Source organism: Pipistrellus hanaki (assembly GCF_964339955.1).
Source record: "Pipistrellus hanaki genome assembly, chromosome: 3".
Taxonomy (NCBI): Eukaryota; Metazoa; Chordata; class Mammalia; order Chiroptera; family Vespertilionidae; genus Pipistrellus; species Pipistrellus hanaki.
Genome location: NC_140505.1, coordinates 183,334,919 through 183,402,255, shown reverse-complemented (window position 1 = coordinate 183,402,255; position 67,337 = coordinate 183,334,919). Strand labels below are relative to the sequence as shown.

Sequence of the window (67,337 nt, the reverse complement as noted above, 5' to 3'; positions counted from 1 at the left end):
TCAGCCCTCCAACGTTGTTGCTCTCCTTCAATATTCTGTTCTCCATCTTAACTTGGCTTCTCCGTATTAACTTTGTGTCAGTTTGTTGATATCCACTTCCTAGGATTTTTATTGAGGTTGTGTTGGATCCATAGATCAAATTGGGGGGAACTGACATGACAATACAGAGTCTTCCTGTCCATGAATATAGGATATTCCTCCATTTAATTTGTCCTTCTTTGATTTTATTCTTCAGAGTTCCATGATTTTTCTCATATAAATCTTACACATATTTTGTGAGATTTATATATAAGCAATTCATTTGGGGGATGTAATATAAATGTTAGAATTGTGTTTTTTAATTTAAAATTCTACTTGTTCATTGCTGGTATAGGGGAAAGAATTGACTTTTGTATATTAACCTTGTATTTGCAACCTTGCTGTCATCACTTATCATTTCCAGGAGATATCTTTGTCAATTATTTCAGATTTTCTACATGTCGAGGGGGCAGGGGCTCAGCCATGGGGAAGGAGAACATGAAGACATCACTGATGGGGAGCATTTGGGGAGAGGCCTGGACGGACTGGGTGAGTATGACTCAGGCATGGAGGTACCTTTGATCAAAGGCATCCTGAGGGCAGAGGAGACCTGGGTGTGGAGTGCTGTGTGCAGAGAGGGCAGGCTGGGCTGGGGCCCTGCACAGTCACAGGGAGTCTGGGACACTGGCCCGGGCTGGAGAAGCTGACAGAGAGATGGGAGGGAGCGTAAGTACCACATGGCCCCTCTCCCCATTCTGGGACACCCCCCCCCCTCCCACCACCACTCCCCTTGGCAGGACCTGTCCAGGACTCTGTTCCTAGTTTCCAGCATACCTTCCCCGAGGCCTGCCTCAGATCCTGCTTCTCTTTAGAGATGGTCCTTTCAGTCAGATCGCTATCTCTATCTAGATGGTTCTCTTTCTGCGTGTTGCACAATTTGTTCCTTTTGAGTTGGTCAGTTTCTTGAGTGCATCAGAGGAAGTGGTAAGCATGTGTCCATGGGAGATTAGCATGGGAGTGGGGAGATGGCTGGCCGCCTGTGGCCTCTCACCCCGCACCCCTTCCAGTGATGGGCAGGGAGAGATCGGGGTTTGGTGAGGGGGCAGTTGAGGACACTGAGTAGATTCTGAGTGCATGGGGTCATCAGCTCTGAGGTCCAAGGCCATCAGGGCCTCTCCCATCTGAGTGCTGGCCCAGGAACCTGACCCCCTATCCACTATTTCTTCCCTTCAGACTGGCCGGTGGGGTGGCCTTCGATGCTGTGGGTTCTCTTGTAGGCTCTCCGCTTCCCCTGCTTCTCTTCTGGAGGCTGCTCCCCCTGTTGAAGTCCTAACCCCAGGACTCCAGAATGCGACCTCTCATTTAAGTCTTTACAGAGGTGGTGAAGTTCAAATGACGTCATCAGGTTCCAGAGAGGACAAAATGGGCCCTTAATCCAATGTAGCTGGTGGCAGAGCTGAGTTCAGAGCCTGTTTCTGTCCACAGCACCACAGCCAACAGGTGAAGTGCATGGACACTGGTTTCCCGTGTTAAGTCTTTCCCAAGTCATTGAGCTCACTGACGACTTTTATTAACTCACTAGAGGCCTGGTGCACAAAATTCGTGCACAGGAGGTGGGAGATGGGTTCCTTAGCCTGACCTGCACCCTCTCCCCATCAGTGATGTCTTCATGTTCTCCTTCCCTGTGGCTGAGCTCCTGCCCCCTCGACATGTAGAAAATCTGGTCTCCATTCTGGGACTGCTGGCTCCTAACCACTCATCTGCCTGCCTGCCTGATTGCCCCTGCCTGCCTGCCTGCCTGATTGCTCCTAACCACTCTTCTGCCTTCCTGCCTGATCACCCCTAACCCCTCTGCCTGTCTGCCTGATCGCTCCTAACCCCTCTGCCTGCTTGCCTGCCTGATTGCCCCTAACCCCTCTGCCTCAGCCCCTGCCACCATGGCTTTGTCCGGAAGGAGGACTGGACGACCAGAAGATGTCCGGTTGACCCAGTCTAATTAACAATATATTACCCTTTTATTAGTATAGATGGGGGTTCTAGGGATCCAGTTGCCCTAGGTTACAAGACTTTAGGGTCTCAGGAGCTAATGTTGCTATTCAAATGCCTCACTTTCTAAGCAGAAAAGACATAAACCCTGGACCCAAATCACCCAGCATCCCGCCTGACGTTATTTGGGTCCGAGTGTTGAAATGCCAAATGGGCGAACGCGTCCATCTGCCTTACTGGAAACCTACTGAATTCCCGTAAGGCCTGGGAGGAAAGACCGTTTGTAAGTGTCCACTAGCAGTTCCTGGATGACTTCATAGGGGTGGGCCTCCTTGAAGGAACTGTTATTGGAAGGATCCAGTGGGGTGGGGGGTAGGAGGGGAGCATGACCCAGTGTCTGGGATTCCCTCCAGGCTCCAGCAGCCTCCTCCACCCCCTTCCCTGCTGAGCCAGGGTCTCCAGCTCCAACACTCACATTCCTTGTGAAACTCAGAGATGTGCGTCTGCATGTACTGGGTGAGCGTTTTGTGCCAGGCAGTGGGCAAGATAGAGATCTTTACTTTCACAGAACCCTACCACAAAGGAAGGTAATGTTATTATCAGCCCATTTCACACCCCAGGAGACTGGGTCTCTTACGAAAGTTACCCAGCTGGGAGGTGCTGGAGAACCCACGTTTCATCCAGGGGCCAGACAGCCGCCCCTGCTCCCCCTCTTCACAGCAGCCTCCAGGTGGACAGCTGCCCCCCTGTCCTCTCCCTCCCCCATCCCTTGCCCATTTATACCCGCCCTTCCGTCCCTTGGTCCCAAAGGCAGGTGACCTTCCAGACCAGAGCTATTTAAGGATTTGTTGTCCATACTTTTGGGGAAATAGGACATTAACCAGAATTTCATAGGTGGAAAGTCCCCAAGTTTTCAGCCCGGGAAGACAGCTCCCAACGACTCCTCCACAACAGTCTAGATTCCATCTCCGGCCTCCTTTTCCAAGGCCCCGCACACCAATCCACAACCTCGTCCTGCCCTCTTCTCAGAAAAGCCCCACTCCCATCACATTCAGCTGCCAAGAGTGGAGAAAACACACTCAGGTCACACTCCCCGGTCTCCTGGTGCGTTCTTGGCCCAATGAAGAGTAGAAGTCACTCTCCCTCTCAGAACCACAGGCACCATCCATTCTCTGCAGAGGAGGGACCGGCCACCCCGCACTCCTGCTGTGCCCCTTTGGAGCCAGGAGAGAAAAACTTGATCCGTGTCACTGTCCAAACATGCGTGAGGTCACCAAACGCAGGGAGGGAGGGAATGCTCTAACACAGCGGTCGGCAAACTCATTCATCAACAGAGCCAAATATCAACAGGACAACGATTGAAGTCTCTTTTGAGAGCCAAATTTTTTTTTAACTTAAACTATATAGGTAGGTACATTGTTATTAACTTGATTAAGATACGTGGTATTTTGTGGAAGAGCCGCACTCAAGGGGCCAAAGAGCCGCACGTGGCTTGCGAGCCACAGTTTGCCGACCGCTGCTCTAACAGAACAGATCAAAACAAGTCATTCCCCCCAAAATGAAGGCAAAGTTCTGTGAAACTGGAGAATACGAATCCCCCGTGGGAGCCAGCTTTTAAATGTAATCTCTATTATATCTTTAATGTCATAGTGGAGACATAGGAAAGAGTGTGTGTAACAAAGAGCTGTTTCTAAACATCGTGGGTGGCTTCGTGTGTGTGTCACCATTGTGTGACAGTCAATGAGTGAGCCTACTGTTCTCTGGACAAGTGTTTAAGTTGTTGTCATTGTGGAGGGTTCTTGGGAAAGAGAGCTACGTGACTATTTGTGCTTATGTCTCAGTTATTGGGTCATAAATACATGAAGGTCCAACTTCACAAAATGATAGTAAGTGGTTTTCCAAAGAGATTGAATTAATGTGCATTCCTCTTATGCTATTTTAAAAATATATATTTTATTGATTTTTCACAGAGAGGGATAGAGAGTTAGAAACATTGATGAGAGAGAGACATCGATTAGCTGCTTCCTGCACTCCCCTACCCCCCAACCTGGGGATGTGCCCGCAACCAAGGTACATGCACTTGACTGGAATCGAACCTGGGACCCTTCAGTCTGGAGGCCGATGCTCTATCCATTGAGCCAAACCAGTTACAGCATTTTTCCTCTTATTCTTACTGAACATCTTTTCACATGTTTATTGGCCATTTATTATTTTCCTCTTCATTGAAATACTTACCCCTGTCTTTTGCTCATTTTTAATATCATATCTGTGTTTTTCTTATTGATATACGGGAATTCTTCATATATCCTGGATACAAGTCTCTTGTCAGTTATATGTCTTTCAAATATCTACTAGTTCTTGGCTTATCTTTCCCTTGCATCTTTTCATGAACAGAAGAACTTCCTAAGTTTAATGTAGTCACATTTATTGATATTTGTTTATTTTGGGTTTTGTTAATGTTTTCTTGTTGTTGTTTTTTACCCCGCTGGATTTAATTGGCTAAAATGTTGGTCTATATTCATATATGTGATTGGCTCATAAGTAGTACTATTTTTACTATTTGTACTATCTTTGCTTGAGCACCAGGATTATTCCAGTTGCATGGAAGAGTTAGGAAGGGAAGTATTTTGTTTATATTCTGGAAGGTTTTTGTATGTTTGTTTTTGTTTTGTATTGGTCATATTAGCATGCCCTGTTCCTTGAATGTTTGGTAAAATTTGACAAAACCTCTATATGCCTGATGAGGCCCAATAAATCTGCTTCAATTTATTTAACAGTTAAAGGAAAATTTAGGATCTAGTTCTCTTGATCCCCCCCCCCCCCCCAAGTTATACTGCTTTGTCTAAAAATTAAAATATACAGGAAAAATACTGTTTTTCCCCTTTCTTTTTTTTTTTTTTTTTTTTATCATTAGTCTTGTCAAAGTCTTTCCAAAGACCCCATTTTTGGCCTTAGTCATCTTTTTCTCTTGCGTTTGTTGTTGACATTGAGTTCTGTGATTATCTTCTTACTCTCTTTGAGGTAATCTATTTTTTTTTTTTTTTTTTTTTTTTACTAGTAACTTCTGCTATTGGAAGCTTACCCTGTTAATTTCCAGATGTTTTTCTGCACTTTGTGTATTATTTTATTTACATTTTAAAATGTTTTTTTTTTAAATCCTCACCAACTTAGAAATTGAAAAACACTTCTAAGTAACGGATAGCTCAAAGAAGGTGATTATGATTGAATTTAAAGAAAGCACTTAAGATAGAATGACAAGGGGACATATAAAAACTTGTGGGATGTGGCAAAGTCCCATTTTAAAAAATTAGAGCCATTTGGGGCAGCTTTGGCCACTGAACCAGCAGGCAGAGAGAGGAGTCACTGACTGACTGGGGTGGGGGCCGTCAGGGGGAGAGTAAGTGGTGGCTACACAAAAGAGGCGGTGTCTGGAACTACAGTGACTCACGTGGGCGCCTCAGTATTTTCTGACCCCCAGGACCTTGTCAACAGAACACTGAGGCAACCCAATTTAGACAAGAATTCTAGTAAGTCTATTTGTGACAAGCAGGGGATGCAGGGACTATGATAGCCATGTGTTTATTATTTAAACCATCGCCCTTCCACTATTTTATATAAAAAATTCCCAAGACATCAAACATTCAGGTTTCAATTTGGAGTATGGATTAATATTGTCCAGTATGTTATTGTAGCTCATGAAACCTCTCATGTTCCCTACCCAGGGAACATAGGATTCTTCTCATTTAGATGAAGGACAAGAGAGGATGGTGAGGGACAGAATGAGCAGCCTGTGCCAGATGCCTCCATTTGCCCATTCCTACCTGGTCTACACTCTACTCCACTCTGCTCTGCCTTAGGAAGCTGACATGTGTGGATTATGATAGCCTAGTCCTCGGACCCCCAGTTAGGTCTGGCAATGGGGGAACCCTCCTCCAGAGACTGGCGGGAGGAAGGAGGAGGTGGATGGGATATTTATTTATCCGGTTCTCCCCTTGCAGGGATACTTTGGGTCAACTATGTCCACCAAGCAAACGTCACTGGTCCTCTCCAGTTGGCCCTCTCTGCACAATTCTCTGCTTTCAGGTTTTGTAAATCCTTCTTCTCTATATTCCTGTGTGCCCAGGAATGAAACAGGTCCACACTCCTATCTCTGGAATATTGAACTATATTTTGCTGTTTTCCTACACAAAGCCCAACTTTGTAAGTGGCTCCCTTCTTAAACCATCCTTGAATTATACTAATTTGAGGATGCCACAATTTTCCTATTGGAATTTGATTGAGTCAGGAACAGGGTTCTCAAATAAATGAAGTAGTGTTGCAATTGACTCCCCCCCCCTTTTTTTTAAATTATTTCTTCCAGTTAGTTTAGATTTCTAATTAAGAAGTCTATTTTTTTCTTTTTAAAAAAAAATATATATATCAATATATATTATATATATTTTTTTTTTGATTTTTTTTTTTTTTTTACAGAGAGGAAGGGAGAGGGATAGAGAGCGAGAAACATTGATGAGAGAGAAACATCGATCAGCTGCCTCCTGCACACCCCCCACCAGGGATGTGCCCACAACCAAAGTACATGCCCTTGACTGGAATCGAACCCGGGACCCTTCAGTCCGTAGGCCGACGCTCTATCCACTGAGCCAAACCGGTTTCGGCAAGAAGTCTATTTCTAACAAGGTAATTTGCCATTACCTTCTACTCACTAGTAACTGGAAATTGTTCAAGGCCATTAGTTAACAAGTAGTCACCCTATTATCAATGAGAATATTTTCATCTGTGTTCACCACTGATAACACCACTGTTATCAGGATTGCCAGTCAGCTCTTATCTGTGCTTTCTCACTCTGCTTCAACAACTTCCCCAACACGCAAGGAACGAATAATAGATGGATCACAGAGCTCAACGTTTTTTCTGATATCAGCTCCTCTAAGTTACCCTTTTGACTGATATACATTTTGTGCAAGAATAAAGTTTGATATCATCATCTCTTCATTAGTTGCCCCAAAAAATCTTCAAAGCCCATATATGCAGGTTCATTGTTCAATCATTGTAGACAGAGTCTGTGCCAACCCCTTTAGCAAGCTGATTGGTCAGCATCATTCCAAACATGGGCAAGTGGGGATTGACTTTCTTAAGACTGAACTCTTTCGGGAGTCATGGAATCCTATGCCCTGTGATTGTAGCAAGCACACAGTCTGAAGTGTTTATCCTTGCTCTACGGTTATGTGTACTCAGGCTATAACACACACATCCCACTGGGGAGAAACAAAAGCTGAAATCCTGCTTTTCACATGAACTGCAGGAAGGAGATGTGCACGGCAATTTTCCAGGAATGATAATGTCTTATAACTGGAATTTTTTTTTCACTCCGGAATGCCTGCAATGAGTCTGCACCAGTGATACAGAATGACATTTACACTGGTCAGAAAGCATTTCTCTGGTTACTCAGGCTGTTTGCAAACAATGGACAGTGAATTGCAAACATCCTTCAAAGATGGCGGATGTTGGCGTGTTCCAGGTAGTTCCACTTCTATCCTGTGTGTACCTGCAGCCCCTGGCACACCAAGAACAGGCAACGGGGTGGAACGGACTGGTGGGCCTCGTCAGCCATCTGTAGATCAGGCTTATTCCCACAGCTGATGGATCATGTCAACGTTTTCATCAGATAATATCATAGCAAACCCACTGAAGCAGTTTTCAGCAGCCTCATTATCAGCAACATCCTTTTCATCTCCAATGACATTGTCTTATTTCAGATATAAAGTAAAACATCATTCTGCCAAAGCAGCAACAACAAAAAGACCCACAGTGGCAAGTGTGGCTGGCAAGCATAACTATTCAGCTCAGGGTCAGGAACTGCCTCTAACTGAGCTTTGGTGCCAAGTTTACGCAAAAATAGACTGAGTCTCATAAATTCCAACCTCCGCCCCCCTCAACAAGTTGTTTTTGCTTAGTAGTTGGCAGAAATACCTTTTTCTATGCCTTTACTTTCAGTGTTTCCATGTCTTTAGTTTATGTATCTCTCATGTGTATGACACTCACATGGTCTTGTGTTTTTTATTTTTTTATTTTTTATTTTTTTAATTATTTTAAAAATATATTTTATTGATTTTTTTTTACAGAGAGGGAGAGAGGGATAGAGAGTTAGAAACATCAATGAGAGAGAATCATCGATCAGCTGCCTCTTGCACACCCCCTACTGGGGATGTGCCTGCAACCATGGTACATGCCCTTGACCGGAATCGAACCTGGGACCTTTCGCTCTATACACTGAGCCAAACCGGTTTTGGTGGTCTTGTGTTTTTTAAATTTTTTCTGATAATCTTTTATTTGGTGCATTGAGTCCACCAAATGAGTCCAATCTTTTATTTGGTGCATTGATACTGTGTTTACAGCATCAAAATTATTGACATACACTGAGTGGCCAGATTATTATGATCTCTGAAAGCATAATAATCAGGCCACTCAGTGTATGTATATATACACATATACATATATATATGTATATATATTCTATCTTTCTTTCATACATTTGCCTGGTTATTCTCTTTAGTTTATTCATTGTTATGATTTTATTCTTTATTTCTTTAAACATTTTAGTCATGTAGTTCAATAATCCATAATCCATAATCTCTGAGGCCCTAAAGCTATTGTTTTTTTGTCACTATCTATTCTATATACAGAGAGGAAGGGAGAGGGAGAAAGAGAGAAACATCAATGATGAGAGAGAATCATTGGTCGGCTGACTCCTGCACATCCCTCACTGGGGATAGAGCCCACACCCAGGCATGTACCCTTGACTGGAATCGAACCCAGGACCCTTCAGTCCTCAGTGCCTATTTTCATTCACAGAGATTTGTTGATCTTTGACAATGAGTCTTTAGCTTCATCCCAAACTGGGGACACTTGTCTCCAGGAGGGACTCTTTTCTGCTTCTGCTTTGACTCGGTGATGCCACTCTCTCAAGATGACCTCGTCCCTCATCCCCAGGGCCTTGACCTTCCACAAGAGGCCCTGGTCCAGCCTCCCCCACCTTATGGGGCTCCCCAGGACTCAGTATTCCACCAGCAGCATTGCCTGTGCATTTGAGGACAATCTCAAAATGGGGGCCACGTGGATTCTGGCCCCAGCTCTGATGATGGGTGGGGCAGGGGGGAAGAGAGGGAGGTCATCAGAGAGCCCCACCACTTCTTGCTAGGCTCTTTGAGGAGTGTGTCCTATCTAGGGTCCAGCTGATCCGCAGCATTTGGAGCTGTCCGTGAATCTGGTCAACAACACGTCAGGAGCCAAACAACTGGGTTTGTGTGAGCAGACGCGGCAAGGTCTGTTTAATTTTTCTCGAAGGGGAGTTTTGCCAGGTGCCCCCTCGCCACCCAGGGGCACGGCGGCTCAGGGGGCCGTGTTGTAGACCTTGTAGTCGGCCTCCTGCGTGACGTGCAGCTTCCAGGGGAAGAGGCGCTTCTGGGAGGGGAGCGCCTGGGCCTGCTTCACCATGAGCCTCACGTCCTCGTCGGAGAGCAGCCGCACCAGGTCCCCTTCGGCGTCCCGGTAGTTTAGGCTGATGTCCTCCCTCTGGAACTCCTGCCTGGGAGGGAGAGATCGGGGAGAATGAGAGGGCCGGCAGCCTTCGGCCTGAGCCTGGGGGCTGAGCGTGGGGCCGAGGGAATGTTAGGGCCTGGTCCTAAAGATGAGAGGAAGTCAGAGCTTGGCACAGGCCTGATCGCCTGCGTGGTCCAACTCCCACCGCACAGAGAGGGAGACTGAGGCCCACGGGGGAGGGAGGAGACTTCCACATTAAATTCGTGGCACAGCCGAACCGGTTTGGCTCAGTGGATAGAGCATCGGCCTGCGGACTGAAAGGTCCCGGGTTCGATTCCGGTCAAGGGCATGTACATTGGTTGCAGGCACATCCCCGGTAGGGGGGTTGTGCAGGAGGCAGCTGATCGATGTTTCTCTCTCATCAATGTTTCTAGCTCTCTATCCCTCTCCCTTCCTCTCTGTGAAAAATCAATTAAGAATATATTTTAAATAAATAAATAAATGAATTAGTGGCACAGCCTGAAGTGTCTTGTCTATAAATGTGTTGAACACCCAAGACCTGTCATGCGGAAGAGGAGTGGGGTTGGCAGGCACATAGTAGGGCAGCATAAAGCCCCAAGAGGCACCTGTGAGAAGCTTTGAGGACTGGGGCGATCTGATGTGGGGTACAGGGGGTGGGTGCTCTAACTGGTACAAGTGAAAAGCCACCTGACCCTCTATGAGTGATGTGACGCAGTGGGCCAAAAGCCTAACTGACTTGCAAACACCTTGATCCCCAAATTCCATTTCTAGAAAACCATCCCAGGGAAATAATCGGGCAAGTCACCAGAGACCCATCCCTCCGCCCTGTCCTCCCTCGCACCCTCCTCACCTCATGAGCTTCAGCAGGTCCTTGAAGAGCGGGGTGCTATTGAGGTCTTCCTCCACCGCGATGTCCCTGAGGGGACAACAGGCATCGGTGAGAGGCCCTGGGCCCAAACGGGGACCTGGGAATGAGGCTGGCCAGGCCACGGTGGGCCCTGACATCCTGGCTTCTCTGGAGGACAGTCAGGGCCCCTGCAGGCTTTAAGTGTGTGCATGGGGTTGGGGGTCACACAGTATCTGAATTGGGCCTCAGGGTCCAGAATGTGATAGGGAGGTGGGAGTGGGGGCAGGAGGTGGGAATGGGGACAGGAGGTGGGAGTGGGGACAGGAGGTGGGAGTGGGGACAGGAGGTGGGAGTGGGGGCAGGAGGTGGGAGTGGGGACAGGAGGTGGGAGTGGGACAGGAGGTGGGAGTGGGACAGGAGGTGGGAGTGGAGACAGGAGGTGGGAGTGGGGACAGGAGGTGGGAGTGGGGCAGGAGGTGGACGTGAGGACGGGAGGTGGGAGTGGGGACGGGAGGTTGGAGTGGAGACAGGAGGTGGGAGTGGGGACAGGAGGTGGGAGTGGGGGCAGGAGGTGGACGTGAGGACGGGAGGTGGGAGTGGGGACGGGAGGTTGGAGTGGGGACGGGAGGTTGGAGTGGAGACAGGAGGTGGGAGTGGGGACAGGAGGTGGGAATGGGGACAGGAGGTGGGAGTGGGGACAGGAGGTGGGAGTGGGGACAGGAGGTGGGAGTGGGGGCAGGAGGTGGGAGTGGGGGCGGAAGGTGGACGTGGGGATGGGAGGTGGGAGTGGGGACAGGAGGTGGGAGTGGGGACAGGAGGTGGGAGTGGGGGCAAGAGGTGGGAGTGGGGACAGGAGGTGGGAGTGGGGACAGGAGGTGGGAGTGGGGGCAGGAGGTGGGAGTGGGGACAGGAGGTGGGAGTGGAGACAGGAGGTGGGAGTGGGGACAGGAGGTGGGAGTGGGGGCGGGAGGTTGGAGTGGAGACAGGAGGTGGGAGTGGGGACGGGAGGTGGGAGTGGGGACAGGAGGTGGACGTGGGGACGGGAGGTGGGAGTGGGGACAGGAGGTGGACGTGGGGACAGGAGGTGGGAGTGGGGGCAGGAGGTGGGAGTGGGGACAGGAGGTGGGAGTGGGGGCAGGAGGTGGGAGTGGGGACAGGAGGTGGGAGTGGGGACAGGAGGTAGACGTGGGGACAGGAGGTGGGAGTGGGGACAGGAGGTGGGAGTGGGGGCGGGAAGTGGACGTGGGGGTGGGAGGTGGGCGTGGGGGCGGGAGGTGGGCGTGGGGGCAGGAGGTGGGCGTGGGGACGGGACCCTCCCCCAGGCCACCCACTTGATGGTGCTGATGGTGTCCTCATAGTAATAGCAGCGCAGCCAGTTGGTGGGGTCGTCTTCCTCGGGGAAGTCCTTGAGGATCTTCACGAAGGACCGCGGGAAGATGCCCGTGGCTCCCCGGACCGTGCCCTGAGGAGGGGAGAACAAGGCGCCTCGTCTGCGTGAGGAGAGGCACAGGCCGCGCCTCGGGGCCCCAGGTCCCTCGTGGTGACCAGGGAAGGCAGGCGGAGTCTGGGTTCCCTTCCGCAGAGGGAGGAGAAGTGAGCAAGGTCGCGAGCTAGACCTCTAAAAAGTGTCTCCTTTCAGAATAGGTCGAGATCTGAATCTATCTGGAAGTCTGCCATCGTCTTTCATCCATCCATTCATTCATTCATTCACGCACTCACTCATTCACAGGTTCCTGGAGCACCAGCGACATGGCTGACTCCGGCACTCGGAATGGATGGAGGACCTCGCCTTCCCTCAGGGAGCTTCCACTGTAATGGAGAGTGACAGGTGCAGATCAACAGTGAACTTCCTGGGGAGTCTGGTGACAGTGGGTGTTAAAGTGGAAGACAGAACAGGAAGGGAGGAGGAGGGTGGCGCCCATTCATTCATTCATTCATTCATCCCACAGATCCCACCGGGCACCTGCGTTAGATGGAACAGCCAGCAGCCTCCCTCCGGCCCGGGCTCCCGCCTCGACTTCCCCAGGACCCAGCCCCTGCTTCGCACACGTGTTCTCTTCGCCTCCCCAGCCCCGTGGGAGACACTGTTTATGTCCGTTTTCCAGATGTTTATGTCCGTTTTCCAGACGGAGAAGCTGAAGCTCCAAGTAACCTCCTCACTTCTCCCTGAGTCCCCTCAGCCCGAGGCCAGACGCTCGCCAGCACACTTTCCAGAAAACAGGAAGGCCACAGCATTCCCGGCTTCGGAGCCTGGCCCAGCGACTCCCCCGGGGCAGCTGTCAGAGCGGAGGAACATGTGACACAGAATCCCAGGACTGAGGGTGAAAGCAAACCGCCAACGCGGATGGTTCCCGCTCCTCTGCAGCCCGGAAGGCCGGGGCCCCTACCCCGCCCTCAACTCTCCCCTGAGGCCCTCCCCACACCAGCCTTCACACACCACAGCCCAGGAGCCCCGAGAGGAAGAAGTCTTATCTAAGAATAACAGGGCCGGCCGGCTGGTGTGGCTCAGTGGTTGAGCGTCAGCCTAGGAACCAGGAGGTCAGGGTTCGCTTCAAGGTCAGGGCACATGCCCAGGGTGTGGGCTCCATCCCCAGTAGGAAGTGTGCAAGAGGCAGCCGATCAATGATTCTCTCTCATCATTGATGTTTCTACCTATCTCCTCCCCTTCTCTCTGAAATCAATAAGAACATGTTAAAGACACAGAAAAAAAAAAAAAAAAAGGAGAAGAGGACCTAACATAGAAGGCTGCCGCCGGGTGGAGGGGAGGACGGAGGGGAGGATCGAGGGGAGGAAGAAGGGGAGGATCGAGGGGAGGAAGAAGGGGAGGAAGAAGGGGAGGACGGAGGTGATCTCCCACCTCCATTGACAGAGTCACTGAGAGCCCTTGTATGGGCCACACGTGCGTTTGCTGTGTGCGGGGACAAAGCAGTGACAAGCAGGCCCTGCCCGGAGCGTCTCTAACTCTCTTGGCAGCCCAGCCCCGGTGGACGCCGCACACGCAGCCTCTCTGCGGACCAGCCCTGAGCTGCCACGCCCCGGGGAGCGCTTCCCGTAACCGGTAAGAAACTGCCAGCATGGCTCCAGTTCACAGAAAGGGAAACCACGGGGTTGAGCAAGCTCCCAAGGTCACTCAGCCCCGTAAGAGCAGGGCAGGACGTGACACCAGACAGGCCGGCCAGCGAGAGCCTCCACTGCTGTCTTTTCTCGCTGCCTGAGGCGGCGTCATGTTACCCCAGGTGACAGGCCAGTGCGTCTCAACGGGGGGAGGGGAGGTGCTGCCCCCGGGGGCAAATGTCCGGAGACATATGACCAGCATCCAGTGGACAGAAACAAGGATGTTGCTAAAGATCCTACAGTGCACAGGCCACCCTCACCTCCACCTTCACCACCCTCATCTCTACCCTCACCTCCACCCTCACCTCCACCCTCATCTCTACCCTCACCTCCACCCTCACCTCCACCCTCATCTCTACCCTCACCTCCACCCTCACCTCCACCCTCACCTCCACCCTCATCTCCACCCTCACCTCCCCTCACCTCCACCCTCACCTCCACCTTCACCTCCACCCTCACCTCCCCTCACCTCCACCCTCACCTCCACCTTCACCTCCACCCTCATCTCCCCTCACCTCCACCCTCACCTCCACCCTCACCTCCACCCTCACCTCCACCCTCACCTCCACCTTCATCTCCACCCTCACCTCACCTTCACCTCCACCCTCACCTCCACCCTCACCTCCACCTTCATCTCCACCCTCACCTCCACCCTCACCTCCACCCTCACCTCCACCCTCATCTCTACCCTCACCTCCACCCTCACCTCCACCCTCATCTCCACCCTCACCTCCACCCTCACCTCCCCTCACCTCCACCCTCACCTCCACCTCCACCTCCATCCTCACCTCCACCCTCACCTCCACCCACACCTCCACCTTCACCTCCACCCTCATCTCCACCCTCACCTCCACCCACACCTCCACCTTCACCTCCACCCTCATCTCCACCCTCACCTCCCCTCACCTCCACCCTCACCTCCACCTTCACCTCCACCCTCATCTCCACCCTCACCTCCACCCACACCTCCAACCTCACCTCCACCCTCACCTCCCCTCACCTCCACCCTCACCTCCACCCTCACCTCCACCCACACCTCCACCCTCACCTCCACCCTCACCTCCACCCTCACCTCCACCCACACCTCCACCCTCACCTCCACCCTCACCTCCACCTTCACCTCCACCCTCATCTCCACCCTCACCTCCACTCTCACCTCACCCTCACCTCCACCTTCACCTCCACCCTCACCTCCACTCTCACCTCACCCTCACCTCCACCTTCACCTCCACCCTCACCTCCACTCTCACCTCACCCTCACCTCCACCTTCACCTCCACCCTCACCTCCACTCTCACCTCCACCCTCACCTCCACTCTCACCTCACCCTCACCTCCACCCTCACCTCCACCCTCACCTCCACCTTCACCTCCACCCACACCTCCCCCTCACCTCCACTCTCACCTCCACCCTCACCTCCACCCTCACTTTCACTTCCACTCTCACCTCACCTTCACCTCCACCCTCATCTCCACCTTCACCTCCACCCTCACCTCCATCCTCACCTCCCCTCACCTCCACCCTCACCTCCACCTTCACCTCACCCTCACCTCCACCCTCATCTCCACCTTCACCTCACCCTCACCTCCACCCTCACCTCCACCCTCACCTCCACCCTCACCTCCCCTCACCTCCACCCTCACCTCCACCCTCACCTCCACCTTCACCTCCACCTTCACCTCACCCTCACCTCCACCCTCATCTCCACCCTCACCTCCACCCTCACCTCCACCTTCACCTCCACCCTCACCTCCCCTCACCTCCACCCTCACCTCCACCCTCACCTCCACCCTCACCTCCACCTTCACCTCACCCTCACCTCCACCCTCATCTCCACCCTCACCTCCACCCTCACCTCCACCCTCACCTCCACCCTCACCTCCCCTCACCTCCCCCTCACCTCCACCCTCATCTCCACCCTCACCTCCACCTTCACCTCCACCCTCACCTCCACCCTCACCTCCACCCTCACCTCCACCCTCACCTCCACCCTCATCTCCACCCTCACCTCCACCCTCACCTCCACCCTCATCTCCACCCTCATCTCCACCTTCACCTCCCCTCACCTCCACCCTCACCTCCACCCTCACCTCCACCTTCACCTCCACCTTCACCTCCACCCTCATCTCCACCTTCACCTCCACCCTCACCTCACCTTCACCTCCACCCTCACCTCCACTCTCACCTCACCCTCACCTCCACCCTCACCTCACCTTCACCTCCACCCTCACCTCCAGCCAGTCTTTGTTGATCCGGCTGAGAAGGAAGATCACATCTCCAGCTTTGAAATTCAGCTCCAGCTTGCTGTTCCCCTTGAAGTCAAACAGGGCCTGGGGAGAAGAGGGGAGGAAGACGGGAGGAAGGAAACAGTCATGCAGGCCCTACTGAAGGGCTTGCTTTGGTGTCCCATTGAACAGGCGGGGAAGTGGAGGCTTGGGGAGCATGGGGGACTTGTTTGAGGCCACTCCATGGCCCTGCGATGCATGTGTTTATGTGTGTCCTCATGAGCTCCTGGAGGACAGGGCCTCGTCATCTCTGAAGCCTTAGTCCCCAGCAGCGCTGGCCCAGAGGGGCCGGGAAACTTGCTGGATGAGTGGCTGGACACTCTCTATTCTGCCTCTGTGTGCTCACCATTCCCCTCCTCACAGCTGGGCTGGGGGTCTCAGTGAGCAGTGACCAAAGCGGAGGCTGAGGCCCTTCCTCCGGGCAGTACCCAGCCCCACCTAGACACAGCCCGCACCCAGCAGGAGGCTCCTGGCTGGGGGAGGGGGGGGGCTGCCCGGAGGCAGTGGGAGGGCTGGTCCGCAGGTACCTCTGCTCTCGGAGCTGCCAAGCGGTCCAAGCCGGCGCCTTTCGGGGACTCGCTCTTGCTGTGGAGAGAGGAGAGGGGCCGTCAGGCCTCCCGGTTCTCTGGGCCCAGCTCTCTGCTTCTGTGCCAGAGGCAGGTGCAATCATCCCCCCTCTCCCTTCCTGCTGCCGCTGGAGGAGGAATTGGGCCCCTTTGTAGAGCAGGAAGCAGAGGCTGAGAAGGAGGTGGAGGTGAGAGTGGGAACACAGCCACTGAGAGCCGTCACTTGCCGCCACCTCACATTTGTCTTTCTTCTTCTCCCCACACCCAACCTCTACAGTCACATTATCCTTCCGCTGCTTCACCGAGGACAGGGCGGCCGTGGGGAGGGGACACGCCCTGCTCCAGGGCTGGGCTGGGATTCAGCCTGAGCCTGAGAGAGCTGGGCACTGAGGACACTCCCAGGCCCTGGCTGGAGTGGAGGGCATTGGGGGGGGGGGGCGGAAGGGAGTGGGGGCAGGCTCAGAAGTGCCTCCCCTAGAATCCTCAGCAGCACCAGCCTCCCCTTGGGAAGCCTGGCCTGACTCAGCGGCTGATTTTCTTTTCTTTCTTTTCTTTTTAAAAAATATATTTTATTGATTTTTCACAGGGAGAAAGAGAGAGGGATAGAGAGTCAGAAACATAGATGAGAGAGAATCATCGAACAGCTGCCTCCTGCACACCCCCTACTGTGGATGTGCCCGCAACCAAGGTACATGCCCTTCACTGGGATCGAACCCGGGACCCTTGAGTCCGCAGGCCAATGTTCTATCCACTGAGCCAAACCGGGGAAAGAGGGGGCAGAGCACAGGGTTAGGAGGGAGTGGCCTGGGCTCTGGGATTTGGACTCCCCTCTGGGAGTGTCTGGCGTCACTTACACCTTCCGGGTGCGTGGCCGGAGCCGGCGGAGCGCCTGCGGCACCTGCTCGGAGTCGTAGGGCGACTGATAGAAGAAGATGCGGACGTCCTCATCCATCAGCACCCAGATGGGCAGGCTGAGGAGGCTCTGTGTTTGGGCGAGAGGTCGGACCGGACGGGAGGGCGGTCATCAGCAAGGGGTGCACACCCCGGCCCCACGGCTCCCTCCCCCACCCCCCCTGCACCCCCTCGTCTCCGCCGGCAACAGGAAAGAGGCAGATGTTCACCATCTCAATGGGCTCGGGTAATGTCTCACAAAGAAGAGCTCGTTTGGAAAAGACCTCCAGGCGGGACAGAGAAGATGGTGCCAGGTCACATGACAGGGTGAGCCTGTCCAGGCACTGCACTGAGTACTCGCCCGCCCCCCGGCCCCGTGTGACCTCACACCGTCTTACCGTCACCTGGGGGTCAGGGCCAGAAAGCTGCCGGGGGAGGGCGGGGAGGGGGCGGCCTGCCTGAGGCCACACAGCCCAGCGAGTGCCCAAGTGGGGGCACCCAGGGCCATCTGCCACCGACGCCCCTTTCTTAGCTCAAAGTGAGATAAGGGGGGAGGGGAAATTCCCTAAATGATCCAAAATAACAGTTGGTGACATTACGGCCTAAAAAACACTTTCTATAATTTATCACTTTCACAATTGGGGAAACCGAGGCGGGAGAGGGCCAGTGCCTGGCCCAGCTGGCAGAGCTTGGAAATCGTGGGTCAGGACTCTCCCTGGATCTGAGGCTGGAAGCACCCCCACGATGCAGACCCTGAGGCGTGCGGACCCAGGACCTGGCAGGGCCACCTTCAGCCACACACACACAGGCCCCGGGAGCTCTGTGCTTAGCTCTGGGTGCTGACCCCCCACGGACACCCAGAGCCCAGCCTTCCCAGAGACTCTCATGGAGGCAGCGGTGGGGCACGGGGGTAGGAACCCCATTCCTGAGGAACTGGGAGCACAGAGCCTGGAAGGACACAGCTGTCCCACGGGAGGGCCGGGAGGCGGCCCCGCGTTTGGTCTGAGCACACAGACTCTGAGTCAGGCTGCACCCGGATCTAATCCCGGCTCTGCCGCCCACAGCAGGGTGACTCTGGGCCTCCGTGTGCTCATTAATAAAATGGGGGTGAGGCCAGTATCTCCCTCCCGGATTGTGTAAGGATCTAATACAATGATTACCCCGCAGAGCCCCACCGGCCCCAGGCAAGGGACCCGTCCCAGGGAGGGCGCGCCAGTGCTGCTGTGGTTTGCACTCCACACAGCACCGTGGGGAGAGCACAGCTAGAGACTCAGACCTGGGAGTTCAAATCCCGTCCCTCCTGCCTCTGTGACACCGAGGGAGTGGCTACCTCTGTGGGCCTCCCTCCCGCATTCTAAAATAGGGGTAACAGCATCTAATGCACAGCTAAATAAATAAGCCCACTCATCTTCCGGCCGAATGCATACCAAGAGCCCCCCACAATTGCTAGTCAGTAGTTCTAGGCCAGTGGTCGGCAAACTCATTCGTCAGCAGAGCCAAATATCAACAGTACAACTACTGAAATTTCTTTTGAGAGCCGAGAACCGACTTCTGCACATGGGCCACGAAGTTTCAATCGCACTGTACGTACGTGTGTGCCCGCACGTGGTATTTTGTGGAAGAGCCACACTCAAGGGGCCAAAGAGCCACAGGTGGCTCCTGAGCCACAGTTTGCGGACCAGGGTTCTAGGCCATTGCCATCGTCACATGACCACAGTCTCCATCAGGGGACCAGTGAGGGGAGGGAGCCAGGCTCTGTAAGAGCTCTCCAGCAGTGGGACAAGCAGCCCGGGCCAGGGGAGGTGGGAGTGAGCTTCCCACCTCCGTAAGCGTGCAAGCACAGGATGGGGTCTCCCTCGCAGAGACTCCTGCACGGACGGAGCTCTGGGCTTCGGGGAGTCAGATTGGACACAGCCAGGCAGGGACGGGACCCTCCAGGCTGCTGGCTGCTGAGTCCAGGTGTGGGATGCAGACTCCCAGCCCTGCAGCCTCCTCTCCCTCCCTCAGAGCACGCTCCTCTTCCAGCTCTTCCAGAGGAGGGTGCCCCCCCCCCCCACTCCCGCAGGAGCAGCTGCCACAGCGCCCCCTTGAGGGGAGATGCCTCCACTGCTGGTTCCCGCAGCCACCAGAGAAGGCAGGTGGGCCATCTTCTCCCTCCTCCCACCTCCACAGTCCTCCCCCCCTCACTCCTCTGGGAGTCACCATCTCTCACGTTGGGGAAGCAGGTTCACAGCTTCCAAAGCGCCTTCACATCCTCTGCTCAATGGATCCCAACGCCACTCCTGAGACCCGAGAACTGGAGGCGCTGCCGCATCTCACACACCATGCCCAGCGAGGATGGGCAACGCCCTTGACAGTCAACGTCCGAGCAAAGACAGAAGCCACTCCTAGCTCAGCGCTCTTCAGCCGTGAGAGTGGAGGAGGAGGGCGAGCCTGCCTCTGGCCCCTGAGGACCCTTCCTCCTCCCGTTTCCTGGAGCTGCCGTCCAGCATGGCTTGTATGCCTCTGGCGACGGCGTGCTCACTACCGCACGAGGAACATGGTCCCTTTCTTGCCCAGCTCTGTCCCATGAAAGGCCTTTCCACACCAGCCTGGTCCCTGCCTTTAAGAGGAGGCCAGGGCCCTGGCTGGTTTGGCTCAATGGATAGAACGGCCTGTGGACTGGGGGGGTCCCAGGTTGGATTCCAGCCAAGGGCACATGCCCGGGTTGCAGGCTCAATCCCCAGTGGGAGGCATGCCAATCAATGATTCTCTCTCAGCATTGATGTTTCTAGCTCTCTCTCCCTCACCCTTCCTCTCTGAAATCAATGTGGGACGCCCTCCTGTGAGACAGCTGTGTCCTCCTCCTCCATCTCCCCATCTCCCAGGGACTCCGACAATGGGGAGGTTGGGGAATAAACAAGGGCACCCTGGCAAGGCCCATGAATGACACTGAGAGCAGCCTGTGCCCTGGCAGGGACCTTCCTCCTGTTCGCACAGAGCGGGCGCCCGGCCCTCCTCGTGCCCCGTGACGCAGGCCCAGCCTCTTTGTGATTTCATGACCCACATGCCCACATGCCACTGGGCAGCGAGCACCTCGGAGGCAGGCAGCGGCCCCGTCACCTCTGTGGCAGAACTCCCAGCACAGACACTGGATTTGTCCGTCCAGAGGGCAGCTCCTGGGACCTTCTCCACTGCCCCTGCGCTGTCCCCACCCCCGGAGCCCTGAGCCCCAGGCTGTCCAGGACTGAAGATGTGGCTCCTCGGAGCCTGAGAGCCAGCCCCAGGCCCCGAAGCCATGCTCGGAAAGGGTGCCTGGCCCCTGCCTCCCTCCCAGGCGCCGGGCGTGGCCGCCGTTACCTTCATGTATGCGTTGAGGGCGGGGATCCGCATCTCGGCGATCTCCTGCTTCACGCCCATGTAGACTTTGGCTGAGGAGAGACGCAAAGCTGTCCTGGGGGCCCAGCCACTAACCCGGTCTCTGGGCTCCGTCCCACCAGCTCCTCCCTCCCCTCATCTTTCCAGGCACCGAAGCGGCAACTCTGTGCCACCCCCCCCCCCACTGTGCCACCCACTGTCCAACTCCCATCCTCCGAGTGGCAGTATCACCCGCTGGTGCTTTGCTTGTGTTAAGTGTTCATGTATTACCTGGCTGCCCCCACCACACACACACACACACACACACACACTCACACTCACAGCTGTGTCCCCATCACCTTTTCAGTGGTCGGCAGACTCATTAGTCCATAGAGACAAATATCAACAGAACAAGATTGAAATTTCTTTTCAGAGCCAAGTTTTTTAAACTTAAACTTCTTCCAACGTTACTTCTTCAAAATAGACTCGCCCAGGCCGTGGTATTTTGTGGAAGAGCCACATTCAAGGGGCCAAAGAGCCGCATATGGCTCGCGAGCCACCGTTTGCCAACCACGGCCCTAGGAGAGCGGCTCTCCTCCCTGCTGCACATCCAAGCCACCTGTCAGAAACTGAGCAGTGTCCACGGAGCTGGGAGGGGGCAGGCGGACATGGCTTTGTCCTCGGCCAGGGGCCAGTTGGCCCGCAGCAGGCCTGGGGCCGGGGCCTACCTGGGAGGGAGGGCAGGCTGCAGGTGAGGGGGCTGCTCTTGCTCTCGGGCCCGTAGCGCTCCTCCAGCTTGCTCTGCAAGGCGTGGAACTGGCGGTAGCGGCGGTAGATGAGGTACTTGGAACCCCCCTTCGTTTTCACCTCGATGACGAAGACCTAGGACAGAGGCGAGGGGGTAGGACCTCGGGGGCCAGGGGCAGGGGAGGGGGCGGCTCCAGGCTCCTCAGGAGCACATTTGGGGCAAATGATTCTTGGTCGTGGGCCGTCCAGGGCACAGCCTCCACCCACTGGGTGCCAGGAGCGCCCCACCGCATGCGTGGTCACAACAAATATGCCCAAGGGTTCCGACTGCCACATGCCCCCTGGAGGGCGGACCGCCTGCCCAGGGCCGCGGGGTCGAAGGCAGAGCCGGGAGAGTTGAGGTTCAGAGGTCAGAGGGGGAGGGTCTGGGGTCTCTCTTACAAAGTAGCTGGTGAAGCCCCGCTTCTCCTCGATGTCGGCGATGTTGGCGGAGACGGCCACGTCGTCGGGGAGCTGCTCGAAGTCGCTGAGGGAGGACAGGGAGCCTGTCAGCGGCCCAGTGTTCAGGGCCTCTGGGCTGAGGCAGCGGCAGAGCGAGCCCCGTGAGTCCGCGCTCCTCGCTCAGCACGCGTTCCCGGCCGGGCCACCGAAACATTTCCTCCCGGCCAGGCCCACGACACCCGCTCCCTGGCCTTACAAAACCCCCTCCTGGGCCCCATGACACCCCCTCCCGGGCCACACAATACCCCTCCCGGGTCCCTCGACACCCCCTCCCTGGCCTTACAAAACCCCCTCCTGGGCCCCATAACACCCCCTCCCGGGCCAGGCCCCACGTCACCCTTCCTGGAAGAGCCACCTCGCAGACCAGACCTCGGGAGTGAGGGCACCTGCAGATGGGACATGCGCCAACAGCAGAGCTAAAATCTAGCGAATCACTTTGCAGCTGCCTGATCCACCCAGGACCAGGCCATCGAGCACCTCCCCGTGTCCAACCCTGTCCTCGGCCCCGGGCTGCAGCGATGAGCAGAGCAGCACATGCCCCAGAGAGAGAAATGTCACAGGTTGGGGAAGTGTCACAGAGGAGGTGACATTTGAGCCAGGTCTAGAAAGACCTGGAATCCACCAGGCAGGACACGAGGGGCAGGCCTTGAAGGCAGAGGGACCAGCATATGCTAAGGTTCTGAGGCCTGAGGATTGGGCCTGGGTGAACCGTGGCTGGAGTCCAATGTCATCAGAGCTGAGCAGGCAGCTGAGGCCAGACGGAGGAGGGTCTCCAGAGCTGAGCTGAGGGAGTTCTACAGGCGACAGGGAGCCACGCACAGCCTCGGAAGAGAGTGAACACAGTATGGTCTGGCCTTAGGAGGCCAATTCAGGCAGCTGTGTGGAGAAGACAGGAGATAAGAGCACCACGGAGGCTCTGAGGTGCTCTGAACGGGAGGTGACGTGACAGCGGGGATAAGAGGAAAGGACAGAAACAGGAGACACCACTCTTGGCAGACAGACATGGTGTCATTTATCGTGCCCCTTGTTCCTGCTGACCAGGCTCCAGTTTTGTTCAAGGTGGCAATGCGCCCAGCTCCAAGTTGACAGATCATTACTAGGCTGAGCCAAACACATAGATCCCATTCCTGTCTCCCAGACTCTCTTGCAGCTAGGGGCAGCCATGTGACAAGTTTTGGCCAATGAGACCTCAGAGGGAATCTGGAGCAGGAGCCCTTTGGAGAGGGTTTGCTTTTCTGATCCAGAGAGATGGGCAAGGCCAGCATGGACTCCTCCTTTTCTCCCTTCTGCCTGCGTTGAAGGCAGATGTGACATTTGGACCTGCAGCAGCTGCATTGCATCCACGAGGCAAAAACATGAGGCATACCAACGGGGTCTCTGAGATGCTGACCCTGGAGTCACTGAGCTGCAGAACCAGCTGTGAACCTCTGCACTTCTTGTTATTAAAAAAACTAGAGGCCCAGTGCGCAAAATGTGTGCACTGGGTGTGTGTGGGGGGTCCCTCAGCCCGGCCTGTACCCTCTAGCAGTCTGGGAGCCCTCAGGGGATGTCTGGCTGATAGCTTAGGCCCGCTCTCCCCGACTGGGAGCCGGCCAAAACCGTAAGTCAGACATCCTTAGTGTTGCCATGGAGGCAGGAGAGGCTTGCACTGCAGCCACTGCACTCACCAGCTGTGAGCCCAGCTTCTGGCTGAACAGCACTCCCCCTGTGGGGGGACATTGATCACCAGGGGGCAGCTCTTGCATTGAGCATCTGCCCCCTGATGGCCAGTGCGTGTCATAGTGACCAGTCGTTCTGCTGTTGTGCTCTCCAACCTCCCCCGAGGAGTCCCAGATTGTGAGAGGGCGCAGGCCAGGTTGAGAGACCCCACTGGTGCACAATTAGGACGGGGGAGGAATGTGGGAGATTGGCCAGCTGGGGAGGGGCCGTGGGAGGGCTGCAGGGTGTGTCCGGCCCATCTCACTCAGTCCTGATTGACCAGACCCCAGCAGCAAACTACAGTGGTGCCTCACACAACGAACTTAATTCGTTCCAGGAGCAAGTTTGTTATGCGAAAAGTCCGTTATGTGAAACGCGTTTTCCCATAACAATACATGTTAAAAAAAATAATTCGTTCTGTAGCATAAAATATGCTAAGATGACATAAAAAAGATAAATTTTTTGTTATTATTTTTATTTAGATACATCTAAAAACATAATTTTTTTTTAAAAAACACACACATTTTTTTAATTTTAAGACAGACTAAGTAGAGTCTACCGAATCTTGCACATCTTCATCCATTTTCTGCTTTTTGGCCAATGGTTTCATGAAAAACCTGTCCAAAGTCGTTTGTTTTTCTCTTTTCTCCAACATCTGCCGGAAATAACGGACAAGAGTATCGGAGTAAAGATCGTTGATCCTGTTTGCTTCAGCTGAATCCGGATACAGTGTATTGAGTTTAACTTAAAAGGACGACTGCCGTGATACGTGCGTGATTTAATTCGTAATGAAGAACGATTGCCGCGATACGTGCTTAAGTTAAGCGCAGTGACTAACAACTGCCTGCAGTGCCTGCGCGGAAGGATGCAATACATCGGCAGCGATCGTGGAAGCTCGGGCAAAGCGGTCGTGGAAGCTCGGGCAACTTCGTTGTGTGAAACGAAGTTCGTTGTATGAATCATGAAATGAAGTTCGTTGTGTGCAGCGTTCACTGTGCGAGGCGTTCTTTATGCGAGGCACCACTGTAACCTACTGGTCAGAGTGTCTGCCCCCTGGTGGTCAGTGCATGTCATAGTAAGCAGTTGAGCGGCCCTAGCATATCATTAGCATATTACGCTTTGATTGGTTGAATGGCTGACTGGATATCCGGACACTTAGCATATTGGATTTCTATTATATAGGATAAATAAGTACACCCCTGCTTGTTGCAGCTGCTATCAGTTCCTCTGTTCCCTGCAGCCTTATGCATGTCCAAAGGTCATACTACCCATTTGCCCGTCATTCGTGAGTTATGACCAGCTGGGCGTGGGGACTGTTTGGACGCAGAGATGAAAGAAACAGCAGAGTCAACAGTGACACCCACATGTCACCCGTATTCTGACCAGGATGGTGGGAGGGGAGCAGGGTTCTCGGACTCCGTTTGGGGCATGCTCATTTGAGAGGCCTCTTGGGCACCCAGGTCAGGGCCCAGCAAGAGCTGGTGTGTGGCTCTGGAGCTGGGTGGGGGGCATCTCGGCTGCAGAGGGAGAGGTAAGGACCTCTGTGACTGGTTCAGATGAAGAGCAGTGAAGAGGGGGAGGGGCTGAGAGGAACAGGTGGAGGGAGAGCAGCCAGCCCAGGTGCGGACAGTTGAGGAAACCAGAAGCGATTGTGACTCTGCCTTGGTCGCAATGAGGAAACAGGGGAGGAGCTGGGGGCAGGGCTGCACCTGCAAGCCCGAGAACTGACCAGGACTTCAGGAGAAACGATTCCTGAGTCTGCACACCCAGGCCCAGCCGCCGCTGGTTCCCCTGTGATCGGGCTGTTTGGGACCTCAGGCGACCTCCGGACGGGGACGCAGGGGGCTGCCATGGGGCGGAGTGGGGGGTGACTCAGGGGGGAAGTGGGGGGGGGCAGAGGAAATTCCCTCCACTTGTGGCCACTGGCAACCTCCCCACTCACTTTCCACACATGCCCTGTGGTGACACCCTTGGGAGAAACTTCCTCCTCCGCACGCTCCCCTGAGGCTGTGAGTCTCATGGCTGTTGCATCTGCAGCGGCAGGGGGCAAGGAGCGGGGGGGCGGGGGTGGGCAGGAAGGAACCGGAGGCTGTGGGCAGAGGAGCGGGCAGGTTGGGCAAGAGGAACCATGGCCAACTGTGTCCTGAGCCCCCACCAGGCGCTCCTCTAAGTCAGGGTCCCCTTGGTACAGACAAGGAAACTGAGGCACAGAGAGGCTAACAAAGTTTGCCCAAGAGGCTGGGCTGTCCCCTGGCTTGGAGATGAACGTGGATAAATCCCAGCCCTCCCCGGCCTCCGGCTTCCCCTCGGAAGCAGTAGGAGTGCAGCTTGGATGGTTCTGAGCATGTGGGGACCGGCCTCTGCCTGCCTGGGCCTCACTGAAACATGGCAGAATGCGATGGCAGAGATGCCACAAGGGAAAAGCAAGTCGTTTTGAGCTGCAGTGGGAGCCCAGCTGTTACTCTGCCCCTCAGAGAGTCCGTGTGCGGAGGGCCGGAGCGCTTGGCAACAGAGGCGTCTAGGAAGGGGTGGGGGGGGCACACCCATCAGGAGAATAGCAGGGTGCTGTGCAAGGACGAGGGCCCGTGGGCCTGAGGGTGGCTGCTAAGGAGGGAGTCTTCCCGGAAGCCTCCTTGAGCCGCAGGAAAAGAAAAGAGAAACTGACCACAGGATGGCGGGCCGGGGAAACCCTGAGTGTCCAAGGCCCAGAGCCCTGCTAGCGGGCAAGTTCAAGGCTCTGCAGTGGGGGGAGGGGAGTCATCTGCGGGCACCTGAGCACGGAGCTGGCGGGAGAAAGCAATGAGAGAGGAAGCCATGCGGCCGGCGGGGCCCGCTCCCAAAGGGCCCCTGTGTCTTGCCCTCGGTGTGGGGTGAGGGAGACGTCCTGACGGGAGGGCATCAGCCCATCTGGGTGTACCCAGGGCAGGAGGGCACAGGTGGAAGAGGGAGGCCTGAACCCCCGGTACCCTAGGACTCTGCTCTGTGCTCTGGCTTCTCCCCCCTCTATAAAACAGGGATCATACGTGCACATACGTCACTGGAGGGTCGGGAGGCCCCCTGGAGAACCCCCATGAGAGCAGGGGCCTTGCCCACGCTGCATCCCCAGCGCTCGGAGCCGCAGTGGGTGCGTAGTAGGTGCTCAGCCAGGGCTGCTGTCTGTGCCTGTGCCTGAGCAAGTCCTCCGGCGGGCAGACTGGGATGGTCTGGCTGCTTGCTGGGCAGAGCCAGGAAGCTGCCAGGGTCGGGTGGGGGTGCAGCAACGCCAGCTGGATGTCCCCCTAAAATAACCGTTCCCCTGGAGACCTCAGCCGGGACCCCTCAGCGCTGACGTCGAGTCAGAGCCCTCTCGGCCCAGGATGCCCGGGGCTCAGACACACGCGTGCTGAGTCCACCCGGGAGCCTGGACAGGCGAGGCCGAAGGTTGGGAAGACCCGTGGGTGGCAGCTAGTTTAGGTTTTGTGGTTCCTGCGCACAGTAGGTGTTCAGAACGTGTCTATTGGAACTAAACTCACTGCCCTCGCTTAGCCCTTTCCATCTTCGGACCCTGGGGTCTGAGAGAGGCCCGCAGGGGCTCTGTCACCCGCCCATTGCACCCTCTGCCTTGCCCTCAAGCAGAATGCATGTGGGTTCAAACAAGGCTCCAGGGCAGGGAAGCCAGTGCCCAGACCTGGCTCCGGGGCCCCTGTGGACCGGGGAGGCGCCTCCTCTCTGAGAGCCCGGGCAGCTGGACAGGCAGGGCGCCAGCTCCCGGGCCCACATGCCCTGCGGAACGGGAGGTGCTGCCGCCTCCCACGGCAGCTGCTTCCTGAGGCTGGCGTTCACCTGTCAGGCCGTCTCCGAGGAGAACTGGCGGGGAAGCGGGGCTGGGTCTGCGGAATGACCTCACCCAGCGCCCAGCCCAGCTCTGTGGCTCCCCAAGGCCGTGCTGCCAACACCGGCATCTCCCGCCCCTCCCTCAGCACACACCCAGACCAGCTTCCTTCCGCCAGCCAGGCCCGGACACCCCACCCAGGTTCCATTTCCAGCCTGATGCCACCGTGGCCCCTGGCTGCCCACGGCAGCCCAAACCACCCTGACGCATCTCCGGCCACCCTCAGAGTCACCACCTCAGAGTTTGCATGCTCTTTTTTTTTTTGAGGTCACCTGCTGTTCTGGTCCTGGAGGGCAAGAGCCAAGCCCAGGCTCCTCAGAGCCTCCACTGTTTGGACCACAGGCTGGCAACCGAGGAAACATTCAGAAAATGCTGCTGCAGGTGGACCCACGCGCTGGCGAGGCTGTGCCCCAAGCCCAGGCCTTGCCCCTGACCCGCTGTGCCCCAAGCACATCCTCTGTCCTCCCGGTGCCTCGGTTTTCTCCTCTGTACAAGGACAGGACTGGGCCAGAGGGACCTGAGAACACTTTCCCACTCAAAGGTCCACGCACTCATTCGTGCGGCACAGTTCGTACCCGCGTTGCTCTGCTTTCTAGGGATACGGCCGTGAGCAAAAGAGACAAATATCGCACCCTCATCCAACTGGCTGCTAACGGGGGAGTCCGTGGTAAAGAAAGCACATGAGTGAGAATAGCATCGCAGTCACACGAAGACTGTGCAGAAAAAGAAAGCCGGGCAAGGGGGTCAAAGAACAGTGGTGGGGCAGTCCGGGAAGGCTTCTTGGAGGAGGTGACCCTTGAGCCACACCCTGGCTCAAGAGGGCGAACAAGCCAGATGCTGTATTCTGTTTGGATAAAGGATGAAAAGCCATCGCTGACCTCAGCGTGGGGGCAGCGAGCCCAGCCTGGGAGACGGATCACCTGAGTTCCCATCCGGACTCCGCTGCCCACTCCCGTGTGACCCCGGGAAAGTCACTGCCCGTCTCTGAGCCTCCCGTCTCCATCGGCGCCGGAGGGCGGTGAAACCGCAGCCTCATTTCCTTACAGTAGTTCCAGGACTCGAATTTCTGAGTATTTGGGTTCTGACTCAGCCCCGCCTCTCCACTCCTGATATTATTAAGGGGCTGCAGGAGGCCGGCCTCTGTCCCCGGGCCCGGGGGGGGACGGTGAGGAGGCCCAGCCGGGGCAGCGCCCTGCACTCACCTCTCCGCCCGCAGCTGCTGGGCCCTGGCCATGGCCGGCAGTGGTCCAGGCGAGTGGGAGACAGAGGGTCTCACCCAGCCAGGCCCAGACGGAGTGGGCCTCTCACTTCCCTCCAGACACCCGGCATCTGGCCTGTGGTCCCAGGAGTCCCCAGGAGCCGCCTGTGGGGAGGCCCCACCCCCGCTTCTCTCGGCTCTAGCCCAGGCCCCTCCTTCAGGCTCTGGGTCTGGCCAGCAGCCCGTGCTTCCTCTTCCCCCGCTCCCAGCTGCGCCGATTTGGGGAAATGCACACACCCCGGATTTGGGGGCCTTTGGGAACTTTCTCGAGGCCAGTTCTTGCTGCCACTTCGCCTCAGGTGGGCATCAGGGAGCCCCACTTCACGGGAGACTGGGTCTCCGTGTGGTTTAGCTACCAAGGGCCCTGGTGACCTTGGGGAGTCAGTCACTCCTCCTCCTCGGGCTCCTCAAACCAAACCCTGCACCCAAGGGATTCCCGAGGCCTGGAGTGCTGACCTCCACCAAGCCCGCCATCCCTCAACCCAGCTCCAATGCCTCCTCCTTCAGGAAGTCCTCCTGGTTTCCCCCACAGAGTTGGTGCTCACAGGCCTTTGTCATCCTAGACTGTGGAGGTTGGTGTATGTTTGTCTTCCTCTGCCCCTGGAGCTCTGGGCTGTGTTTCCTCTCCCCTAGATCCTCAGGCCTGCACAGGCCTGGCACAGCCCAACCTCTGCAGGGCTGTCCCCCAGAGCGAGCCCCTGACACACACCCGATCACACCCTCCCCTGCCGAGACCCTTCAGCTGCTCACCCTGCCCTAGAGGTCCAAACTCCCAGCCCTGCTCTCCGCAGCCCGCTGGCTTCCCTGGCCCCTCTCCCAGGCCGTCTTCGTCCCACACAGGCCTCCCATTCCCTTCCTAAGAGGCTCCAAGATGCCTGCCCCTCGGGGCTGCCATGCATGCTGTTCCGCTGCTGGATCGCCCTTCCCTGCTCCTTGAAGGCTCGGTTTGGAAGTCGCCTCTTTAGCGAGGCCTTCCCTGCCCCTCACCCAGAAGGAAGGCCCTCCCTGTGTGTTCTCTCCCCCGGATCCCGGGCCTTCCGCCTCAGAGCAGCAGGGAATGCTGTCATTTCACATCTGTCTGCACATTTCTGTGTGTAATGACTGCCCTCGGCGCCCACATTCTGAAGGCAGCTCGTTGAGAAGCCCACGGCCACACGAGCCACCCCAGCCTGTCCCGCCCGCTCACACACACCCTGCACGGCAGAGGCACAGCGGGACCGCAGAGAGGACGCAGGCGAGGGTGCGGACCTGCCGGGGCGCCCAGGGGTCACAGAAGGGGGGCCCTCCTGACTCACGCTGCCTTTGGACCCCCAGGACTGGGGCAGGGGTGTTTGGGGTCAGAGTCAGCGGGGTGGAGTCTGGAGCCAGGGTCTCCCACTGCAGGCCCTTTCTCATTTCCCAGACACCACCCTCGGGATCCCGAGGACTGTCTGGCTCCCAGAATGGAGAGCAGCTGGCAGCCTCGAGGCCTTCGTCTGAACCTCGTCTCTGCTCCACCCAGGCACCCCAAGGGACTTGCTGCCCCAAATAGAGTCAGGGCAGAGCAGAGTGCCCGGGAGGAAGTGTGCTCTGGGCCCAGCCCTGCAGCCCGGACCGAAGAGCCGTCCCTCTCCTCCCCAGGCCGGCCAGGGCCCGGGGCTCTGGAACCAGGTCCTTATGGACTCCTTGGGCGGTAAGGGCAGAGCTGGGCAGAGACAGAGGAGAGGACCAGAAAGGAGAAGAAGGGGGAGAGATGCTCAACCAACTACTGGCTGAGCAGGGCACTTGGAATACAGAGATAAGTCAAGATGGCAGGGTAGACACAAGGTGAAATTTCCCATACTCCTCCAGCCACATAAAATACACTGAATGATGTATCTTTAAGTATTTTAAACATATATTGTAGTATCCAACTCAAAAGCAAAAAATAAAATAAAAAATAAAATAAAAATAGTACGTATAAAATTCAGGCTCTAAGAGAGGAGGAAACTATACCAGTGAGAGGCATAGCTCCACACCCCATGGGAAAGCCAAGGTTCTTGGGGTCGAGATTTCAGTGCTAATCTGGGTCTGGGTCCCAGTAGGAAGCTGGGAGTCAGAACTGATTAGAGGAACCGAATCTCTACACCATCAGCCTGGGTTGCTGCAGGTCTCTCCTGGCCATGGATGGATTGAGCGTTAGAGACACCATGTCAAAGCGTCGATCCTGAAACATGCACTCGTGTGAGCCCCGGATCGAAGCTCTCCACTCGGAGTAGAACTCCAACCTGAGACATCAACCTAGTCTGGAGTCCACGAGCCTGCACGGGCACGCAACCCCGAGTTGCCCACCACGGGAAGAACACCTGCGCGGGGAGCCCAGCTTGTAGGCTCAATGTGCCAAACAAAGAGTTCACACCTGAGGAGCTAGAAATAATACAGACAGTGACTCCAGCTCAGTCACTGCTGTCTAGGGGCCGCCAGTGTCGGGGAGGAAGCAACCCAACACTGAGTGTGGCAGATGCGGCAAGTAAGTCCCAAGAGGTGGAAGCACCTCCCCATGGCCAGGCATACGGAGGCACTAGTTTGAAGTTGGTCCAGATGACAGGAAGGGACACCGCATTTTGCAAGAAAGTGAGATCCAGCCTGGCATGTGATTGTGTGCATCATCCTATGTGTATAGTGGTGAACGTACATTGTTGTACATAAATGTCGACATAAGAAACATCCAAGCCTGTAGAGAATTTGTATAGTTTATTTGAGCCAACTGCTGACAATTTCTAGGAAGTGAAATCTCAAAAGACTGAGAAACGCTGGTGGCAGTTCTTCAGCTTATTTTATACCTCAGGATAAAAGGGGAAGGCGTACGGGGGTTGCGTGAAATCCATGGGTGGTAGGTAAGGGTGGTGGGAGGAAGCAAAGGGGAAATCGCTGGCATTGGGTAAGAAGTAACATGGAGAGGCATATATCTCTTTGACAGCAGTGTGTACAAGAAAGCTAATAATCAATATTAACAGCACATAGAGGTGGTATTTGGGGAACAAAATAGCAATGAGGGGTTCTGTGGTCTGTGCTCTGAGGGGTGGAAAGGAGAATCCTCTGACATTTCAAAGGTATGTTATCTTGCCCTGGCCGCTCTGGCTCAGTGGATAGAGTGACAGCCTGAGGACTGAAGGGTCCCGGGTTCAAAACCAGTCAAGGGCATGTGCCTGGGTTGCAGGCCTGATCCCCAGTAGGGGGCGTGCAGTAGGCAGCTGGTCAATAATTCTCTCTCAGCCAAAACCGGTTTGGCTCAGTGGATGGAGCGTCGGTCTGTGGACTGAAAGGTCCCAGATTCTATTCCGGTCAAGGGCATGTACATTGGTTGCGGGCACATCCCTGGCATGGGGTGTGCAGGAGGCAGCTGGTTGATGTTTCTCTCTCATCGACGTTTCTAGCTCTCTATCCCTCTTCCTTCCTCTCTGTGGAAAATCAATAAAATATATTTTAAAAAATAATAATAATTCTCTCTCATCATGGATGTTTCTATCTCTCTTTCCCTCTCCCTTCCCCTCTGAAATAAATAAAAATATAGAAAAAACAAAGTGATGTTATCTTAGATGCGAAGAGACAACAGGCAGGCTCACTTAAGGTAAAGATAGGCCTTTGTCAGGGAAGTTACTATAGGCCTGGGACAGTGGTCGGCAAGCCGTGGCTCGTGAGCCACATGCGGCTCGTGAGCTGAGGTTTGCCACTCTGTTGACTAATAAGTTTGCCGACCACTGGGGTAGGGGCTTAATCATAAGGAACAATAACAGCATGCAATTATTGGAATCGACAGTCTAGGACAGTGGTCGGCAAACTCATTAGTCAACACAGCCACAGTTTGCCGACCACTGGCCTGGGATGTGACTACTGACCTGGCCCTCCTTTCAGTTAAGAATTGGTTTGTTCAGACCATGCTATGTGGTTACTTTCACTCTCTAAGTTTGTAGGGCCCACCCTGTAGGCCTGCCCTGAGCTTGTTGGGTTCAGTATGCCCCCCACCCCCCTTTGTCCACAGTAACACACAAATAAAGACATACAACCGTGTGGGCAAGTGTGGGTGTGTGTATGGTGGTGACTATATGAGAAGACATTTAGATGCTCAAGTCTAAGTGGGTGCACAGTGTACTCATAAACACGAGTACGTTTATGCCACGTGACCTTGTGTAACCAGACAGCCAAGGGGTCCAGGCTGCCTGGCACTACATGAGCCAATTCAGCAAAGACAGGGTTGAATCATAGGAGCATTTGTTCCAATACTGCCAGCAGTATGGGGGAGCGCCAGGTCACCCTCAAAAATGTGCTCTGCCTCTCCCCATGAGCCAGCTGCTTATATAGGGGCGGAAGGACAAAGATTACAGGGAGAGGTAGGCAAAAGGGTATGCCAAAAGGGCAGTTAACAGCTAACGCAGGCTGAGCTTTGATAGATCCTCCCTTCCCCAACTGATGGACGGAGTATGACGGAACCTATACCTGCAGCACGGACATTCCTGAGCACTTAACCAGGCACCTTATATGGACTGTACATTGAGCCACCAATCAGCACCTGCCAAATACCTTAAGCCCCCGATTCCTAAGTCCCTAAGTTGCCTAATCATGTGCCTTGCATGAAACCACCAATCAGCGTGTGCCAAGTACCCTAAGCCCCATCCCTTCCCTTTCCTCCCCTCAGAAGGCGCCTTCAGCTGAGACTGGTTTGGCTCAGTGGACAGAGCATCGGCCTGCGGGCTGAAAGGCCCCAGATCCAAGTCCAGTGAAGGGCATGTACCTTGGTTGTGGGCACATCCCCAGTAGGGGGTGTGCAGGAGGCAGCTGATCGATGATTCTCTCTCATTGATGTTTCTAACTCTCTATCCTCTCTCTTTCTCTCTGTAAAAAAAATCAATAAAATATATATATTTTTAAAAATCCTTTGGGAGGCAGCCCGGCAGGGTCTTCTCCTCTAAGAAAGCCTGTGTCCTGGTCTCCGGCCCTCTGTCTCATCTTTCAAGATTTGCAAAGGCCTGTGTGTATGCAAAGGCTGGGGGTTCCCAAAGGGCTGGAGGCTCTGGTGTCTGCAACAAGGCTGTTAACCTCTCCATGGTGACAGGCAGCTCCCGGATGAGGAGGATGGGCTGCATGTCCAGGTGAGCTCCCAGCTCCCACATGCAACTCCCTGCCAGGTTAGAACGTGCCTCCTTTAATCAGAACTAAACAATCAGAGTTCACAGCACATGATTAATGCTTCATACAACGATGGCTGGCCCCCAGTGTTCCAGGTCTGCCCTTGTCACCTGGACAAGCTCATAAGTCCTTCTGATCCCATGTTTACTCATCTGTGAAACAGGCTTACCAAATGGGGCTGCAGTGACCACTCAGGAGGAAAATGCATGCAAAGAGCACGGACACGTGGAATTTCTTATTCTTGTTTACAGTCTCACTGTGTGTGTGTGTGTGTGTGTGTGTGTGTGTGTGTGTGTGTGTGTTGAGCAGGGCACGCCCTCAAGGCCATCTTCCCAGGCTCCTCTGAGTCTTGCCTTCCCCATGACCCCAGGAACCCTCCCATGGGCCTGACTCAGCCACACTGGGGTTTCCTCCAACGTGTGGAGAGGAGGCTGTCCAGGGGAAGGCCCGGGGCCTCTCCCCACCCCACCCCTTCTCCCCCTCTCCTCTGTCCCCTCCGAGGTTCTGCTGAATTGGTGTTTCTCTGGCTCCTCACACACAGAACACCGCTGCTAATTTTACACCTGGGCTCTGAGACGGTGTAATCTGAGGCCAGACACTCTGTCAGCAGTGGGCTCCCATCCTGCTGCTGCTGCTGCGGTTCCGTGTCTCCCCCCCATCCCCCCTCCCCGCACCCGGAGGAGGAGGCAGAGTCTTCACACCTTCCCTTAAGCAGCAGGAAAGGCCTGAAGTGACCTCTCCCTGTCAGAACATCCCCTCCAGGTCCCAGCCTGTGAGTAAACAAACACAGTGGCTGAATGGGCAGCCCGGCCCAGGCGCTGACACTGGCACACGTACACCTTTTGTCTTAGGAGAAGGATCTCGGCCTTTGAGGGCTCACCAAAGCTAACAACTCAGAATTTTAAGCAAAGAGTTTAAGCAACAAGTGAGGAAGAAGAAAACTTCTAGGGGCCGTGGGGAGCCAATGACAGTCAGGTGACATTCTGACGATGACAAAGGGGACGGAATGCTGAAGAAAAGGCTCAAGAACGCAAAAACAGACCCAGGGGCCTTCCGGAGAAGGAGAGCGGCCACTTTACAGAAGTTTACCAACGTCCATTCCTAACCACGACTCCGGGATAAGATCCAGTTCGCTCAGCCCGGACCTGGGAGCTCCCGGAGCCTGATGAGGGCTGGATGTAAAAGCCCAGCTCACGGTGCTCGGGGCTGGGAGGCAGGATAAGGCACAGCGCGCAGTGTAGAGAAACCTGCTCCAGTAGCCGGTGGTCAGGCAAAGAGCCCCGGCTGCGAGAAATGGAGCCCAGGGACCCGTGGCCGAGGACAGCCGGGGCTTGGGGGTGAGGAGGCTAAAAGGCCAATTCCGATGTAACCCGGATATGTGGGGGCTAGCAATCTGAATGCATGCCAGCAAGCTCCGTGTACACTCCTGATAACCTGTAATTAAGTCACAACCTCCTTCCCAGAAACTGGTCTTACAGAACCCGTTACAGAGGCCATAAAACTGTGGACAGTGCACTGCCCCGGTGGGAGGGTTATTCACGCTGGCGCCAGGCCAGACCCTCAGTATGGCCTGGAGACCCCCAACACCTGGGGGCTTCTTGCAAGGCCCGTGAAAAGGACCGGAAGCATAATCCATATTTGCCGGACAAAGACCCCAGCAAGATATAAAAGAGAATCCCCCTGCATGTTTCTGCACTCAGATTTGGAAAGTCATTCCTCTGAGTCCACCGGCGTAAATATAAGTAAACAGTGTCACCCCTTTTCTCTAAAAGTGTGGTTTTCCTTCTTCTGCAACAGGGGGAGGGGAGCGTTGTCTGCAGGACCCGGAGAAGCCCCAGGGAGCTCCTTATGGGGACTCAGCAGATGCGGCTGCTGAGTCAGCAGCTTTCCTGGGGGTGGAGAGGGGAGGGAAAGGCAGGAGGGGGGCAAGGGGAGGAAAATCCCAAATTAGACTACTAGCAAGATTCCGGAAGATCCCTGGCACACCGAACTCCCCAGTCCTGACCCACATGTGTCTCCCTTCATAATTTATGAGGGGAGCTTCACTGGACAGCCTCCCTGAGCCAGAAATAGTCAGTGCTGGCAGCACCCCTTCTCCTGGAGCTGCGTCTGAACACAGGCAGGGTGTGGCGGAGGCCTGCCGGACAGCAGGCTCACCAAAGGCAGAGGGCCCTGCCCTTCTCTGCGAGGCCCCCGGCACAGGGCAGAGCTGGTGGGGAACTTGGATGCCCTGGCTCCTGAATCTTCTCTGACCATCCTTGCTTGCTTCATAGGATGACTGCATTATTTATGTGTTCAAAATATAGGGAGCGCCTACTGTGTGCCAGACACCTACTGTGTGCCTGGCTCCACGTGAAAGTCACTGTTCTTGTGATGCATACCTTCTGGAGGCATGTGGAATAAGTCAATGAATGTCAAGTGTTTAGTACAACACCTGGCACATAGAAGGCTGTAAGTTATAGGTGTTAAGGTTATTATTATTGATGATAACTTCCTTGGTATGGCTATTGGCCTTGTATTGGTCCATCTCCTCCTGCACAATTTGTCCCTCTATGTCTTAAAACTTACCACCTTAAATTCTAATTCCCCCCCTATATTTGCCATCCACTCTAAACGCACTGGACTTGTGGAAACAACTCTACACTTAATCAAAATGTTGACAGGAAATGACCACCAGGAGGCGCAATAACTCAGCAGCCCAGTTTCCACTCTGCTGTGCCACCTAGAAGAATATCAGAGCCGCAAATAGGACTAGTCCAAGCATCAAATTGTGAGCTAGCCTGGCAAAGCTCTGCCTGCTGGATGGCACTGCTGTCTCCAAATGACCCCATCAGTCCAGTCTGATCAGACAGAATCTGAGCAAGATCCGGAATCACCTCTCCATTGATTAGAAATATGATAACGGTCAAGACACACTGAGTTTGCTGTCGAACCTCCCTTCCACTGTAAAACTGCGGAAGCATAGGAGCTGGCATTTGCAAGGCCCTTAGAACCGTGCCCGGCCCACAGTCCTGCTTGTACCCGCTGGCTCTGATTACCGCCACTTCATCCACATGCCAGCCCCATAACACAGGTCATATTTTTATCCCTCGTCTTATTTTACCCCTGGAGATGAGGAAACTCGGGCTCTGTGGGGTTAGGAGAGTGGACCCAAATGGCTTAGTGAGTGAGTGGCAAAGTAAGATTTTGACCTCAAATCTGTCTGCCTCCAAAACTCACACAGTTAATAACTGTGCTATACTGGCCCTCACTCATTCATTCATTCATTCATTCATTCATTCTACAAGCATTCATTTAGTATGCACTCTGCACAGGTATAAAGGATATAGCATAATTGCTCCTCTCAATGAGCTCATGCTCTCGTCGAAGTACATGTATAAACATGTATGTGTGTGTGCACACCCACAGATAACACATGCCTTCATATACATGTGCATATATGCACATGCATACACATGTGCACACATACATGCCTGCACCTGCACCTGAGTGCACTCATAAACACACACACACACACGCACGCACACAGAACAAATGACAACTTTGGGGAAAACCAGGAGCTACATGTTAAGAATCCAGTTTCCGTGGTTCCATGCTCAGTACTGTCAGCCCCCAGGCCTAGCAGGTATCCTCTCTGTTTCAGGCGGAGCTGGGATGGAATGGCAAGGGGATGGGGGCAGGGTAGGCTGTGCTTAGGGTCTGCCTCTCCGCACCAGGACTCCAAGAATTGTGCATTTGAACCTGGCCTTGGAGGTCATCGTGAAGCACACTGCCAAGGCAGGAGGACAGAACTTGTCCTGTTAGCAGCACGTTGGCTCTCTCTGCATCTTGTGCGCTTACCCATGCATGTGGGCCTCCGTTTGTGCCATTGCTCCAGTTCCGGCAGCGCTGGGGTCAAGGAGCAGGGCGGAGGGACTGGTAAACCTCCGTAATCCTCTGGATCTCATTCAAAGAGGAAAGAGACTTGTTAGAGTATTAAAATAAAGAGCCATGTAATCTGTAATCTGATTAACGGTTGAAAAGATCCCTCTGCTGCTTAGCCTGTGGCTCACAGGAGGTGCCACTGGAAGGAAGTCACCCTAGGGGCCCCTACAGCTGCACTCTGACCCCGTGTTTAAAAGCACCGTATGGAAGAAGAATTACACGCCGGAACCCTCACCCACCTCCAGTGGCAGCTCGGTGGGGCTTGACATGCTGTAACCACCCCATCGCAGTATAGGACAGAGCCATTATCCAGCTGCTTGTATTGGGCAGAAGGACAAGGTTACATGGGGATGTAGGCAAAAGGGTTTGCCAAGTGGGCAGTTAACAGCTAACGCAGGCTGAGCTTTGCAAAGGCTGGGGGTCCTCAAAGGGCTGGAGGCTCTGGTGTCTGCGACAAGGCTGTTAACCTCTCCATGGTGACAGGCAGCTCCCGGATGAGGAGGATGGGCTGCATGTCCAGGTGAGCTCCCAGGTCCCACATGCAACTCCCTGCCAGGTTAGAACGTGCCTCCTTTAATCAGAACTAAACAATCATGGGTAACAGAGCATGATGAATGAAAGATGAGATAGCGGGCCGGAAACCAGGGCACAAGCTTTATTAGAGAAGGACCCTGCCGGGCTGCCTCGCAGCGGAGAACAGCAGTGTGTGCAGAGGTGAACATGCCTTCTAAGGGGAGGAACCGGAAGGGATGGGGCTTAGGGCACTCGGCACGCGATGATTGGTGGTTTCATATAAGGCACATGATTAGGCACTTAGGGACTTAGGAATCTGGGCTTAGGGTGTTTGGCAGGTGCTGATTGGTGGTTCGATGTACAGTCCATGTAAGGTGCCTTACATGGACTGTACATGTAAGGTGCTCAGGAATGTCCAGGCCGCAGGTGCAGGTTCCGTCATACTCTGTCCATCAGCTGGGGGAAGGGAGGATCTACCAATTGATATTTCTTACAATAGGGGTGTCGAACTCAATCAGAGAAGGGGCCAAAATCTAAAATCCAGCCTAAATCGCGGGCCAAATGGTTTACTGAACAGTCATAAACTGACAATGTCATAAACTGACAGCGGAGTGCAGTGATGACAGCGCGGTGCGGGCCACATTGCAAGGCCTGGCGGGCTGGATTTGGCCCGCGGGCCTTGTGTTTGACACATGTGTCTTACAATGACATCTTACGACATTCTATTTCTGCCCCTCTCACGCTGCATGCCCTCCTCCCTGTGGCCTCTGCCTCTACTTTCTCTCCCAGCCCACAGAGTGCAGTAACCGCCCGCAGTGCCCCGTTGCCCAGAACTGCACACCCAGGAACTGGGCAGCTTCGCAACAGGAGTTCCTGGAAACTCTGTAACTGCCCTTCCACCCAGTGCCTTTGGCAATCTGCTCCCTCCCCCAAGGCCTGAGGCCTCCGGCAGGGTGGCCAGTGGCCTTTAGGATGCTACCTGCCGGGCCCTCCCCTGGCGGCCCCTTCTCCAGCCCTGGTCGCTGCCAGATATCTGCCCACGGTGCTCACTCAGTCCAGCCCCTCACACACACACCACTGGCTCCACCATCTCTCACATATCTGGGCTCCCACTCATCTGTGTCCTCAGCCCCTCCCGTCCCCAGAGGCTCTCTGCCTGTGGCTTCGTTGGCTCCCGCGCCTCCATTACCATTGCACACAGAAGGCCACCCATCTCTCCCTGGAGTGCCAGGCCCATGCCCAGCTGCCCCCGGGACACCCCACCGAATGCCCCCAGCTCCTAGTAGCTGGCAGCCCCACCCTCTCAACAGAGGCTCTTCCTCATCCGTTCTGTCTCCACCCGCCACCGAAGACGGAATCCTACGGGTCACCCTGGCCTTCCTGTCCTCTGTTAGCCGCTATGCACGGTCCGTCAGGAATGGACTTGACCTCCGAGGCCCCCCAATACCCCCACTCTCCATCCCTACGGTCCGGTCTGCATTCAGACTCCCCTCTTCTCTTGCCTTCCTGTCCCATAGGCGCCCTGTAGCCTCTCATCCATACCGGTCCCCGGGGCCTTTCCCTAAGCGTGACACCCTCCCAGGCTTCCGAGCCTCTGGCTCCTTGGAGACCAGTCTGATTGGTTCTCGTTTAAGCCGGGCTGCAGCCTGACCCCAGCTCATTCCTCTCCTCTTCCAACCCAACCCCAGTCACGCTGCCTGACCAGCAGCCCCTGTCTCTCCTGAGAGCCTGCACCCGCAGAAGGTTCTCAGGGCGGCGCTGTTACCGAGGTGAGATGAGGGGGAAGGGCCCGATTCCACCCCCGCTCCTCTGCAGCCACATGTGGGCCCTGCGTGTCCCACGTGGGGCACAGTCTCCCCAAACCACACGTTCAGACTTACATGGAAGGGGAAAGGTACAGGCATGACCAGAGGGGTCCTCCTGGCTTTTTGTCCGGAGGCACGGCCTTCCGGTCCAGCCCTTCTCCCCGCCCATTGGCTCTGACTGCACCTGCCCCTGTTTTCCATGGATTTGCCAACGTTCGAATAAAAGGTGCAGGTAGTTGGTTCACAAGGAGAAAGAAGAGTTCAAAAGCCCTGCCCTCCCTTCCCTACCAGAAAGGAACCACTTAAACCCGGCCCATTATTTCCTCTAAATGCCTCTGTGTTTCTAAAAAAAAAAAAAGAAGCTTATATTTCTATTTTTAATTGATTGATTTTTAGATATTATGTATCCGTTCCCTCTTATGGTAAATGAGAATTCATCATCCTCGCGTGGGTGTTCACACACACACACAATACTCCTCCTTCTTCCCATCCTCCCAAAATATTTGCATCACAACTTTTATTTAAAACGATAATCCTTGGATACAAGTTCATGACTCTCTATCTGTAATTTATTTATATATGTGTTTCATGATTAATTTTTTTCCTCCGGGGCAACTTTTATTTTTCTGAGTGTTAATAATTGCTTTGAATTTTTACTTGCCAGGATGTTCCAGATATATATTTTTAATTCTTTGCAGAAGCTCCATCATGCTACTAAATATATCATCTACTAATCTCCTTTTGCCTCAAAGCTCTCTGCCGTGGTTTAAAAATGATTAGCCCTGCCCTAACCGGTTTGGCTCAGTGGATAGAGCATCGGCCTGCAGACTCAAGGGTCCCAGGTTCGATTCCAGTCAAAGGCATGTACCTTGGTTGTGGGCACATCCCCAGTAAGGAGTGTGTAGGAGGCAGCTGATCAATATTTCTCTCTCCTTGATGTTTCTAACTATCGCTCTCCTTCCTCTCTGTAAAAAATCAATAAAATATATTTAATAATAATAATAAAAAGATCAGCTCTAACCTTCCTAACTAGCTGTTGGTGCGGCCTCCCGATTGCTTCCTGCAGCTTTTCTCCATGGTTCTGGATGCCACGTCCTTCTTGTTCTCCTCTCTGTTTCTGAGCACAGCCTCCGAAATCGCTCTAAGAATGGATGCTTCAGAGGTTAATGTCCTGTGTTCTTGCATGCCTGAGAAATGTCTTTATCCCACCCGCCCACCTGACTGAGTTTAGCTGTTTGTGGGTTTATTTGTTGACAATCATGTGACCTCAGAACATCAAAGGCAGCTTCCATGGCTTTCTAGGATCTTGAGAAAAACAAAAGTGCGGACTCCATGCTTATTTTGTGTCATTGGAAGCTTCTGGAACCTTGGCACTGGTCTTCCTGACCAGGGGGCTCTCTGGACCAAACAGAATGCACACTTCTAATTCATGCCTGTGCTCCGTCCCTGTCCACGGCCATGCCGGTGGCCTTGGTGTCCCGAGATGGACCCTCTACCCGTCTCCAGAGAATAAACCTCCTGCAGGGGGCTCAGGGGCAAGACTGTGGATCTCAACTCACCCCATCGTCCTTCCCACCAGCTCCCCTGAAGGCCTGGACCTTGTCAGGGTTCTGAAGCCTCATTTTCCTCTCACTGTTTGTTACCTCCTCAGGTTCTGGTTTCTTCTGCCTTTCTAAATATGTTACCCGCATTCCACACAAATCCCTCCTCCAAAGTGTGCTCACCTCCATCTGTGGCTGCCCTTTCTCTTCCCCTTGTCCCTGTGGGATTATACCTTTTATATCTGTGCTCTGGAATGTCAGTGACTTCTCAGGAGGAAGGAGAAATCACTCTTTCTACAAAGTGGTCTATTGCTCTGTGTGTATGCACGTGTGTGTGTGTGTGTGTGTGTGTGTGTGTGTGTAAGTGTCTTCCATCCAGATGTGCTCAGGAGGCTCACAAAAATGAATTTAGGTGTTTTTCTGAGCTAAGAAGCCATCATCCTGCAGAAATGAAGTATAACAGGCATTTTAAAAAAATTGACAATGTGTATTCTTTTTTTCTTTTCTTTGTATTATATTATTCCTCTCCTTTCATAGATGAGGAAACCAGCTCGGAGAGAGGAATGATTTGCCCCAGATCACAGAGCTGGGACTTGAGTTCCATGTTTCTCATTTCGGAGTGTGGCTGCTTCCCCCACGCCACACTGCCTGGCACCCGGAGCGCCACCTGGTGGAGAACACAGGTGCAGGGCCATGCACTGGCCAGGTGCTTCACCTGGCTCACTCAGCACCAGGCAGCAAGACTTGGAGCAGCCAAAGTGACACAGCACACATCCTCACAGGGCCGCCCAGTCACACACACTGACCTCAACCATTTCCTGCTCTCCTTGCAGACATTTCTAACTTGGTTACAAACTCAAAGATGGCTTCCCAATGGACCCCACACGCTAACTCATGGGGCGCCATGGACTACACGAGGCCCTGGACACACAGGAGAGGGTTTGCCCTTTGGAGGAGGCATCATCCTCCATGGCCGGCAGGGACCCTGAGACCTGCAGAGGCCCAATACTGTGGGCAAGGTGCCAGGCTCCCATCAGCCCAAGAGCTGCCAATCGTCACCACCTGGACAATTGTTGTTTGTTAACCTGGTTCCTAACTTACTGTCTCAGAGGCTCATCCAATCTGCAGGCCTGTTTGGAGGAAGGCTGTGGGTGGTGAGTCCATGCTGCTTAGTGTGTGTTGGGAGAGAAGCGGAGAGCAGGCTGGGAGCTCCCTGACCCCGTCCTGAGTGTGGGGGGTGGGGAGGACTCAGTCTTTCCGCTAGAGAACCAGGCCAGATGGGCGTCCACAGGGCCATGTGGGGAGGGAGCCTTTCCAAGCCCCGTGGACAAACTCTGAAAAAACAAAACAAAAAATGGGTCACCCGAACCCTGTTCAGGCTTCAAAATAAAAGCCTCCAAGGAGTGATGGGCCGGAGGTGGTCGGCAGGGCAACAAACAAGGAAGGCCTGGGGCCTGGTGACACTGTGGGGAGGGGAGGCAAATGTCTGGCAACCTCAGACAAGTCTCAGCTTTTACCGCTATTGCCTCGATCATAAAGCGCCAATGGGTGGTCACCCTTTGTGCAGACCTCGTGGCAGAAGGAGGACAATGGCCGGAGCTAAGGAATGGCAAGGCCTGGCACACAGCTGCCTCCTGGTGGTTCTTCCTTTCCCCCTCTTTCTCACTGGACTCTGGTCCTTCCTCTGCTCCTGGGCTTCCTTTCCTTCCTCTACCTCTGTCACCACCACCACCACCACCATTTCTTGGTCCCCTCCTACTTAGCTGCTGTCTTAAATTAAATACTTTATATGCTCAATTTTATTTACCCTTCACAATCCTATAAAGGAACATTGTTAGCCATATTTTGTGCATAAAGAGCCCACATCTCAGAGAAGTAAAATCACGTGTCCAAAGTCACAGTACAAAGTAGGAAGCATTCCTCCCGTTTGTACAAATGAAAACCTCGGGGTCCAACGCAGTGGAATGAGTTACCCGGAGTCGGCCCCCGTTTAACAAACAGCAGAGCTGCTCGGTGCCATCTCTGGACCGCATGTGGGACTCGGCCTGCTGCCTCCCACTGCAGGCTTTTCCATCGTTTCATATTACACCAGAGGCCTGGTGCACAGGTTTGTGCACGGGTGGGGTCCCTCAGCCTGGCCTGCGCCCTCTCACAATCCAGGACCCCTCGGGGGTGTCAGACTGCTGGTTTCGGCCCAATCCTGCAGGCTGAGGGACCCCACTGATGCACAAATCCATGCACCGGGCCTCTAATATGCATATAAGATCTTTGGTTAATCTCTTCCCACCCTCCCTCTCCCCTCTTCTTTCTGAGGTTCATCAGTCTGTTCCATGTTTCCAGCTTGTGCTTTGAGTGTGTGCCTCCTGGTGGTCAACGTGTGTCATAGCTACCGGTCAAATGGTCAAACAGTCGCTTAGACTTTTATTTTAAAAATATATATATTTTATTGATTTTATACAGAAAGGAAGGAAAAGAGATAGTTAGAAACATCAATGAGGGAGAAACATTGATCAGCTGCCTCTTGCACACCCACTACTGGGGATGTGCCCACAACCAAAGTACATGCCCTTGACCGGAATCGAACCTGGGACCTTTCAGTCCGCTGGCTGACGCTCTATCCACTGAGCCAAATTAAAGGAAAAGTTACATCTCCTCCCCTCATTGCCATTGCCAGACACGATTAGACTTGAAGCCGTTTGCCCATCTGAGAGGCAGAAAACAAAGCATTCCATTTTGACTTGTTTCCTTGCCGGGGACGAGGCTGAGCAGATGTGTTTGCATTTAGGGGCCACTTTGGGCCTGATCCTTTTAGCCTTTGTTAGGCCCCGGACCCATTTTTCTGCTGGATTCTTCATCCTTTTCTCATGGACGAGGAAAAACTGGCTCCTCTTCTATTGCGTGGGCTGCAAATGTTTTCTTTCCCGTTTTATTGCTTGCTTTTGACTTTGTCGATGGCATTTCTTGCCTGGCTTAAGTTTAACGTTTTCCTACAGTCACGCTTGTCAGTCTATTTACTAGTGTTCTCTGGGCAGCCCTGTGCTTTACCGCCATCCCTCTCCTTGTCGGCGGCGGGTGGGAGGTATTGCTCCTGGGGACTGGGTGAGTGGCCCCGCCCCTGAGTGGCCCTCCGATGGCCCAGGTGGAAGTGCTGCCCCCAGTGGTCGTGGGGCCAGGAGAGGGCTGCTGCCTCCCATCACAGCCAACTTCAAGATGCACCCCGCGTTGCCTCTCCTCCGACAGCAGCTCCTTCTGAGGAGCTTCCCATCTATTTTAAAAAATATATATTTTATTGATTCTTCACAGAGAGAAAGAGAGAGGGATAGAATGTTAGAAACATTGATCAGCTGCCTCCTGCACACCCCCTACTGGGAATGTGCCCACAACCAGGCCCAAACCTGCAACCCTCTCCCCTGGAGGGGGAAGCCCGCCCTCCCACAGGAGTGCAGCAAGCTTTGTGGGCAGGCCCAGCTCAGACCCTTCGTCCCAGGCCAGGCTCAGCTGCGTGGCCGGGCCTCTCAGGATGGATGGGCGTGGCCAGGGGGGACCGTCCTGGGCAGACACACAGACTGGGGCTGGCCCACAGGCTGCAGGCCCCAGAGCTGGACCGGCCAGCGCACCCAGAGCTGAGCCAAATGGGCAGCCCGGTGCCCGCTTGTGAGGCTGCGGGAGGAGCAATTGCACAGCACCGGGCACACCTGGTGGGCAGCTCCCACTGGCTCCCTCTCCAATCACAGGGCCAGGGAGACCAGCGGACCCTCTGGGAGAGGGCAGCTGAGACAGGAGTGTCAGCATCAGCCCTGGAAGAGCCTGACCATGGTCTGACCACGGTTTGTTGACATCACACACACACACACACACACACACACACACACACAGGCTGCTCCATTTCTGCAGAGGGCAGGCCCCAGGCCTGAGTATCACCCCCATCATTGCCAAGTTCACCATTAAACTCCCCCTGGACCACCAAACTGCATCTATGTGGCCATGGCCAAGCCTCACTCCTCTGGACTTTCACTTGAAGCAACAGAGCAGGGTTTGTCCCTAAAAATGTCTCCTTTGGAGATAGATCTTTTATGCCGGTTAGAGAAAATATGGCCTTTGGCAGGGAAACCAACGAAGCTTTGTGTGTCCGGGTCCGAGTCCTGGAGCCTCTGGACACGTCACTGGGGCCAATGCAGCTTGATGGTCTATCCCAAGGTGAGCACAACCACAGCTGCTTTTAAGAGGGTCTCTGATCTTCCCGCACGAACCTTCCCCCAAACAAAGCTGAGCGTTGCAAAGAGATGGGAGCACCTGCTGCCATCGCCACGGTGCATGCGCTCTTTTTTAGCTCCCGGGACGATGGCAAACAGGAGCAAAACCTCTCAGGCCCCGGAGTGACGGTTCGGCCCCGCCAGTGCCTTTCAGATGTAATGAAAGGGAGCAGCTGGGAGTGTGGAGCCGGCGTGTCAGGGGATAGGCAGTCGGTCTGAACAGATTCATTTCCTCCCGGCATCAAATATTCTTCTGATCGTAAAGAAAGCTGCTCAGAAGTAACTCCAGCAAACCACAGACCTATGACGGGATGGCTGCTGAGTGACAAAGCACAGCTTTGATGGTGGCAAAGAAGAAAGAGAGAGGGGGGGGAGGGAGGACAGGACGTGAAGGACTCTGAATTCAACTTTGTCCTTCACCGTCATCTTTCAAAAACTGAATCCCAACCTTCCCCCCGCCCCCAGCCCACCGTACCTCCACTGGAGAACTGTAAGTCTCTCACAGCCTGGTAGGAATTAGACTGTTCGTGAGCAGAGAGGCAGTCAGCCAGGTGACCCTGGGGAGGAAAGAGGGCGGGAAGGTCAAGGTGAAGATATAGGATCAAGAATTCTGATGAACAGCCGAAACCGGTTTGGCTCAGTGGATAGAGCGTCGGCCTGCGGACTGAAAGGTCCCAGGTTCGATTCCTGTTAGGGGCATCAAGAGGCAGTTGATCAATGATTCTCTCTCATCGATGTTTCTAACTCTCTCTCTTCCTCTCTGTAAAAAAAAAATCAATAAAAAATAAAAAAGAATTCTGATGAACAACCTAGACTGCTGAATAAGAACAGGCCCAGAGACAAGGAGGCATGGATCAGACTTTCGGACCTCAGAGGGAGGGGAGGGAAGGGGAGGGTGGGGATAAGAGGGAAAAGATCAACCAAAGGACTTGTGTGCATCCATATGAGACTAACCAGTGGTCAAGGACAACAGGGGGGTGGGGGCATGCATGGGAAAGGGTTTGGGATGGGAATGGGGGGGCGCGGTGAGGACAAATATGTGATACCTTAATCAATAAAGAAGTTTAAACCAAAAAAAATAAAATAAAAAATAAAGAATTCTGGCTCCACCGCACCCTTCTGAATGTCCGCCATCTTCCACCTCAGGCAGGGTGTTCCCAAACGTGTGTCCCATGGAACATGAATCGCATGAGACGCTCCAGCGGAAAAGGGTCCGGGACATTCAGGGAAGCGCCGGTGACAGGCCTCCTCTTGCCCCCGGGAGAGAAGGCTGCGGTGGAAGATTCTCAGTCACCGTCCTGCTTCCCCCGCGGCGTATTTCTCAAGCTCACCTGACTCACCGGACCTGGAAGGTTCTGTTTGCCCAGCACCGAAACGGCGTGTAAAAACGGAAGTGGTTCCGTCTAATTTTTGCTGAGCGGCCAAGACCAGAGCTGCCAGCGGTGCCCACATACCAAAGCACCATTCTAGACTAGACTTTTTTTTTTTTTTTTTTTTTTCTTAAAGGGCCAGATAGGAACTGCTTTAGGCTTCGTGGGCCATCGCTCATGAGCCATTGGAAGAAGAAAAGAGACAGTAAAGGTAGTTGGCCGGATGTGGCTCGAGTTTGCCCAGCCCGGAGCTAGACCCTCAGTGCTGGTCTTGCAGAAACAAGAGGGTTTCAGACAGTTTTGTGACTCTGGCCTGTCGTGCCCTAGAAGCTATAAAGGGGTTAAAGTCCGAGAGCAGAGCGTTGAAAACTGCATTTTTCCTTCGAAGGAGTTGTTGGAGGGCCGTGTGTCCCCATCCCAAAGGGTGACTGTCGGGGTGGGTTTCACAGATGAACTATGGGGGGGATCTCAAAACATAATCTCCAGGGATATACTGTGTCTGATGGTACTTTGGGGGTGGGTACGTGGGTAGCCCCTTCTCTCCAGGTGGTGTCCTTTGGGGTTATAGCTGGGATTTAGCTGCAACTGGGAGCCCACGGTGGCTTCACACAGTCTGGCACATGGGCCGGGCTGGGCTGGAGGTCAGGTGGGCCCCTGTCTCCATGGAGCTCTGACATCCAGGGACGAGAGCTCTGGTTCATGGTGACTGGCCCCCAGGAAGGCCACAGTGGAGACTGCAAGGCATCTTGAAGTTCTGAAGCTCATTCAGTGTCACTTCTGCCATGTTGTTGGTAAAAGCATGTCACAGGGGATGGAGAAATCGAGTTCACACCCTTTTCTGGGGAGAGTGGTATGCACATGCAGAGACGGAAGCGCTGATGGCCAGCTTTGAAGATAATCTACACAGTCTTCCCTCTGCGCATCAAAGGTTACAATTCTCCAACAGGCACTCCCTGACCACACCCGCTAATGTGCCATCCGGTTAGAGCATCTGCCAGAAGCCAATTTCAGCAAGCCATAATTACAAGAGTTTTATCAAAAGGTTGATGAAACTTGGGGTCAACAAGGGCTGAGTCACATAGGTCAGTGTTTCCCAACCTTCTCTCATGATGAGAATCACCTGGTGGAGTTGTTAAAACACAGATTCCTGAATCCCAACTAAGAAGTGCTAAACTAGGATTTTTGGGAACATATAGGTAAAATTGTATACTTAACTAGTGCTCTAAGACAGATGTTATATACAGAGCACTAAGTTAGGTATGCAATTTTACCTATATGTTCTCAAAAATTCTAGTTTAGCACTTCTTAGTTGGGATTCAGGAATCTGTGTTTTAACAACTCCACCAGGTGATTCTCATCATGAGAGAAGGTTGGGAAACACTGACATAGGTAATCACCTGTTGGAACGGCTGGAAGGCACTTCCCCAACCTGAATAGGATGATTGCTTACTGCCAGACAGCTCAGGGAATCTCATTCCACATGTCATTGCTTCCTGTTGGCCAAACACCTGAACAGCTGTAGGCTATTTCCCAATCTGACAATGCTTCTGTAAACCCTACCCTTTGAAGTATATGTCTCCACCTTAACTTAAGACAAATTGTGTTAATAAAAAGCAGTGGTCCTGAGACAAGGAAGAGGAAGAACTTGGAACCTTTAGCTCCTTTAGCTGAAGCTCCTCTGACCCCCAATTCCTTTCAAAATTATCATTTGTCTCTGGACTCCTATTTAATCTATGCACAGCCTTTCTCCAGATTGCTGAACCCTTTGTAATGGTGGATTAAGAACCATAGCAAGCATCCATGCAGGGGCCAGCATCTCTCCATCGGCATCAGGCCAAGGTCTGGTGAGTGAAGAACTGAAAGGATCATTTATTTGCACGCTCACTTCTACACACACACACACACACACACACACACACAAACACACAACATACAATGGTGAGACGGGGACAAGGTGACACAATGGACACTTTCACTAAGAGACAAGAAAAGAGAAAACAGGAGGTCCATCGCCATCAGTGGGCCATGGTGATTTGAAATCCAGCTAGGCACACGTGGCCCACAAATGCAGTATTTGCCTGGGTTCAAATTTCACTTCTGGCACCGAGTTCTGGGTCCTGTTCCCATTGCTGAGTGGATGTTAAGCCCAACGTGCAGTGTGTTAAAACAACAGCAGCTGTTGACTTGCTCGTGACTCTGCAACTAGTCAAGGCTTGGTGAGAACAGCTTGTCTCTGCTCCGCGGGGTGTCGGCTAAGTCGCTGCCACTCGGCGAGAGGATCCAAGACTGTTTTGCTAGCATGTCTGGCACCACACGGAGTGACGGAAATGGCAGGGGGCTGGCTGGGTTCTCTCTCACGCCTTGTGGTCTCTTGTCCTCTAGGGTCTCTCTCTCCCACCAGCGATCCTATTTCTTTTCTTTTTGATCCTATTTCATGTGGTGACCGGCTTTCTGCTGCATTGTGTCGGTCACAGTACGCCACAGAGCAGCCTGGATCTGGACCGGGAAGAGACCGCCTTCTCAAAAGAGAAGAGAGACTTCACAACTATCCTCACGTCACCCTCATCTGCCCTTTGGCCACAAATACTCTGCATGTAAGATACGCTCCCTCCTCCCCCCAAAGACTCACGATGGACCTCAGGTTTGAGGCCCCAGGTCTTATAATCTCAGCCAGGCCCCAGCTCCTCACGGCCAGTTTCCTCTTTTTTTTTTTTTTTTTTTTTTTTAATATATTTTATTGAGTTTTTACAGAGAGGAAGAGAGAGGGATAGAAAGCTAGAAACATCGACGAGAGAGAAACATCGATCAGCTGCCTCTTGCACAACCCCTACTGGGGATGTGCCTGCAACCAAGGTACATGCCCTTGACCGGAATCGAACCTGGGACCTTTTAGTCCGCAGGCCGATGCTCTATCCACTGAGCCAAACCGGTTTTGGTGCCAGTTTCCTCCTTTGTGGACTAAAGTACCAGTTTCCCGCCCCATCTCCCCCCAGCGGATACAGTGGTGAGAAAGGAATGACAGGATCACAACAGACACGATGCTCCCATTCGAAAAGGAGAGGAAGGGGACGTATGTAGCAGACCCTCGTCCACAGCAAAGCTGAAATCCACCTCGCTGGGCATCTCCCCTGTCCCCCACAGGAAATACTATCGGCTGTGGAGTCGCTCCCTAACCCATCGTCCCGCTGGGCTCACAGTCTGCCCTCTGGATTCTTGGCTTTTCCAGAACCAATTGCCAACCTTTGCAGGGGAGTGACTTTCTCAGTGAGCGTCCTGTCCGTGGGAGTGGAGCTCTCAACGTCCTCTTTGCAATCTGAAATGTCTCTATCTCTTTACACCCAGCTGAGGGTTCTCTGACCAGCCAGCCACCTTCCCTAAAAACTGGATAGGTTTCCCATGAATCCTGTTGGGAATTATTGTGCCTCCCTCCCAAGGTTGGTCTGAGGATTAAAGAGGTCATGGGCACAAGCATGGAGCTGGCGCAGAGGAAGTCCTCGATGCATGTTCACGTGTGCATCAGGCGACCCCTCCGTTATACAACACGGGGAAGGCTGAATCTGTCCGGAGCTGTTGTCGAATAGACACAGACTATCTCTCCGAGGAAACAAAGAAGCTGGTAGCAGCAGCTGCCTTTGAGGAGGGAACTGGGTACCTGGGAATTGGGAGAACAGAGACAGATCTGGTCTAGGGTGGCTCAGTTGGTTGTGAAATTTGAACCCAGGCAAATACTGCATCTGCGGGCCACGTGTGCCTAGCTGGATTTCAAATCACCATGGTCCACTGATGGCGATGCACCTCCTGTTTTCTCTTTTCTTGTCTCTTAGTGAAAGTGTCCATTGTGTCACCTTGTCCCCGTCTCACCATTGTATGTTGTGTGTTGTGTGTGTGTGTGTGTGTGTGTGTGTGTGTGTGTGTGTGTAGAAGTGGGCATGCAAATAAATGATCCTTTCAGTTCTTCACTCACCAGACCTTGGCCTGATGCCGATGGAGAGATGCTGGCCCCTGCATGGATGCTTGCTATGGTTCTTAATCCACCATTACAAAGGGTTCAGCAATCTGGAGAAAGGCTGTGCATAGATTAAATAGGAGTCCAGAGACAAATGATAATTTTGAAAGGAATTGGGGGTCAGAGGAGCTTCAGCTAAAGGAGCTAAAGGTTCCAAGTTCTTCCTCTTCCTTGTCTCAGGACCACTGCTTTTTATTAACACAATTTGTCTTAAGTTAAGGTGGAGACATATACTTCAAAGGGTAGGGTTTACAGAAGCATTGTCAGATTGGGAAATAGCCTACAGCTGTTCAGGTGTTTGGCCAACAGGAAGCAATGACATGTGGATTGAGATGCCCTGAGCTGTCTGGCAGTAAGCAATCATCCTATTCAGGTTTGGGGGAAGTGCCTTCCAGCCGTTCCAACAGGTGATTACCTATGTGACTCAGCCCTTGTTGACCCCAAGTTTCATCAACCTTTTGATAAAACTCTTGTAATTACGGCTTGCTGAAATTGGCTTCCGGCAGGTGCTCTAACCGGATGGCACATTAGCGGGTGTGGTCAGGGAGTGCCTGTTGGAGAATTGTAACCTTTGATGCGCAGAGGGAAGACTGTGTAGATTATCTCCAAAGCTGGCCATCAGCGCTTCCGTCTCTGCATGTGCATACCACTCTCCCCAGCAAAGGGTGTGGACTCGATTTCTCCATCCCCTGTGACATGCTTTTACCAACAACATGGCAGAAGTGACACTGAGTGAGCTTCAGAGCTTCAAGATGCCTTGCAGTCTCCACCGTGGCCTTCCTGGGGGCCGGTTCGATTCCCATCATGACATCCAGGGATGAGAGGTCTGGTTCATGGTGGCCGGTTCCCATCAGGGCACATACCTAGGTTTTGCGCTTGATCCCTCGTAGGGGCAATGGGAGCGAGCACAGGACACAACTGATTAATGTTTCTCTCCTCTCTCTCTCTCTCTCTCTCTCTCTCTCTCTCTCTCTCTTTTCCCAAATCAGTAAAACATATCTTAGGATGAGGATTAAAAAAGAAAAGAGACTTTATACTATTTAACTTTTTTTACTTTCTGAATTTTGAAGCATGTAAATGTAATAACTATGTCAAAGGTTATTGGTTTTTCAACATTTTATTATGAAAATTTTTCACAGCACAAAAAAGTTGGATTTCACTGAACACCATGTACCCGCTGCTGAGAACGACCGTCTTGCTATATTAGCTTTATCTCACATTTATTACGTTTTTAATAAAAATGAATTGCTCCCCGAGGACTCCACAAGTCGCTTTACTTATTAGAGTCTTGATTTTTCTCTCTGAGAAATGAGAAGCCGGGGCTATTACAGCAATTCCCTGTGCCCACAGCTTATCTGAGGGGTTCAGCTGTTGGCTGTCTTGCCCAGAGGTCTTCGGGTGGTTTCCTGGTTCAAATCAGTTCCCTTGGGAACAACCCTGTCCTGGGTGAGTGAGTCCCAGGGTCCGCATGGGGGCCGCATGGGGGCCACATGGGGGCCGCATGGGGGCCACATGGGGGCCGCATGGCCTTAACCCTGGGACCTGGGCCCAGGGATGGAGAGAGTACACCCTCGCTGCCTGCTGGGATTGCTGATTCTTCTCTCCTCAGGACGCTGGAGGACTGCACTTCCTGCCTCTGGAAGTTAGGTGGGGCTGTGGGACTGGCTTTGGCCAATGAAACGGAACCAAAATAAGGTGTGTCCCTTCAATGGGACAGACTTTAAGAGCCAATGTGGTATCCCCCATGCCCTCTGTGTCCCCTGTGCACTGACCCCTGACAGCGCGGTGCGAGGTGCCGAGTATGGGTCACTGAGCTGCTAGAGGGCTGTCAGTTGCCTGAGAAAGTGGACACTCAGTGGCCCCGATGTCCTGTGGAGTGAGTTCCACCTGAAGTATGTTCAGATTTAAACAAACTAACAAACAAAAACGCATGCTGAGCATAATCTTTGCTTAAGTGTCTGGGTTTCACACTCTCAGCTGTTCATTCATTCATTCATTCATTCATTGACAGAACTCTATTCCAGGTCCTGGGCTGGGTCCCGGGGATTCTGCAAAGCATATGTATGACATACTTGTTGCCCTTGATGAGCTCATGATCTAATTTTGGGCAACAAACATGCATAACAACAAAAATAGGAGAAAAAAAAATAGTTGGCAGTTAAAGAGCATTTCCCACGTGGCAGGCATTGTGTTAAGCAATGGGCATGTGCTATCTTACTTGGTTCCCACAACCCTATGAAATAGTCTTAGTCATCGCTTCAGTGGTCTATTGCTGTGTAACAAGCTACACCAAAGCACAGGACTTAAAACAACCACCATTTCAGCACCTTTCCAAATTCTGTAAATGAACGGGGCTCAGCGGGGTGGTTCTTCTGTTCTTGCCCATGATCACTCATGTGGCTGCATGCACTGGCAGGTTGCCCTGAGGGCTGGGCTCATCAAGGAGGCTGGACCCCCTCCTTCTCCAGGTGACATCTGTTCATGTTCCCTCCAGCTGGGCCCAGCATCACTTCCATCCCATCCCACTGATTAATGCAAACCACAACTCCAGCCACAGTCAAGGGGAGGTGACAACATGGAGCATGAATACTAAGATACATGGCTCATCAGACTCTAGCCAGTTTGGTTCAGCGGAAAGAGTGTCGGCCTGGGGATTAAAGGGTCCTGGGTTTGATTCCGGTCAAGGGCATGTACCTCGGTTGCAGACTAGATCTCTGGCCCTGGTCGGGGCATATGGGAAGGCAACCAATTGATGTGTCTCTCTCACATCCATGTTTCTCTCTCTCCCTTCCACTCTCTAAAAAATCAATGGCGAGATGTTGTCAGGTGTGGATTAACAACAACAAAAATAAATAAATAACAAAATAAAAGACATGTCTCAGCAGGATCCATCAATGAGACAGATTATCATAGTCGGAATCTTTCTGTTGCAAGTGACATAACCTTGACCCGCCTGAAACCACGCCAATAGGAATGGAGCTCTCCTTTCTTGCTCTCTGCAAATCACTCTAAGAGTCTGGGTGGGCCCTGGGCGTCCTTGAAAGCTCACTTGTAAGAGAATCTGTTCAGAACCCAGCAGGGCGGAGGATGTCTGTATCTCTCCTGCATGCCATGATTCTGCAACACAGCACGCATATTACACAAGCGGGGCGGCCCCCGTGGCCTGTGGTGGCCACTCTGTGTACCTGCAGTTAGATTTTGTTATGCATTTTTTTTTTATCACAATAAAAAAAGCAGCACAAAGAAAGACCATAATAAATGAGATGGCTGAATTGCTTCATGGGTTGCTAATTCTGTACGACCAAGGACTCATGATTGAGAGGAAGGTGCTTGTTCCCCATTCTCAGGCGTTCCCATCCTTCAGGCCTCCGTCCTAATCTGCATACAGTACCGGAGCAAGATGGGAAGCAGTGGGTTTTCAAACGGATTCAGCTGCTGTGGCTTAAGATTTTTTTTTACAGTAGAATTTGACCCAGAATCAGGACGAAAGCAATGCGTATGTGATAAGAAAAAACAATGATCCAGTTATGCCCTCGGAACTTGTTGGTCGCATCCCTAGGCTTTCACACTCAGTGCCCACAGCCAGCCTCCCTGCCCCCCCCCCCCCCCCCCCCCGGCTGAAGGGCTACCAAGACACGTCCCAGATTTGCTCAGCCTGGTTTCAATATCCAGTTTCCCGTTCCCCAAAGTCTCCTCTCTTATCAGAATATAAGCCGCAATTTTGGGTCAGGAGGAGCGAGCCCAGCAGAAATGAGGCTTGAACCCCAAGGGAAGGTCCCAGTTCCTGAAAAACTAACTCTATACCAGCAGCTGCCCCGGAGTGCCATGCAGAGATGGATTTCGGCAGCAGTGTAAGTAGCGTTCCTGCAATGTTTTCGAGAACACCACTGGCCACACACAACCAAAAACAAAACAGCCCTTTGGCCCTAAGCGGTGTTGCTCAGTGGATAGAGCGTCGCCTGCAGATGGAAGGGTCCCAAGTTCGATTCCGGTCAAGGGCACATGCCTGGGTCGCAGACTCAATCCTCAGTAGGGTGTGTGCAGGAGGCAGCGGATCAACGATTCTCCCATCACTGATGTTTCCATCTCTCTCTCTCCCTCTCACTTCCCTATCTGAAATCAAGAAAAATATTCTTAATAATATTCTATCGATGAAAGCATCAGTTTAATTTGTTCTCCTTAGAGGCCATTATGGAAAGAAGCTGGACACCAGTGTTGAATGCCTCCAACACACGGTGGAATAATGGGGCCATTATTGAGGTCATGATCAAGGTCAATACAGGTTTCTATCCATAAAGAAACTTTGGGGTCCTCTCCTTCAGTGGCAGTATGGGGTCAATGATGAATGACCACCCCCGTTATCATTAGTGTAGGATATCGTGTCCTCCAAACCTCTTACTCAGACATGATGTCACTGAGCCTTCACCACAGCTTTCCCTTCAGCTTCATTTTCTAGATGGAGAAACTGAGGCTCAGAGAGGTGAAGCACCTGCTCGAGTCCACACAGCAGGTCAGAGGCAGAGCCAGCGCAGGGACCCAGGGCTGTCCGCTTATGTGCCTTCCCACCCTTAGGGCTCTCAGCTGGAGGTGAGGGGCGGGAGGGGAAGCAAGACAGCCTGGAGCTCTGACTCAGGAATGGGGCGGGAGTCCTCCGAGTGAATGCCCCTCGTCTCACGGGGATGAGCTCATGAGCGGCATTAGGTCCTGCAGAATCCTCCCAGCCGCCAGGCCCCCAGCAGGAAGTCCGTCTTGTTCCGGCCACAGCAGGTGGGAATGTGTGAACTAAGGAAATACCACCAGCACCGCTAACAGCTGAGTGCCGTCTCCTGGCAGCTAGAGACTGCTGACCCACACACCAGCTGGGAGGCCCACGTGGGGAGAGCACTGAACGTGGTGGAGGCAGGCAGCCAGCCTCTGGTCTCTGTGTGCTGTGTGACCTGGGATAAGTGACTGGACTTCTCTGAACCTGGGTTTTATGTCTGTAAAAAGATGATGATGGAGTCACTCCCGCAACATAGACGTGGAGGTGTCCAGCTCAAGGCCAGGCACAGGTTTTGGACGGAGGGGACAAAAGAGGTCCATGTCCCCTCGCTGGGCCATCCGTCTGCCTTCGCAGCAGCCTTGTTGGTGTCCAGAGTGAGAAACCCGGAAACTGGAGGGAAATCCCACTGGCCCTTCCTCTGCCTTTTAAGCAGTGGCTCGAGGGCCGGGCGTAGCTGCTTTCGAGGCCTCACGAAAGGTAGGAATCTCAATCCAGAGAGGCCACTCTAGCCCCAGAGTGAGTCCTTCTTGACAAGGTCAATGTGGCTGCCATTGCTCTGCCCTCTCTGGTGCCTACCCCTCCCGGTGCCCTGCACACTTGGGTGCCCCGGAGACTCGTTCAATGAGCAGTTCACAGCCTTGACCATCTAGACGCCTTCACCTCTTGAGAGGGCCCAGGGCCGGGCCTCACCCCAAGCAGCTCCAATGATGCTGCCATCCTGCCCCATCCAAGCTTGAAGGTAGCCTCTGGCCCAGGCCCCACCACCCTTGCAATTGACAGTGACCGTGTATGACCAAACCAAGCCAATCGCAGCCAATGAAACTCAGTCCTGGGGCCTTTGACCAAGATGAGGGCAGCGGGCTCCCTTCTCCCCAGAGGACTGGAGCTGAGCACTTACAGCTCTGAGGGGTGGGGGTGGGGGGAGAAGGGGTGAGAAGCATGGAATGTTTTCCCTCCGGGGACAGCCAGTGTGAGAAGGAGGCCGCTGCAGCACAAGGTATTGCTGAGAAATGGAACCAGCATTCTCCTGGCGGCATTTGAGTTCTGGATCGAGCCATACCTGAACTTAATGGACTTCGCAGTTACAGGAGGCGATAAATATCCCTTTTGTCCTTTTTTGGGGGGTGGAGGGGGCAGCATGGAATGTTTCCTTTTTTACTGAGGTATAATTGACATACAGCATTATATTCGTTTCAGGCCTACGACGTAATGGTTCTATGTTTGTATATATTGTGAAATGACTATCATAGTAAATCTATTTAACATCTGTCACCCTACACAGTCACAGGATTAAAACAGCCTAAGTCGGGCTTTCCGTCACTTGCAGTCAAAAAAGCCCTGCCTGATAAATCTATTCTCTGGCATAAAGGTCTCTTGTAAAACCAGATTAATAAAGTGATGGATGCTTGAACTGGCATAGATTCAGAGAAGAGGAACCGAATAATTCTTCAAGATATTCAACTGCGGCTTTAGGATGTCCCTGTCCTCTTCAAGTGTCACTGGAGGAGGAGAAGGGGGAAGATGCTTCAGAATGGGAAGCCTTGAGCTTAAATCTCAACTGCCTCACTCACTTAACTGTGTGACCTTGGACAAGTCACTAAACCTCTCTGAGACTCTATCTCCTCAAGCCTCTGAGGGCTATAACGAGGGTAAAATGAAATAATTCAGTAGAGCACTAAGTACATAGTAGGTCCTCAACAAATGCACCCCCACGGTATAGATCACCCCATCTAGATCTGCTTGAGGAGACACATGGGGATAGAGAGGAAGGCATCCTGGTTCCAGAGAATTCTGCCGGTCTTATCAAGAAGCAAGACTGTAGAGTAGGAAACAGCCAGGCTTTGAAGTCAGAGAGGCCTGGATTTAAGTCCTACCTAGGCTCTGTGACCTTAGGCAAGTTGCCTAACCTCTCTGAGCCTCGTTCCCTCCTTGGTAAAATGAAGAAGACGATGCCTACCTTGTAAGGAGGTTCAAGGACAAATGTATATTGCAGCATCCACCATACCTGCCACATTGCCCTACAAACAAGAGTGACTGTTTTCCCAGGCCCTAGCCCCTCTTCTCTGAACCCAGCCATGCCTTTGACCTCAATTGCTTGACTTCCCGGATGACCCCCAAAGTTCTGTGTCCAGGCCCAATCGCTAGCCAGAGTTCAGACCCCACCCCCGCCCCAGGCGTCTCCACCAGCATGTCTTTTTTTTTTTTTTTTTAATTAATTTTTCACAGAGAGGAAGAGAGAGGAATAGAGAGTTAGAAACATCAATGAGAGAGAATCATCGATCAGCTGCCTCTTGCACACCCCTACTGGGGATGTGCCCGCAACCAAGGTACATGCCCTTGACGGGAACCGAACCCAGGACCTTTTAGTCCGCAGGCTGATGCTTTCTCCACTGAGCCAAACTGGTTTTGGCCAGCATGTCTTCCAGGCATCCATACCCAGCACAGCATCCTGGCTTATCTAGTCCTCTCGGTATGATTTGGGTCCATGACCTTGGCCTTGGTTTTTGCACCATCATGTGATCACCACCGAGGCTCTCCTGGCCTTAATTGCAGGATTCTCAACTCCAGCATGTCATATCCGAGCTCGGCCCCAGCTCCTGCCCAGACTCACCGCCTTCCAAAGCAGTCCCTCCATTGTCCAACGGACCCCGCTTACAAACTCAGAGTTAGCACGGATTTGTCCATTTCGTTCATGACAGCCCCAAGTCCAGGAGAGTCTGCTCAGAAATGCAACCCTCTCTCTACTCTCCTCCCCATCACCGTCGGCCACACCCCCAGGACATCCAGGCTCCAGCGTGGGGCCTCCCCATCGAGCCCACCCTCCGCTCTTCCCACCCAGGGGGCCGATGGTCAGGGAAGGACGATGGATCTTCCCTCCGCAACAGCCTTTGTGTAAGGCTGGGCCTCCTCATGTCGCCATCAAGAACTGGACTTCACTGTTGACAGTGTTGGCGCCCCAGAGATTCTTTTTAAGGCTGGGGATGAGGAGAGGAGCCTTTCGTGCTGTTCACATTAGATAATAAATGTTTGCCTCATTCATTCATTCATTCATTCACTCATTTATGCTTTTGAAAACACAGCCCTTGGATGGTCTCTTCCATCCAAGGCAGATCACACCAGAGACCAGCCCTTTGTGGATCTCATGAACGCTGTGGGCCTTTGCTTCATTTGTGCACAGCTTTTTGGGCATTTCAGGGGGTTCACAGTCCCCAGAGCCCATCGATAGAGCACAGTCCGCCCCTGGCTGAGCTCATGTCACAGACGGGGGAGGCTGAGGTGCAGAGAGGAAGGGACCTGTCAGACAACATGGAGATCAGGGCACCAGCCCATCTCATGAAGGTGCTGGGCCACTCCTGCGCTGGGCCCACGGCTTTGCAAATGGACCTGTAACTCCTGACATCCTTGCGCTGTTTCCTCATCCCCGCAAGAGGGACCAGGCCTGCACGGCGAGGCCACAGTGAGGTGGTGTGTGTAGAGGAGCCCAGCCCAGCCACCCCATCCGGTTCCATCCCTCCGCTCGCCTTCCTCCTCCTTCCCTTGCAGGATTCTGGAGGACAGAAGCATTGCCGCCATCGAAAGTAGTCACGGAAGGCTTCATGGAGGAGGAGAGCCTGGCCTGAGCCTCAGCTCCGGGTGCTGAAGGGAGGCAGGGGCCAAGGTTATTAATAGGTCCGGCCTGATGGGCGCAGGGAGGCTGAATGTGATACAGACACCCAGCACCGCAGTTGAGAAGTATCTGACACCAGCAGGGGAGGGGGCCGAGGGCCTGGGGGAGCAGCACCTCCCAAAATAGCCGGAGCAGAAGCCTATATAGGAGGCTATCCCACCACCATGCTCACTTCCCCACCGGACTCCCACCAGCCCGGCCTTGCAGCGCAGGTTCAGCCCTCTGCCCCCAACCCAGGTGAGTGGCAGCTACTGAGGCCGGAGGAGGATGGAGGAGGCCATGGGGAGGAGGCCTGAGCAGTAGGCTGGGCTAAGGGGCTGGGGTGAGGGGCGAGGAGCAGTAGGCAGCAGCGATTTAGCCTGGGCCCGAGAACACGAATTCCTGGGATCCCCAGCCTCACTCCTGGGGTGGCCTGGGACAGACTCTGCTGCTGGCTGGGCCCCAGGTTTTCCACTTGTAAAACGAGAGGGGTGGAGCCAGACATCTGCGGACTCGGACTCGGTGATGCCCTCAGAGGGCAGAGAGGCAGGAGGAAGGGGCATGGGAGGGAGCTGGGCTGAGGTGACAGCACCTGATGCTGTGGTGGGTGGACGTCAGCCCAGGGAGCGGGTCACATTGTCGGAGGCTTTGCCACAGGAAAGACAGAGGGAGGAAGGAGAAGGATGGGCCTCCGGGGAGCCTGTGCCCCAGGGGTCAGCGTCTGGGGCCTCAGCCATGGGGTTGGGTCCTGAGCTCGGAGGGAGCCCCATGGAGGCCATGTCAGCAGCCCTGCGGATGGGCCCCTCTCTGCCGCTGCCTCTTGGCACGTCCATAGGCCATTGGCTGACTCCGTGGCCTCGGTTTCCCTACCAGGATAGCGTAAGGACCCTTCAGCTGGGGAACCCCTTTCTGCAGCCGTGGCCCTGCAGAGATCTGGGCCTGGGGGTTGACAGGAGAACACCGAGGCCCAGCAGGTCCAGGCTGACAACTCGGCTGGGGTGAGGGTCGCAGATGGCAGCTAAGGGTCCGGACAAGGCCCCCCACGGGAGGGTCCAGGCCGGGAGCTGCAGCCTGGGGGCCGGGGAGGCCAGATGGCAGGCTGTTCCCGAAGGAGCTGACTCACAGGAGGGGGGCGGCGGAGCCAGCAGCATCCTAAGGTTTCCAAGGAGGGCAGCCGTCCAGGGCCAGCGGAGGGAGACAGTGTTGACAGGGAGCGCCATGGAACCTGAGCTCTGGGCAGCTGGCTGGTTCTCCCCGCTCCCGCACCACCGCCACCACCACCACCACCACGGGCCACCGGGTTCAGCCCCTGCCCGCCTGCCCACACACCTCAACGTGGGGTTCCACGATCCCTCCCCAAGGGACCACTAACCCCATCCACCGAGGGAGACAGAAGCCCAGAGTCGGGACGGTCACCACCCAAGGACACCCTGGGACGTAGCGCAGCCCCAGATCTAGAACTCAGGCCTCTGGGCTCCCTGCTCAGTGCTCCCCACACTCCAGAGGCGGTGGGTGCAGCCTGACCCCTCGGCATGGAGGCTGTAGCTGTGGCCGTGGCCGTGGGAAAGAATGCAACTGGTCTCTGCCGCCGGAGATAGGAGGTGTCACGTTTCCCCGAGACGAGGCTCAGGCCAGCTACCTGCTGCGTTTTGCTGTCCGGAAAGTGTGGTCTGAAGGTGCCCCCCTCTCCCCAAACCTGGGCCTTTTGGTCCCAAGACGGAGGGGGCTGGGGTGGGGGACAGTACACCGAAATGCCAAGTAGCCTCTCCTGTCCTGCCTCCTCCAACCGTTCTGTGGGGCAGGAGGAGTCCGGCCCGCCCTATTCCGGGGCTCAGGGGGCCAGAGAAGGGAGCGGTTATGAAGCTCTGAGCAGGGTTCTCTAAAAAGTGAGACTGGAGGGGAGGGGAGGGGGGGGAATGAGGTTTCCGGATGCGCATCCCTGACCAGATGTGGGACAGGGCGCCCGCAGAGCGCCCGGGAGTGCCCGCCTACCTGTGCCACCCCTCCCTCCCAGCCCTGTGGGTCGGGTTTCCGGCCCTCGGCGCTCAGATTGTGCAGCATAAAAACTGCATCCAGGACAGACCAGAGCGGAGGCTGGTGAGGTAGGAGCGGAGGGAGAGTGGCAGCAGAGCGCGCGCGCGGGCCCCTGGAGGGAGCTGGTCTGGCCCCTGCCCGTCCCTGTCCTCCCCGAAGCCGCGGGCATCCTCCGAGGTGCACCCCGCACTGCCCCCCGCGGCGCCCCCAGCGTGCCCTTGACGGCAGGCGGACCCTCCAGCCCCGGCCGGTGACAGGGGCCACCCGTCAGGGCCAGAGGTCCCCGCCCCCCGCCCCTCGCCCCCCAGCGCCCTGGCCCAGCCCCGGGGCGGCGAGGACCCTGCGGGCGGGACGGGGGCTGCGGGAGGGGCGCTGGGGCGGCGGGACCAGCGCGCGGGCGGCGGACCAAGCGCTCTGGCTGCGCCCAGCCCGCGCCCCCTGGCCCCGCGCCAGGCCGGCCCGCGTGCGGCACTGCAGCGCCGGTCATATGAGCAGAAACGATGAGAAAAGCACTTTTTAATCTGTTCGCACTTGCTCTGCCCGCCCAAACAGTTGCAGGATGGCGATGACAGACTTGCTCAGCGCGGAGGACATCAAGAAGGCCCTGGGGGCCTTTGCCGGTGAGCAGCGCCCCTGCCCCCTCTCCTCACCCTCTACCCCCACCCCTCACCCCCCGCCTGGCCCCGGCGCCCTCTGTCCACGCACCCCTTCGGGGGACGCGGGGGGGCGGGGGCGGGGGGGAGGACGGGAGTCAGCGTTTCCCTAACTGTCCGGGCGGGACTTGGGTCGGTGGGGGAGCCGTGAACTTGGGGCCGCCAAAGGCTGGTGGCCGTGCTGGGAGCGCTGGGGTCCGCACCAAGGTTGTGGCCAGGCTCCTGGGGGGCGCTCGGGACTCCCCCTTTAGGCGCGCAGGAGGGGCTGCGGGCAGGCGTGCCTTCTCTCCCACCCCTTACCCCACCCCCATTGTGGACAGGGCTTCCCGCCCAGCGGGGGGAGGGAGGCAGGGCTGGTCCCACTACTGTCCAACCCTCCCTCCCAGCCCCCAGGGCTCAGAGCCCTTCCCAAGGGGCCCAGAGTGAGTGACCTTCCCGGAGCTGGCGCCCCTCTCTGCCTGGCCCCGCGGGCTGAGCATCCTCAGCGCTGCAACTCCAGCTGCTCGGCTGCCTCCAGCGCTGAGCCGCCTCCCTCCTGTCGCCCAGATGGGGAAACTGAGGCTGGCAGAGGGTCAGAAACCAAGACCAGTTCTAACCCCAAGGTCACCGGCGGGCACCAGTGGGGTTGGGACTGGGTCTTGGTCCCCCGCCCTAGTGACAGCCCTGGGTGCAGGGAGAACACGATTCCTAGCAGCACCCACACCCCCGTACGGACATAAGGGACCCCATTTAACACTGGGCCCTTCCCCAGGGGTTCTTCAAAAGGAGCTCTGGACAGGGAACATTGGCAAGGGGGACCCCGTTTCCTGTCTGCTTGGGGACCCCTTCCCGGGAAGCCACCCTCCAGGGCACGGAGACAGCCGCCACTTCTCCTGGAGCCGCCTTGCTCCCTCTAAATAGAAACCTAACTGGGAATTCCTGGGGAGCCTTCTAACATCCCCCCAAGGCCCCCCGGAATGGATTTCGGCAGCAAAACCAGAATGTCTGGGTCCTCCCCGTCCTCCTTCCAGGTGTGACCTTGAGAGAAACTTCTCTCTGTGTTGGTTTTCTGGTAGCACAATCTGTGGCAAAAAAAAGGGGCAAGAAAACCCCCTCTCCCCCCACTGGTCCTCTCCCCCCCCCCCCGCCCCCAAATGCATGCACCAGGTTCGAATCCCTGCGGTTCCTCCACTCAGCCACCATCCAAAGGCTTCCTGGATCCCCTCTGCCTTCGGGGGCTGCCCCACCATCAGCCTAGGTCCCAGTGGTGTGTGTGTGTGGGGGGGAGAGGGGAGTAGGGGAGGGGGTTAGGAGCCAGGGCGGTCTGGGTGCAGGCTCACCTCTCCCACCTCTGCCTGTGACCTTGGGCAAAGCGCCCTCTCCGCCTGGCCTGCCCGCCCTCCCATGGAGGTGGCCCCCCTTTATTTCCCAGGGCGGGCACAGGGAGTCAGTGGACCAGTTCTAGGACACCCCCTCCCCCCTTCCCTGCCACCCCTGCCTGTGGGCTTTCTAACCGCCCTCTCCGCCCCGCAGCTGCCGAGTCCTTCGACCACAGGAAGTTCTTCCAGATGGTGGGGCTGAAGAAGAAGAGCGCGGACGACGTGAAGAAGGTGTTTGAGATCCTGGACAAGGACAAGAGCGGCTTCATCGAAGAGGATGAGCTGGGGTAATGGAGGCTGCGGGCCGCCCGGCCGGGCGCGGGGGCGGGAGCGGGGCTGGGACTCTCCCGGCTGCCCCTGCACAGGGGTAACCACCGCGGCCACTGCCGCTGCCGGCAGGACCACCTCCGCCGCAGAAAGTGCGACTAGCCAGCCTGAATGATAGCTGCCTAATATCGCTAATGGGATGACGCCACTGAATAATTTAGCACCATCCAGGAGGCCACTTGTCTCCCCCTAACACCATAGGCAAGACCGAGCGCTGGCTCGAGCGCGTCATCGATTTCCTTTTGTCTAAAAGCACCTCTGCCACCCGCATGCCCTAGCCTCCTGGCCCGGGGCGGTTAGCGCAGTTCCTGGGGACAGCAGGGAGGCGGGACCAGCTTGGGGGGTCAGGAGACCAGGGAGCCAAGCACAGAAGGAGGAGGAGGAGGAGATGAAAATGCAAAATGGCACCGTAGCCCCCTTGGCCATCTGGCCCAGGTCTGCCGACCCCGCTGTGCCGATGTCCCTCTGGCCACGGCTGCCTTGGATTTTGTCAAAGAGGAGGGGGACGGTCGAAGAGGAGCCTTTCGAGTGAGGACTTCCTCCTCCATCCAGTCTGACCCCAAACCATCCACAAGGGTACCCTCCGTCTAGAGCCTTCTTCTGTCCCCCCAGGCCCTTTGCGTGTGCACACATGTGCCTACACACACACACACACACACACACACACACACACTCTCACACACACACACTCATACACACACACCCTATGGTTGTGCACATGTGTGCCTGCACACACACACACACACACACACACACACACTGACTTCCAGTCTCTTCCCTTCATCCTCCCAGCACCTGTCTGCTTCCCACCACCGCACCCAGCACACTGGGCCCCTCTCTCAGGACGTTTGACCCTCCTCATCCCTTCAGGCTGTTTCCCAGGGTTTCTCCTTGCCCAGTTTGCAGCACGGCCCGGGCCCAGAGAAGCTACTTCTGTGCTGATTGCAGTGGCGAATGAGTAGCTGCGGGCAGGTGCCCTGCCTGGACTGAGGTGGAGCCGTCACTGAGGACAGCCTGTCCTTCTCGCACACCCACCCGGGAGGGCACAGCCACAGCCCAGCCGCCAGCCCTGCACAACCCCACGCATGCCCGCTGCTCGCTGCCTGTCCGAGCTGCCCCTTCCCCTGCGCAGATGCCAGCCCACCGCCCGCACAGGGTTCCTGCAAGGTGACCTTGACCTGATTCCCTCCCCGGCGTTTCTCCCCAGAGCCATCCTGAGGGGCTTCTCTGCAGACGCCAGAGACCTGTCTGCCACCGAAACCAAGACGCTGCTGGCCGCGGGCGACAAGGATGGGGATGGCAAGATCGGGGTGGATGGTGAGTAGCCACGGCCTGGGGCCCGGGCACAGGGGGCTCATGGGATGTTTGGATGCTAAAAGCTCGGAGCTGTGTCTGTCACGTGCCAAGAGAGGAGGGGTCACACGACTCCAGGATCAGAAGGGAGAGGCAGGCTGTTAGGTCTGAGGCTCTGTCACACAGGCAGGCAAAGAAAAGCTGGTGTGTTTCCTCCAGATTCGAACCATCCTGGGGGAACAGATCCCCCACCCCCCCACACCCCTGCCTTGTGGGAAGGGCACTCGGGAGCGCTGGGGATTTTCCCCGAGCTCGGCCTGCACCAGTCCCTGGTTTGGTCCCGGCTCTGTCCACACGGGCTGTGTGACCTTGGGCACGCTCTCTTCTTGTCTGGGCCCCGTCTCTGATCTGTAACCCGAGGAGATGAGGCCAACTGATCCCCCAGGACCCCGCCGGCTCTCACGTTCTCCGATTCCCCGGGATGGAAATTCCTGCTCTCCTATCCTCCTCTCCATCTTGTCGGGTGTCCTGTAACTTCAGGTCTCAAGCCCGTCTGGGCCTCGCCCACGCAGACCCTTCCAGCATTGTCGGCGGGCCAGGAAAAGCGGCTGCCGAGGCCTGCTGGGTGTGAGGAGATGGGCTATCTTTACTTTCGGGACGGTTGAGGGGCCTGTGGTCCAGCATCACATGCCCTTCTCCATTCAGATCCAACCCCAGGCCCCGAGCACGTCCCGCATCCCTCTCTTTCTTGGTGTCACAGCATCCTCAGGAGTGGTCCTCCTTGGGCAGGGAGCACACTGAGCTGGAGGGGCCAGAGCCTATCAGGGAGCCAGGCCCTAAGGGGCAGAGCAGGGACTGGGACCAGGTCTGATGAGGTCTGTCCCACACGCTGTGCGACCCCTGCTCCAATGGCCGTCTTCCTGCCAGGCTGGGCGAACACCGTGTGTGGGTACGTGGCCTCCTGGAGAGGGCTGTCTGGGGTCCAACCCCAGCTCCACCATATCCCAGCGGCGTGCGTTTGGGCAATTCAGGTCACCACTCTGGGCCTCGGTTTCCCCCCCTCTAAGTGGAGCCTGGAGGCAGTCCGCCTCCCAGAGGCCTGTCGAGAGGGTTAGTGTCCCTGTGCAGAGCATTTAGCATGGTGCCCGGTGCAGAGAGTGCTCTCAGGTGTCTGTGAACGGTGTCCGCCCTTCCATCCTCGGTGTCCAGCCCGTCCCCGACCGAAAGCAGGCTCTTCCTACACATCTGTCGCCTGAGTGTGACGCCCCCCCCCCCCATGCTTCCTCTCTGCCCTCCACCAGCCGTGACCTTGGCCACACGCAGGCTCCATTTGCACGGCTGTAGCCTGAGACCCGCTCGGGCGCGTGGCGACATTAAGTGGCTGTGGACAGAAACGGCTCTGGGGAAGGTACGGGGATGCTGATCGCGGGGATGGTTCATGAAAGTTTTATGTCAGAAACGAGAATAGAGAACCTCTAGCAAGGTCAGACGCAGTGACTGCCAGGCCTGGTGGTGACAGCTGCCCTTTTGTGTGGCCGGGAAGGCGGGAGGGGTCTGAGAGGAGGCGAGTGAAGGGCGCTGGAGGGACATCGGTGACTCCAGTGAGTGGCCCATCTTTCCCACTCCCCCATCCTCACCAAACCACTGATCAGATAGCCCCCCACCCCCCCCCCACACACACACCTGAGCCTGGATTCCCGCCATGACCCACCCCAGGCCTCCGACCTGCTGCCATTTTTACTGGCAGCCAACGCGCCACGGCTCAGAGCCCTCGGCAGGGTCCTCACGGCTGGCTGCTCACCAGCAACCTAGATGGTGAAGAAAAACCAGGCCAGGTCCCGGCCTGCTTCCTTGGTTCCCTCCCTCCTCCCCCTCCCCACCCCCTTACCCCCTCCGATCTTAAAGGGCTTACTAAACTCTTCCAACAGCCGTTACGGGGGCACCCGGTGCCGGACGTGGGGGAGGCAAAGTGGAATCAGGCCCAAGTCCCAGAGGCTCCGTTTCCTGGCTCGGTGCCTCTGGGCGGCAGC

At 54.9% G+C, this 67,337-nt stretch overlaps 2 protein-coding genes and 1 long non-coding RNA gene across 5 annotated transcripts in view; 1 reads left to right on the top strand and 2 right to left on the bottom strand.

Moving 5' to 3' along the window:
* Positions 1-7,830: 7,830 nt before the first annotated feature.
* On the bottom strand, positions 7,831-28,812 carry NCF4 (neutrophil cytosolic factor 4). Its single transcript, XM_084876853.1, has 10 exons — positions 28,622-28,812; positions 21,791-21,875; positions 21,331-21,484; positions 20,606-20,676; positions 17,230-17,357; positions 16,337-16,394; positions 15,756-15,854; positions 11,743-11,873; positions 10,415-10,480; positions 7,831-9,589 (listed from the first exon to the last, which is right to left on the bottom strand). Exons 1-10 carry the CDS (start codon positions 28,651-28,653, stop codon positions 9,394-9,396), a joined length of 1,020 nt encoding a protein of 339 aa, XP_084732979.1. The 5' UTR covers positions 28,654-28,812; the 3' UTR covers positions 7,831-9,393.
* Positions 28,813-44,738: 15,926 nt separating this feature from the next.
* LOC311620387 lies at positions 44,739-47,016 on the bottom strand. Its single transcript, XR_014794686.1, has 3 exons — positions 46,974-47,016; positions 46,334-46,415; positions 44,739-44,870 (listed from the first exon to the last, which is right to left on the bottom strand). It is a non-coding gene; the product is annotated as an uncharacterized lncRNA (long non-coding RNA).
* A 12,681-nt stretch (positions 47,017-59,697) lies between these two features.
* The window catches only part of PVALB (parvalbumin), an 18,003-nt gene continuing 10,363 nt past the window's right edge, over positions 59,698-67,337 (top strand). Inside the window, exons 1-4 of one of the 3 annotated variants that reach the window (XM_084876438.1) lie at positions 59,698-59,900; positions 62,229-62,296; positions 63,842-63,974; positions 65,222-65,331. In XM_084876438.1, coding sequence (XP_084732564.1) covers positions 62,236-62,296; positions 63,842-63,974; positions 65,222-65,331 — 304 coding nt within the window. In that variant the 5' untranslated portion in view covers positions 59,698-59,900; positions 62,229-62,235. Of the gene's footprint in view, positions 59,901-61,263; positions 61,854-62,228; positions 62,297-63,841; positions 63,975-65,221; positions 65,332-67,337 lie in introns of those variants that run through there. The other 2 variants (XM_084876437.1, XM_084876439.1) reach the window with 2 other exon arrangements.

Coding starts and splice junctions, on each gene's coding strand:
- NCF4 (XM_084876853.1), bottom strand. CDS start 28,653: ATGGCCAGGGCCCAGCAGCTGCGGGCGGAGAG. Junction 16,395..17,229: donor CGGCCACGCACCCGGAAGGT/GTAAGTGACGCC, acceptor CTCTCTCCACAG/CAAGAGCGAGTCCCCGAAAG. Junction 11,874..15,755: donor TCAACAAAGACTGGCTGGAG/GTGAGGGTGGAG, acceptor TCCCCTCCTCAG/GGCACGGTCCGGGGAGCCAC.